The sequence below is a fragment of the Sceloporus occidentalis genome, unplaced genomic scaffold (assembly GCF_023333645.1).
Source record: "Sceloporus occidentalis isolate IW3139 unplaced genomic scaffold, rSceOcc1.0.p SCAF_97, whole genome shotgun sequence".
Taxonomy (NCBI): domain Eukaryota; kingdom Metazoa; phylum Chordata; class Lepidosauria; order Squamata; family Phrynosomatidae; genus Sceloporus; species Sceloporus occidentalis.
The window spans coordinates 3944604-4016692 of record NW_028317077.1 but is presented as its reverse complement, the minus strand read 5'-3'; the positions used below and the strand labels follow the sequence as shown (position 1 = coordinate 4016692).

General features: G+C 38.2%; 1 protein-coding gene across 1 annotated transcript; it reads left to right on the top strand.

Moving 5' to 3' along the window:
• Positions 1–19812: 19812 nt before the first annotated feature.
• On the top strand, positions 19813–68930 carry LOC149284249 (atrial natriuretic peptide receptor 3-like). The gene is made up of 8 exons (XM_089497013.1): positions 19813–20491; positions 31200–31322; positions 37555–37721; positions 53333–53468; positions 59565–59659; positions 64905–65031; positions 67047–67135; positions 68829–68930. The coding sequence occupies exons 1-8, from the start codon at positions 19813–19815 to the stop codon at positions 68928–68930; spliced, it is 1518 nt and encodes a 505-aa protein (XP_089353139.1).
• Positions 68931–72089: the final 3159 nt, after the last annotated feature.

Here is a 72089-nt window from a genome sequence, read left to right as displayed (position 1 = left end):
GCTTGGTTTAACAATTGAACAGGTGTACCTAATAAAGTGGCCAGTGAGTGTATATTCAATGCAGTAGTAAGGTTTAGTTTTAATTCAACACTTCGCTGTAAAATTACAAAGTATTTCATCACTCAGAGGGTAGTAGATATATATGTGAAACATACTTCCAGCATAAGTGATACAGAATAAAGCCTTGAAGGAATTTAAGTCTGGTTTGGATAGGCATACGCATATCCTGAACATAAGACCAGGCAAAGGACTGATTAAGATATGAGGTCTCAGCAGATAGATGCAAAGAGGCAGCCTTGAAAGACACGGTTACCAAACGGTTTCCCCCAAACAAAACCCCATTGTTAAACTTAAGAAGTTTGTTAACTCCAAATTAGAATTAAAGTTATGTTTTTATTTTAGGCTTTGTTATGTTTCTCATAACAAAGGATTGACTAGATGAGCCAAATGGGTCTGGTATGCTATGTTTCAAATATGACATAAGATTTTTCCTTTTTAACGTGGCATAAATATATAGGCAGAGCAGAATGACAATCGAATAGTTTAGTCTAACAGTGATATCAACAATTCCACACACCCTCAATTCTGTTATGTTCCTGCTAGTATAAAACGGGCATTTTGTGTAATGTTTCATTTTCATTTTTCCAATTCCACATCATTTTCATTTTACTCCATTGACTAAATTGTTTGCTTCGAGGCACAATATAATATGGTTTATGTCAAAAGGTCTGTACTTGGAGGATTACTGCAATAATTAGGATACACTGATGATTGTTCCATGAAAAAAAAGATTTCAAGACATTTCTTGAATAATGTCCAACCAAAAAGAACAGGCTGAAAAGCCAAGGAAGAACTGCGTGGAAGCTGCTCAAACCAGATTTTTCAATCACCCAAGAACAGCATATTTTCAATGTCCAGATCTGTAATTTTTCTCTGTTGGAGTTCATATCTTACTGATCAAGATATTTTCCAAATTACTTAATGTGGAATAATGCATATCATTTGCCCAGAATTTTATTTTAATATCTTTTCAATTGTATTAACATTTTTTTCCCTTTCACATATTTAAACTTTCTCCGGCCAGGAACCCTGCCAACTATTTTGAATCTCAGCTTCTTTTTATTATCTGCCTCTAACAGTCCTTATTTTATATACACTTTTAAGAGATTAGAACATGTCAGTTGAGTTGTTATCACGACATACATTTATTGGGTCCTAAATAATGCTTATATATAATATAATATGCTTATGATAAACGTAGGGCACAATGGTTCCTTACCAAAGCAGGTATTTTTAGGAGAGTTGCTATTTTAACTCACCAACTTTATAATGCAGGGTCAACCTCAATAAGGCCTTGGTCGCCCCAGTATAATACATGGCTTAATTAGGGAGCGTTCTTGAAAGCCATTTCACTTACTCAGCTATGGTTTGACCTTAATACACATTAAATGAGTTGCAGCTCTCCTGCTAACACCCTCTTTCGTGAATAAACCCCTTAGTCAAATCGGCCAATAATAAAGCTTAACAGTTTATATATGATATTTATGATACCAATCATGGATGCCAACTAAATCCAGATTTAAAAACTGTTTAGGGTCATTAAGACATGTTTTTACTTACATATAACCTGTTATGCTGTAGGGTTAATATATGTCTCCTTTGTGGTTGGAAATTAAAAAGAATACTCGTTGACATTGACACCATGTTATGCAGTTAATCTCAGGTGGCAATTCCCCTTCATATATCTGCTGGGAACAGTCTAGTCCCAAAAATTGTATTGTTTATTTTTATAAGTATGCTGGAGTCCAATTCGCGTATATTACTGCGTGCGGATCAGTGCAGACCCTATTTAGTTACTTACGTTTGAAAATGAGACTTCTATTTCAGTTAAGTTCTCCCCAGGTTGCATCTGCTGAAACCAGAAAGTGCAAGCAGGCCACGTACTTCCTACATACGCTCCCTACAACTCGCATTGAAGCTTCCATTGAAACCAGGCGAGGAGCTGCAGTCAACCACATGTATGATAGCAAAACATAAGTGTTCAGCCCCAATTAACTTGAATGGGAGTACTACTGAGCATGTGCAAGAAGCATACACATGAATGCTTCCTGCTTTCCGTAGAGGCGTCTGTGGGAGGAGAACCCTAATTCTCCAACCCTAATAACTGGAAAACGTCTGCCCTGATGTGGATTCAAAATGGACTCCAATATGCATTTGCCATGAAAACAGGACAGGAGTGGTCCTTTAAAGAGAAAAAATGTTAAACTCTCTCTACCCTGATAAAATTAATTGTATTATAAAGTATTAAGTCCTCTGACTTCTTTTGTGGAGAATAGCCACACAGAGAGGTTCTGGTGCTGGAATACATACTGATTACATAGTTTAAGTGTACAATAAATACAAGATATGTTTGTCTAGACCACAATGACATAAGAAGACCACCTCTGGAGAAGGTTAACGTGCATTTACTCTGGCAGCGTGTCCATAATTTTCCAATGTGTTTTGCTGTGAGTGGAGGTCTATGGTTGGACGAGAAACAAGATAATTTTTTTTTGCGTGGCAATTAATTTGCTCTTGTTACTGTACAATATGTTTTCCAGTGACATGCCTGTTAATTTGGATATCTTTTATCGGGAGTTCTTGTAAAGCACATGCTGCTCATGGAGGAAAAGTCGGATTCCGGCTATTGATACTGGCACCCTATACTATATCATAAAGGGATAATAAAAACAAAATACCTCCCGCGTAGAGTAAAACTGTATATTATCGTCTGCGGGGTTTGTGGTCTTACATTAAGCTTCAAATATTTTGTTGAAAATATGTTGACATCACTTTTGTAACATGCAGTATCACATCCTGTGCCTGGTTTTGTCCATGAGTCTAATGTATAGTTTTTTCGGGGGGCTGGTCACCTAGCAGTAGGTAGTGGGTACCCATAGGCAAATACCAGCTAACCAGTAAAAAAAAAAAAAACCTGCCCAAAGCATACCTGGGGACACTTTGGTTTTGACCAGGAGCCTTCAGCCTTCCCTGGGTCTCCAAGTCAAGGGAATAGGTGTTTGAAGATTCCCACTCCCTGTCCACATGCTTGATACTCCCTTTATCACTTTATCTCTGCCCACTTCTTTCCCACTAAAGGCTGCCGCTCCACAATTAAAGAAAGAGCTCCTGGTATCCTACCCAGGGAAGTTTCCCAGCAAGATCCAGGTAGTAGAACAAGCCTACCTGCATGTGTTGACCCATACGGAGATGTGGTTTGAAAAGGGCACAATAGCTTCTTCAACACCTGAGGAAGAACCCTAACCACCTCCCTTACTTATGGGTCAGCTTCTTGCTTTATTGATTTTCTATGAGGATTGCTGGTCCCAACTATAGTTTAACTATCCTTTTATATGTGTATTTCACTGCGTAAAGTGCTTCTAAAATTGAATATTGGCTTTTTTGGCACTTTTCCCCAAGGAATTCTGAGAAAGCAGCTTGCACTGCTCCAAGGTGCTTTCTCCGGGATCTGTGATCTGGTCGCCAACAATCAATAGTCACCAAAGAGAAGCAGCCAATGCGGGAAGCAACAAGCAGAATCATTAATTGTTTATCAGGGCTTTTTTCACTCTATTAAACTGCATCTATTGGGAGGCTTTTTCGCTTAATTGTGTTTGTAAGTACATTTATACATTGAAGAACTATGATTCAATAAGGTACTGTTGGAACTGCACTACTGTATATTCTCATAGTATCAGTTTATTAAAGACTGTTCACATGAAATGTATGTTCACTTTTCTTGCTTACAACATATTACTAGAGTTGTAATAGATTTGGGACACACTTTTTTATGTTGTGTTCCTATTATATATATTGTGAGATAGGCCTGGCATCGCCCCTCGCTGAGGTCAAGGGACAAGTGCCCGTCTTCATTCAAACCAGGCAAACAGCAATACGTTTGTGCAATCTGACACAGGGTCAGGTTTATTAGAAAGGTTGCAAAGACAAAGGAAATATAACAACACAGCAACAAAAGAAATACCTTGCCTGTCCGGCACTTACTATACAAAGGTCCCTCACTACCAGCTGGAGAGCTTCTCTCTGCCAACTTAACAATAATATGTCCAGCAACCTTTACTCACTTTACTCAAACATCTCTCCCACAGACAGGCTTTCTGTGTCCTCAGCCAGAGAGCTACCTGCCCTCCTGGCTTCCCTTTTATATCCACCCTCTCATTCACCTAAATTAATCACCTAGCAGGTGGAAGACTCTGGTGTTACTTCACATAGGAAAGGAATCTAGGAGAAACAAACCTCCCTTCCACCACCAATCCTACATGAATGTCACAATATGAATACTTCCTTCTTTTAGACAGCCACAATATTGGCAAAGTTAGCAAACTAGTTCTTTCAACTTAAATAAGGTTACATTAAGGAGAACTGTTCTTGCAAACCAGTGTTAGATTTTTTTTGCTGTGTGCAGGTTATTGGAGAATTAAGTGTTTTTAAATAAAATACATGTATTTTTTCATAATAAAAAGAGTAAATCATAAACCAAATAAAAATGTATTAGTCCCTAATTTATAAACTGTATGAGCACTTTAATGACCAATATATGCAGAAATCTAGGTTATTCCAAATTTGATCTGATCTTTAAGTCACAACATTAGACAAATACAGTCTTCTTCAATTAATAAAACTAAAACAAAAAAATGTTTTCATGTCTTTATTGAACACACAGAGTAAACATTCACAGTGCAGGGTGGAAAAAGTATGTGACCCCCTAGTCCAATGACGTCTCTAGAAGTTAATTGGAGTCGATTAATGAGGCGAGATTGAAGGTGCCCTATAAAAAAAAACTGTCTCCCAATGAGTGGGTATCCTGTAAAGATGACTGCAAACAAAGCACAGAATGCTCAACGAGGTTAAGAAGAATTGTAGAGTGTCAGCTAAAGGATTACAGGAATCTCTAGAACATGCTGTTCTCTGTTTGCCACCCTTACACTTGCCACTTGAGTAGTGTACTCAACCCCAGCCAGGGCCGGTTCATCCAAGACATCAAACATGCCGTGCACGCCTGTGCCGAAAGCACTCCCATTGAGTGTAAATGTAGCTGTATTAGTCTTAGGATGTCCTTAGTAGTTCAGAATACTTTTAAGTAGGCCAACATCTTCATAGAGCGTAGTTTCACAAAATATTTGAAGCCCTCAAACTTCAGATGTACTACTCTGGGGCAGGGACCTTTTGTAAATATTTCCATTGTTTAAATAAGAGTGCCATGATAGCTCTGCCTTCGAGGCTTTGGCGTCCTGGACTTTACCTTCCATATCCACATTCAGCATTGTATACGTATGATTATTTATTTTTTTTACCAAAAGTGTAGCATTTTATTCATATTGCTCCATATGTCTTGAAACTCCATGTATCGAGGTCTATGTGTCCTGCATGGACTTTTTCTAATTAATAACAATTATTATGCTTGATCATACATATACGTTTGTAATGTAGTTTATCGCTGTGTCCCGTATCCCAGTATCTCGAACGCGTGTTTCTTTTGTGTCCTTAATAACCTGTAAACTTTTAAGAGATCAGCTCCAAACCGGAGGGGTACTCCAGGAAACACCCACTCCCTTCCCAGACATCTTTCACTAACCACAGCAGGTTTTGCTGTTCCAGAGGAATGCATCGCAGAGGAGATCGCCTCGATACTACAGAATTTCCTAGAGAAGACAGCAACGGGTTGTCCAACACTCTTCTCTAAGAAAAATCGATTGCCAAACTGTCATGCAAAATGAATGTTCCCGCAGGGTCCTCATAAATACTTTCCCCGGCTTCCTTCTGTCCTGAAATGGTTTCCAAATATTGTAACCCTTCGATTCTCTAACATACACAAATGGGGATGCCAAGGCGAAATAATTCATTGCAGTACACTTCATCTTTAGCAGTTATTTCATATTCAGGAGAGCTCTTTACAAACTGAATCAGTGTTTATAAAAATCTTTGTAACAATGTGGATGCAGAAGACAGTGATAGAGTGACCATATTGGCCATCTTTTCCAGGACATATATAGCTTTTAAATATTGCTGACTAGCTAGATAAAGTGCTGCTCTGCAGTATGGATAATGTATAACTGACTAATTGGTTCCCTTTCATAAGCCTCCATCATACATACTACAGGGCAGCAATTTATCTTGGCTGGTCCGTCACAATAACTGCGACCAAATATCAGTTCTGTCTTATTGCAGTTGTCTCCACTTAATAGACTTGAGGGTCAATTGATGCTGAACTCACTTGGCGGAGTGTTCCAATCTCAATTTTTTGGCAAACTTCAGGTTGAAACCCTTGTTACCGTTCTTTGTAGTCTGTACTGTCTCGTCTCATTAACAAACAAGGTCTAACCATAAAGCGACTAATTTTTTATATTGATTTTTTTAGATTTTTTTTTTTTGATGGAATTTAGGTGATACCAATTGAAATTCCAGTAGCTTTCTTTTTAATTATAAGAGTTATATTAAAAAATCCAGAAAATGTAACATTATCTATTATCGGTAATATTCAAAACAAAAATTCAATACGTTTATATCTCAGCTTTTAATCTGGGTTTAAGTCTATGCTGAGAAAGGGGCCATAGAGTTTGGAATAATTCAATGGAATACAACACATTATTGGTAATCTTTATCACAAGAGTCGCTTTAGACTACATCAATCAGACGCCTGGTGTTACTATGACTAAACTACCATCAAAGAAAGTATCCAGAGTTATGTTGTAGTTAGCATTTTGGGAAGAAAGCGGAAATCTGGGAATGAATGACAATAGTTTTAATGTGTTTGTCTCACAAAGGGATTTATTCAGTCACGTGTGAGGGGAAGAGTTGGCGCTGTCACTCACTGTCTTGATGCATTAAGATTGCCCTTACAACTCTCTAAAGTGTGACATTGACCGCGAGGCAACGTTCTATGCTTCACATAATCCAGGGCCAACCATGATCTTTGCGCAGGAGAAGACCACTGGGGTCGGTCTTTCATAATTCATAGTGAAGTAAGTTGAAGCTGCAACTGTCCTGCTAACCACTACTTTAGAGACACCTGCCCCAAGTACCTAAACTAGACACCAGAGGCAGCCGGGGGGCCACTTTGGACCCGACTTCCCAGTCAAAAACCTGTAACCCTTATAACTGTGCTACTACCAAGCCATAGGCTGATCAGTGCAACCTTGTAGGCAAATGCCTTCACATGCACTTCTCCATCATGTGCCCAAAAGAAAAGGTAAGTCGCATGTGGTGGCTGTATGTATTAGTGATTAACAGTGCATTGTACAGTCATACAGCTAGTCTGGAAACAGTGATTGTAGTATTCTTAGCATAGTTAAGCTATTCATAAATACCTAGTTCAGGGATAAGAATGATGCCAGAGTGGGCCCTGATGGCTCCCGAGTAGGGCCAGGCTTTGGCGCCAGTTTTGGTAGGTTGGGGGTGGGGTTTAGGGGCTGGTTATTTAAGGGGTTGTGACACAAGGCTGAGGGACATTTTGTCGTCACCCTACTTCGTGTTGTTTGTCCCGCCCCTTGTTTATTGTGTTAGGTTGGGGTATTTTTGCTGTCACAGCCGGGTGGGTAGCTTACCGACCGGGCATCTAGGGGGTGTGAATGCTCTGGGGGAGAGCATTTGGCGGCAGATTCCCGGTAGGTGGTGCTGGGAGCCTCAGGTTCAGGTATGAGCATCTTGTCCATCCCTGTGTGGTGGTTCCTAGTTTGCCTGGTAGGTTTTATGGTTATTTATGTTTATATATGTGTTGTGTTAAGGTAAACTGGGTGGGGGGCCTGTCCTGGAGATCGAGGGTACTTCAGTCAGCTGCAACTGTCACTCACTGATTCCATCATGCATTAAGGTGGGTCATGAGGTAACATTTGAGAAATCTCACTGATTTCCCTTCATTGACCCATAGTTTAGGGCAAGTTATATGCCCAATTACATAATATTATGGTAAAAAAAAAAAAACTCCCCTAATTTTCCCCACATTATTTACCCATAAATGTTTACTAAACTAAATAGTAAAATTAAGGACACTAAGTAGTTTTTTTCTTTTTTAAATGCACCTACCCCATTGATTAATGTATCCAACAGATGTGATTGCTCACACATAACAGTACACAACCTAACCATAAATATATTATTATTATTTTTTATTGTTTTATATAGCGCCATCAAATTCCGTAGCGAGCTGACCTCACAATAAATAAGCTGGCAGAATGCTGTTCCTTCAACTTTTTTTTTAAATTTAAAGTGCCCCCGGCCAATGAAAACCCACAAGATGCCACTTGTTAGGTAACAACATTGCACGTACACATTGTGCCAGCCGCTGGCTAGAAACTGTATAGGTGGAAAGTTATTTAAAAGCATAACCCATTATATTTATGTCAGCAACAAACATGGCCCCCTTTTTTGGGCGTGTGTGTGTGGAATTACGATTTCGGTATTCTGTGACCAAACAGAACGCAGTCAGGACCACCTAGGCCACCATATTGAAAAACACCTGGAAACCGCACTGCCAATGTTCAGTCAAGTATAACTTTATTTATATGTATAAATTTGCTAACAAAATGTAAAGATGAAGTGTCATACATGACATACATTAAGAAAAAAAACCTTGTTACCTCAGAAATATTAACATTTTCTGACAAGGCATCAATTTTGAAAAGGTTTTAAAAATCATGTTGCGCGATCCACAATTATGTCGTATTCCTTTGGAACACTTTGTGTTAACTTACATTTTTCCGATTCTGTATCACTGCAAATTGTTCAAAAGTTTCATCACCCTTTCACGATGAACCCTCCAATTCCAAATAGTTTTGCTAAACATTAATTCTGTTTCTTGATCCGTAATTAGGCCAGAAATTGGTTCAATGTGTGGACTTAACATGTGTTCTGAAACGCATCGTTCAAGCTCTCCTTACAATTGCATGTGTGTCAGAATTACATAGTAAGGTTTTTAGCCACAGAATGGAAGGCCGCGGCCAGCAATAATTCAGCATCAGCATGTGAAGAATTTAACACGTTTTTTTGAACACAGCAAGAGACCATTTGTCTGATTAAACGGTTTAGTCAACCGCACTTTCAACAAATCTGTTTTTCTTGCTCGCATGTAAACCCTATCTCGCCTCTCTGTAGGATAATACAGTAATAGGTCAAGATTCTCTGCTTTATTAATACCGTTTGAAGAGAAATGTTTAGTAAATGTTACAATGTAGCAATATAAGTTGAATTAACTCAACTCGTATGGAACAGAATTAACTCTTAGACAACTGTAAACATCGATCATAGAGGGGTCTAGACCTAGACAACATTAAGAATTTGTCAAATTGTCATTTAGTATTCCTCATTAGGAAAACCCAAAGCCATTGGTGGCCATGTCCGTCAAGTCGTATATGATCTTCAATACTCCACACCATCTTCACTTGAGATATTTCTTTTGGATACATGTGTTATTGTCTGGTAGTAAAAAGGTATCTATCTGGCAAACTTTTCACCAGGAGTACATATTTTTTAGGACCCCTGTAGACAGAACCTTCGACTTGAACTTTGGTAATCGATAAAAGTTTGGTAGTTATGAATCTTCTGGGAAGTAAGTGATGAACCAACGTGCTGCCCTGAATACTGGGCCAGTAGAAAAGTAAACTACATCAGTCTATTGAGACTATAACAAATTTCAGGAGATATAGAAACAGAATTTGGTGGCAGATAAGAACCGTTCAGCCCATTTAGTCGACCGTTTAGTCCTCGGTCTTGTCTTATATTCAGGATAGCTATATGCTGAAAATAAGGTTGGTAAGGTTCAGGGCCCTTGCCAAGGTTAAGTTATAACACGCAAAAAAAGGTATGAGATCAACTCACGACGACGGGCAGCCGCTTAGTAGCCTGACCATTGGTGCAACCCTACTCGGGAGCATCTTAAGTCTTGGTTCACTCGTGTCATTACAGAGGAAAAAACGGTTCCTCATACAATGGCAGTCCAGAACCGAAATGCAAGGAGGCACTATTCTCCTGCAGGAATGAACCAACAACCCCAGATGTCTCGGGCTTCAAGGGTCACATTAGCGTTTTGGCCATGACACTTAACCTGCAGATGAAATATTTTTGAATATCGTAGTACTGATTGATATTATATGTATAATTAGGATTTCAAACAAAAGCCTTGCCAGCCCTTTAAAAGCAATACATGATATGAGGGCGTACTACTACACTCTACGTTTTTATTTTCTTTCTATTTAAGTGTAGAAATAGAGTTGCTACACCCACTTGTTGAGCAGCCTAATTTACATATGTTTGTGATATATGACATTATGTTTATATTTAGGAGCGCCTTCACTTTTTTTTTTCTTATTCTTCACGCTAAGTTTGGATGGTCACATAGCCTGCGCCCAGCCATATCCAACCTCTGGACACACGCTGCAGCACCAGCTAGAGCGGCAGACCGACTTTCTGTATGAGGCTGACGGCCAGTGGCGGTCGTGTCACATGGCCATTCCAGGCCTGAACCAGGACTATTTTACAAGGGTCATTCTACTATTTTTCATGTACAAACCTTTTTTTTAAGTATTTGCAAGAATTTAAAATTAGCATTTTCAGTTAGGACTACTCCTAAAGATGCCAGATAAAATACAAATAAATAAAAAGTACAGTATTAGCCCATAAAAGTACAGTAATACCCCACATGCACACGTTTTAGAGGAGATTAACTTTTTTAAAAATTTCATGACTTTATTACTTTAAGTACTGCGCTATGCAATGTAAAATTTGGAGAAGATGAAGATGCCATTGCAGATAGAATTTGACCCAGTGAGAAATCATCATTTAAATGTCACATGGTCTACTTGTCTGATTACATTCATTAAATTGACAGCACCTGTGTGTTTCCCTTACATTACAACAGAAGTGAGATATAGCTGAATTTCACTTATTAAACCAGGCCAACTCACTGCAGTTCGATCTACAATTTTTTTTTTAACGTACTATTTTTGTAATAACTCAAAAGGTAAGATTTAGACCACTGCTCATGTGTGCACTACAGGTGTATATTCAAATGCAGTACCACAAAGCACCAGTAGAGGGTAGTATTTGCTTGTATTACTACATACTTTGTTATATCACCTTGAATTATATGTAACTATTGCAAATAAATGTTATCAGATTAGGACATTCAGTTTAATTGTGCAATGCTACAGTACAATATTTTTTTTCTTTCCTTCCAGTAATATTAAGCACTGAAAAATGTGCATGCGGTTCATCATCATTCAGTGGGTAAGTGAACCCATTAGGCAGTTTTAGAGAGGCATTTTGGATATTTCGATATCCTTCCTAAAAAAAAAATTGATGATGTATATTGCAAAGTTACGTTTCTCCGCTGCTAGTTCCAGAATTAGGAAGAGCTAGAATTCTCACTGCCCCTAGTGGGCTACACTAATCAATAGCAGAAAAGATCATAGAGAGGTAGCAAAGATTTTGGTAACTTACTGAGCACATCTCTATGGTTGTTTTATGTTCTATGGTCTGTCATCTGAAGAAGATACTGCACTTGAAAGCTTACAATATGCTACTGCTTCCTACAGCTGAATGTTTGGACAGGTAATCTGTATGAATTAATTATCACTTAATTTCTACATCTGCGTGCTTTGTGCCTCATATTGTGAGATGAAGTCACTTGTGTGGAAACTGATAGGTTGAAGAACCCATGTACAAACATTAAAAAGTGGGCTTTGTAGTGATATTAGTTAGTTAGTCCATCCTTAGCCCATCTCTAGAATGTATTGGGTGTTCCAACTGGTGTCCAGTGGGCCAGGTGGGGCTCTTGGCATTTCTAATATTTTTTTAAAGAATGTCCTGCTGGCAAAGCACCACTAGACATGTACCTCCACCTAAAGGGTACTATGGTCAAGAGTTTCATCAACCTCCAAATTATCTAAATATTTACTTACAATGGGAAGTTAAATGCTATTTTATTTAATCATAAATTTGATCAGAATTTATTTCATCAAACATTTACAAAGATTGTTTGTTGCTTAACAAGGAGTTAGCTGTTTCTCTACCTGTAATGCTCACCTTTGTAGACATACGCTACCGCTGAAAAGTTTGGGGTCGCTTAGCGGCTTTCATGGTTTGTTTAGCTGTAGCATTATTACAAAAGGGGTTCTAACGATCAATTAGTCTTTTAAATGTAAACTCAGATCAGTGAACACAACGTGCCATTGGAACACAGGCATGATGGGAGTGATAAAGGGCCATTGGAACACAGGAGTGATGGGAGTGATAAAGGGCCATTGGAACACAGGAGTGATGGGAGTGATACCGGCTCTGGATAAAATAGATTAGCATTAGAGATCAATAATGATTTAATAAAATTGCAAGGCCTTTTCTGCTGTGTTCTACTGTTTGTAGGAGCTGCCATGGTACTGCATATCACATAGTCTTAATCTTGTGCCTTGTCCTAATATCTCTTGTCTCTAGGGCTAGGTGCTCATGCCCGGTGTGCTAAACAATGCAAGTCTGGTCCAGGAGGTGGGTAACAATGTTCTGCTTTAGTTGATAGCAAGATTCTAGCACAGTCTTCACTAAGGGACTATGAGAAATAGAGTAAAGTTTGCAAGAAATATCCTAGCTGTGCTATTTGGAGAGATGCAACAGTGCTGGAAAATCCAAATAACTTTGGACCATTCAAAAATAATACTCAATTATATTCAGTTCAATTTGATTCAATAATATCTATTTATATAAAAAATGGTGATGTCACAAAAGAAGCAGTTGGTTCTCTCATTAATTCGTTATTTAAATAGCTTCATGTGTTTACCAAGCTTTCTTTAATTCCTTTACCATGTTTACCATTTAACCCTTTAACTTTGATTTATACCTTATATTTCTGGCAATACCCTAGTTTTTAATTATGCTTTCCTTGTGGATTGTTTATTCCTTTGACATACTGAAATGTTTCTATCATGTCTCCTCTTCCCCTTTGTTCTTCTAGGATGTAGACATTAAAGGCCAGATATCATTTTATCAGAGTAGGATATGAATAAGCCAGCTCCAGACTGAGTAGCATTGGAAGTCTATTCATTCATCCACCCTCCTAATGATGGCAGAAAGAGTTAAAAAAAAAGCTATAAAACCATTTATCAGCATTGTTTCGCTTGTGCACAGTTTAATATACTGACCAAAGATTCTGTAGTTAACGGCAAAAGACTACCTTAACCCCTTAAGGACCAGGCTGTGTTTTACCTTTTGTACCATTGGGACCGAGGCTGTTTTAACACTTTTGCGGTGTTCGTGTTTAGATGTAATTTTCTCTTCACTCATTTAGTGAACCCACACAAATTATATGTTGTTTTTTTCAGGACAAGAAGGGCTTTCTTCAGATACCATTGTTTTAATCATATTATCTAATTTCCCATAAAAAAAATAATAAAATATGATGAAAAATGTAAAAAAAAACCACATTTTCTGACTTTTACCCCAAAAATCTTTTACTCATCCAAAAAAGCTAATGAAAAAACCTACTAAATATATTCTACTATTTGTCCTGAGTTTAGAAATACCTAATGTTTTTATGTTTTTTTGCTTTTTTCTGCACGTTATAGAGCATTAAGTACAGGTAGCGTTTTGCTATTTCAAAACCATTTTTTCCAAATCTGGTAATTCTTCCCCCCATGTGCCATTTCGGGTATCTTTGAAGCCGGCCAATGCAATTTACCCCATCAAATCATATATTTTTGAAAACTAGACACCCAAGGTATTTCAAATGCTAGTATTTTAACTCTTTCCATGCATGAGATTCTACAACCAGCCTTTGCCACACTTTGTGTTAGTATTTTTTTGGTATTTTTTTTTACACAAATTGTACTTTGGGTATACATTTATAGCTCCAGGTATACGTCACTATCAAACAACACCCTAATATGTGTTCAACAACATCTCTCGAGTACAGTGATACCACCCATGCATGGGTTTGACTGCTGTTTGGGGTTAAAAGGCCACATTTGGGAAGTGCGCTTTTTTCCCCCTATTTTGGTCAATCTGTGCCTATCCCCTATCTTTGAGCCTGGCCACTACAATTTACCTCATAAAACCATATATTTTTGAAAACTAGACACCCCAAGGTACTTAAAATGGTAGTATTTAACCCTTTCCATGCATCAGATTCTACCACCAGCCTTTGCCACACTTTGTGGTAGTATTTTTTTTTGTATTTTTTTCACACAAATTGTACTTTGGGTATAAATTTATAGCTCCAGGTATACGTCACTATCAAACAACACCCTAATATGTGTTCAGGAACATCTCCCGAGTTCAGTCATACCCCACGTGTATGGGTTTGTCTGGTGTTTGAAGTTAAAATGCCACATTTTGGAAGTGCGCTTTTTCCCCCCCCCATTTCGGTCAGTCTGTGCCTATGCCCTATCTTTGAGCCCGGCCACTCCAATTTACCCCATCAAACCATTCATTTTTTTAAATTAGACACCCCTTGGGTAGTTGAAATGCTTTTATTTAAATTTTTCCACGTCAGGATTTTTGGGAAGATACAGCGCTAATTTTAGCACTTGTTCATAATAATAAACTTTATTTTTTTATTTTATTTATTTTACTCTTTTTGGACTTTTTTTTTTACATTTTGCTGGAACTGGATAGTTCCTCTAAAGCATAATAATTTTTAAATGTTACCATGTTTTTTTTAAGCTTTTTCTTTTTTTCCTTTTTTTTTAAATTATTATTATTATTTTTTTAAATATTTTACTAATCACATAGTGATTAGAAAGCTGGGCTCCATTGACTTGTATGGTTGAATGCAGTACCTGTATTCAACCTGCAAGTGGAGCCAGAGTTCTCTAGAGGGTCTGGAGACTGTCTAGCGAACTTTTTCAACTTTATTATTTTTTTTCCCGGGCCGCCGCCATCTTGCGGATGGTGAAGACTGCGTGCAGCTGCGGCTGTGACCGCTCTCCGGAGCGGTCACAGTCCATCAAGAGGTAAGTGTTTGGTGTCGCTGGATGCCTCCTGATCGAGGCATTCCAGCGACACCATTGAAGTTTAGGAGGTGATTGTTGATCGCCTCCTAAACGCTTTTAAAACGCGCGTCCGCCGCCATACAATGTATGGCGGCTGTTGACGCCCCGGGGAGGGGCCAAACATGGCCCATCATGCCGATCTCGGTGTTGCTGAATGCCTCGACGTTGATCACTTTCTAAGCTTGTTTAAGTCTGATGACGTGTCAAGCACGTCATAGGTCGTTAAGTGACCGTTTTGCATGACGTGCCTGACCCGGCAATGGACGTTAAGGGGTTAAAGTAGAAGTGGGCAAACTTTTTGTTTAGAACCCTGGGGCTGGTGATCCCGGCATTCCTTCTTCTATCCAAATCTGGATCAGGGATCTTATTTCTGGATCTTTTGGTTTAAGGTTAAACCCCAAGACCTGCTTTATACCAAAGTCAATGCCAACACCTATGTTTTCTCAATAAAGGGTTAACATAGTTATGTGCGTTTATTGAAATGTGCCTGCTGTATACCTAAAGGCAGAAGGTAAACGGCAGTTGTGTGTAACAAAAGTGCACGTACGCATTCCTTTTACATTATAGCTTTTAGCGGTGTGTTCAATAATTCTAAAAGGAGAGGATTAAAGGCAAAGTCTTTAAAATGTGCTACTGAATAAATCGGGTGACGTGTTTTGGACGGTGTTTTTGTAATCTGTTATTTTCTTGTTAAATCTCAATGTAAAGCCATGTGGTTTTTGGAGTTTAATACTGCTGATCATTACCCAGTGTTGCTAAAAGATTGGCGCAGCAGCTGTGCGGAAATAAGGATCAACTACTATATTATTATTATTGCTATTAAACTATAATTAATTAATGCTAACTAAGCATATTAAACACAATAAGCACAGTCAGCCAATTCTGCATGTAAACTTAATATGATAATGTAAAAAGTGACAGTTCCACAATAAAATAGGAGAAATTTGGGTTTGGCAGATAGCTTCTCAAACCAGGACTCCTTATGGTAAATGGGCATATAGGGCCACGCTTATTCTATTGTTATTATAAGGGAATTTAAACATGCATGGGATATGCATAAGGTCCTAAATTTAACACAAGATCAAGAGCAGATTAAGTCTCTACATCAGGGAAAAATGAGTAGACTAGATGGGCCGAGTGGGTCTTATCTGCTGTCGATTTAATGTATCTATGTTATTGTAGCCCTACAGTATGCATTTGACAGCTAATGTAGGTCTGGAGTGTATGATGTGCACCCTAGCACAGTAATTTGTAAGCAAGCCGCAATTTTTGAGCACAGGCATCTCCATAACAAGTGTATTAAATAACTGATTTTAGGACGTTGTATACGTATTGGGGATTTTAAATCCAATGCCCTTGAATTGTGCGTTTCTTAAACATGTTTGATGTATAGATTTACTCGATAATTCCTGTTAGACCAGCACTTAGGGTGTTTTGTGCTTCTGTAATCTTCACAAGGTATAAGCAAACACCCATATGCTTAATATATATATATATATATATATATATATGTATATATATATATATATATATATACAGATTGTAAGCTCGTTTGAGCAGGGCCCTCCTCACCTGTTGTCTCTGTTAGTCAATTTGTTATACTACATGCTACTTGTTATGTCCTGTCTACCCATTGTACAGCGCTACGGAATTTGATGGCGCTATATTAAACAATAAATAATAATAACGTGTAGATTTCACAGCTTGCTGAGAGCAATAATCGTTCTCCAAGATGTGCTTAGATGTGTAATATGGTTTTTGTCCAGTAGATGTCAGCAGCTTCCTACACAACACATATCATGAGGTTGAACTACCTATAATGTTCAAAGAAAAAGAATGATTCCTGATAACTTTATTAAGAATTTATTATACTAAATAATATAACATTAATTAAGTATGCTTGGAAAGTATGGTAGTTTTAGCAGTAGCCAGCTTTCCAGGCATTTTCACTTTAAGTAGAGAGACATTATGCCTGCGGTAACTCCCAATTTATTGGACAGCAACTTAGCCATATTTAAAAACTAAGAAAAGTAAATTACTGGTTCCCCAAACTTATACTCCAATAATCATAAGAATTTAGCACAAAAGCTATGTCAAGGTACCCCATGGGAGGTGTATTTACCTTGTGAGTACCAGTAGGAGGCAGAATGAATTCCAGATCTCCAGCAATGTAAAGGGTTAATATATGGGATGCTGATTTTGAGTATTTCAGTAGCCCAATATCCTATAGATTGTGATTTTAATTATTTCATACAATCAACATAATTGCAAAAATAAATTTATTAATAAGAAAATAAATGTGTTGTTTATTCATCAGATTTATTCTTTGTCACTCAAGGGGTAATTTATAAAAATGAAATATTCAAGATTTGTTGATGATTTGAAGTACTGAGGCTAATATTTCACTGATGTAATTCATTTTTTTTTTTTTAAATAAGTTGGGTCATATATATATTGATGATGTTTAGAGTTTAATGGAGTCTTTAGTTGAAGTTGATACCTGGGCCAACATATAAAAAAGGCAAAGTTACATATGCTTTTGGGAGATTTTTGTCATCCAATAATTAATAATAATAAAAAAAGCAACTCTGTTTGCATTCACTGAATATAAGTCTTTTAAGCTCGCCGTGGTCCTGCGTACCATTTCTGGCATGATTTGGTATATTAGAAGTTGCTCTAACAAATTACATAAAGTAGCAAAGCACCTTTTAAAGCAGCGTATGGAGGCAATGCCAGCTCAGGGTACCTCCGTGGTGTAAATGGGCCACACATTGCTGGATAGAATGCTCAGGGCCCCGTATTCCATCAAAAAGACTACCCATGTACCATAGTTTTAAGTTTAGCCCATCCCACTCCTGCTTTTGCCCTGCCCATATCAAACCCCCTTTATACCCACATATTCTTATGCCACACCCACATTATACCTTTTCCCCTCCTCTTTCATTTCCAAGTGCGCAGGGCTCCAAGGGCCGTCATGCCTAGAGGTCCCCAGGATGTCACTATGGCCCTCGCAGCATTTAACATTAAATAAGCCGCCCAGGTGAGCCGCATTGCTACGGGCCCCAAACTTTATGGAATGCCTTAATTTAAATTTCCCATTGTGAGCTGTATTCTTTATATGTTGATTTCTACAGAAACGGGGAACTATAAGAAGTAGTAGGTCTGGACTCAGGAATGACTTGCATGAATAACACACTGTCATCCCGACTCCTCCTCTAACTCTCAAGTGAAATCCACAAGGGGAAACACAGGACCTTCAGTCCGCTAAACTGCAGCCTCTAATATGATTATTCATACCCTGCAAAACATTCACCTTTTTGTAGGCATTCCTTTCGGAAACAAAGCCAAGTTTTTGTTTTTGTTTACTTGTTTTTCTTGTCGTTGCTTCAAAAATTCCCCTTTGGGTTTATTTTTTTTTATTATTATTATTTTTATTTATTTTATTTTTTTATTTATTTTTTTAATCCCCTTTAGCGTAGCGACAGAGAAAGTCTTAAGTCACTCACTTGGTTTTTCATTCCAAATTCATTACACAAGAGTGTGAAAAAAAGTACTCGTAAAGAATTTTCCACATGGATACCCCGAACAGCAGTGCAGCACGCAGTAATTCCATTCTGCACACTGAAACATACCAGAAGCCGCAGGGAATCCAAGCCAGTCCAGTGAGTAAATTCACTGATTTTTTTTTTTCCTTTAAAAAAATAAATAATAAATCAATAAGAAATAGATGAATTAACCCTTTGAGTGGCAGAGGGCTTGAACTAAACCATGCACAGCTCACCCCATCCTTTGGTACTTAAACACAACTTTCTATGAAACACTTAAAAGGAATCTTCTCTCGGTTTATTATTATTATTATTTATATAGCGCCAACAATGTACTCAGCACTTCTTACAACACATATATTCAAAGGGTCTGACAAAACTTAACCTTACCTTTTTACAACTGAAGTGCATGAATTAGCAATATACATGACATAAATCAAGCTGGGAATTTAAAATAAATAAAAAATAGCAAATTAAATTATTATTAATATGGCGATAAATATATTATTTCAAATATATATATGCTTTACATCAATTTATGACCTTCCCTGTAGCACTGTAAGCTTTGGTTTCTGCATTCATGCATGTTTACTTTTTTTTTTCCAATTTAAAAAAAATAAAAATAATAATATCTCGTATTTAAATCAATATTATTTATAGTAAAGTACGTTTTGTTCGTGCATATTAGAATAGCCAGTCTTTTTTTTCTGCGATATTATTTGATATTCCTAGCTTTTTTTTTTCTGTCTGCTTGAAACAATACTGTGTGTTTTGCTGCTGGGGGTGTGTATGTGTGTGTGTGTGTGTGTGTGCGTGTGTGTGTGCAGCTTTAAGAAAGAGGCGTATGGCTGAGAAATGACGCAGGAATGTTAATGAGTAACTCTTGAAGAAAAAAAAAGTCTTCCTCAGTGCACCATGTGTGGTAAGAGGGGCTTGGCTGCCACACTATTTAAACAGAGGAACAAGGGGAATCATTAAGATCAAACAGAAGATGCTCCATCACTGAGAGAGAGGGAGAGAAAGAGAGAGTGCAGGCTGTTACCTTAGAGAACCTTAAACAATAAGGGGGGGGAAAAACTGATTTAAGAAAATTATTTTTTGAAACTGAATCATAATAAGAGTTACATTTTGTAACAATTTTTTTTATTCTCTGTCTAGGACGTACAGAGCGCAGCTAGATTCAGGAATCCCCAGGGGATAGGTACAGGATTAACATTATTATTTTTTTTTCTTTAAGGATGTCCTCTTTCCCATTGTTTAGCGTTTTTTTGGTGACTTTGCTTGTTTTAACAAAAAGCAACCCACTGGATGAAGACAATATAAGCCTGTTAGTGATTTTGCCCAAGGATAATTCCTATATGTTTTCAATTAATAGGGTTGAACCTGCTATTGCATATGCCCTGAAATCCATAAAGGAGAATGATACGTTACTGCCAGGAGTACATTTCAATGTCACGTATAAGAACTCCGATTGCGGGAACATGGCATTGTTCAGCCTTGTAGACACGGCGATACATCTGCAGAAACCCGACGTGATCCTTGGTCCCGTGTGTGAGTATGCTGCGGCCCCCGTGGCCAGGCTGGCCTCACATTGGAATATTCCCATGATTTCGGCCGGTGCGCTTGCAGCAGCTTTCACGCACAAGGCTGAAGAATACGCGCATCTCACCAGAGTGTCACCTGCTTACTCCAAGATGGGCGAGATGTTCCTTGCCATGTTCAAATACCACCAGTGGGACAGGGCAATGCTCCTCTACAGCGACGACAACATGGAACGCAACTGCTACTTCACCATGGAAGGGGTTCACCTTAGCTTTAAGGAGGAAGGTTATTCCATGTCAGTCCAGAACTTCGATGAAACAAAACACGTGGATGCAGAAGAAATCGTGCGCTCCATAAAGAGTAAAGAGGAAAGAGGTAAGTGCAAGCCGGTGTTACGATGCATGGGTAGGGGGAATAGCCTGGAGCTTGACTTAATAACTGTATCTGTTAACTAGAGAAGCGGAAAAAAACGTATAACAATATTTATTATACAAAACCCTTTGATTAACTTCCCTTTACTGGCTTTTCCCCTTTGTGTCCGTAACATTTCGGAGGTAACACGTGTTAACTGTTACCAACCAAGTAAAGAGATTATTAACCCTTTACTTGCGTTGCCCACAGCTCTGGTATTCAGGAGGCAAAATATAATTGTATATAAGTGGAGTTGTAATGGTTTTTTGACCATAAACGCATAAAAAGGAGATCCTTTTAATTAGTGAAGTATTGATAGGGGTGAGTTGAAAAGGGGACTCCTTGCTGCTGGATGTAGAAAAGAAATACCAAGTTACTTTCGGTAATTGGAACTGTCAGTTACCCACCGGGAGCTGAGTTTTTAATAGAGGATTAGGCGCAAGATATTACAGGACAAAAAAAATGCCAAAATGCTCCAGGCATTTCTGTAATGTGAGCTACTGAGGTCTGCCCAAAAATGACAAATAAACACAAACCCTATTAAATGATCTAGATAAGATGACATGCTATTGCTGGAAAGGTAATTAACTCTTTAGTGCCCAAATACTTTAAAAAAATGTCTTAATGCTCACAAATTCTGGCACTTGTTTTGTATTTATCTCCTTTTGCGAACGGGGATTTTCCTAACAACAAGCTAAATGTCCCAGCTTTTTAGAATTAACCCCTTCAGTGCCTAAAGGTGGGGCACTATGCTCCTTGCATTGAAAGGGTTTCGGAGACTCAGAATCTAGCTGGTGGACAATGCCACGGTGTTACATGTTACCGGTGGCTGGGGTTGACCAAGGAGAAGGTTGAAAAACATTGTGCCAGACAGGATCTGGATAAGGTGCCACATTTTAGTGTATTATTACTCATTTTAATGGTCTTAGTTATTCGCCTCATTGAACATCAATACTAAGCACTGTAGTTTGCCCCTTCATGTCTGTGGAGCTACAGTCAGGCAATAAGTTTAACTCTATTATTGATGCATTCAATGGATCCTTAAAATAACTTCCATTGCTCAGTCCTCAGACACACATGGGTTAAAATGTCCCTTGCTCATGACGTACCCACAAACATACCCGTCGGTGAAATAACAGTGGTTCAGTAAGGTGGATCTTTTACCATGTTTGTATTATTTGTTCACAGTAACACGGTTATTTCTTGCAAACTTCTTTTCGTAGCAAGTGCCAGGGAGATGTGAGAAACGTTGTTCTGTAATACACTGCACACGGCATTGAATGGGTTAATGCACGCGCATACCTGCTATCTCTTTAAATGAGCTGACCCTGGGACCCTTCAGAATGTTAACCTTGTATTAGACTTCACCAAAACTTTATGCAGACCCTCTCCAGCAAGGGTTCTGATATCAATCCCTCTGGAATCCTTTGATTTACTGTACTCCTTAATCTACACACCTGCATTCAAGCAGGGACTATCATACTTCTAAGAAAACTGTCCATTTGAATGCTGAGATATACAATATGAAAGGGGTCAACTGCAGACAGCGTGACCTTGACAATGTGGCTATTTAACTCAAGACCCCCCAATTCCAGCCTCAAACACGCTCATACAGGTGCACCATATGGTAAAGTATTAGGGCAGCGAGGTACAACTAATGTAAAGTAAATATGCCTCCCCTATTGTTAATCGCATTCCTGTGATTCCAATCTGTCGCATTCCTGTTCTCCGCTCTCAAACTATAGGAAAAGGAGTTGGAAGTTGCAGTTCACACCGTAGGACAATGCATATGATGTGTTCAGCACAAACAAGCAACATCGTAATTTAGGATGTAATAAGAGATAAGTCCAACATTTTCAACCCTGGCTAGCTGGTTACCCATACTCAATCGAGAGCACGACTCCTCTTTTATAATTTGGCACTCTTAATCCTCTCCAGAAGAGGTGTGGTTTTTTTATTTTTATTATTATTATTATTTTATTAGCATCGCCTGCCCTCCTGGCACTGAAAGGGTTATTCATTTACCCAAAGCGCTAACTAGAAAGCAAAGTGATATCTAAGGTCATGGATTTAAAAAAAAAAATAGATCCACTCTTTCTGACTCAGTGTTGTTACCAATTTAGTTACTCCCTGGTCTGTATCTGAATTCGTAAGCATTTGCCAACATATTCAGTCTCTAGTTAACCTTTTAGCTGCCGCTTCGCACCATGATATCAGCGTGTTCGAAAGAGATGACTGAAGGGATTAAGAGCCCTTCTAAAAATATGCGGCTAATCCATTTCTCTTTTTAAGTTACAGGATGTATGTAAGCATATACATAAACATACATACGTCTGTCCAAACAGAATTATTTATCTTCATGGTTGGAATGTCCCTCCAGCAGTGAAAGATTAAATCAAATCCAATTTACATTATTTCATGGGAAGTTATTCAATTTGCGCTCCAGTTCCTCTGTATTTGGCATAGGTCCAGGGGAACCCTAACAGGACACTCTCGTTGACAAATTTCATTTTCTTGTAACTTTGTTCAAAATGCGAATTACATCAGACATATTCTGATGTATTCCCAACTGGCTTAACTGATCTGACAGATGGAATAAAACTTTAGGGGGTTAATATATATTTCTAATTCAAAAAATTATATATATATATAATTATGTAAATAATACATTTATTATAAATAAAATTATAAAGTGGGCATTAAACAAGTTCTTAAGTCACATACAGACGTCTATTAAGATCTGTGTTATGTGTCAGGTTACACGCTATTAGTAGTGTAGCTTCCCTCGTTTGGGTTTTTTTTTCCGTCCCAGTCATTTAAAACCCTAAAAATCCACGTTTTACATATGAGCTCTAACTGGCCCAGGGAGACGTCCTCTGGGGGGGGGGTGACTGGGGTGAATGAAGTGGTTTAAAACTAGATCATATAACGCGCAGCAAAAGTCACCCACTTCTACAAGGAGAGGGTGCTAATGCGCCAGGCGTGAGATTAGCTCCAGAAATAGACACGGACTGTCATGAGCAGGAAATACATTGAAGAACGATAAAGAAGGAACGGGAAGACTGGATGGCCAAGTGGTTTATTAATTACAATGCACATTTCTATCATTATCTAACAGCCACGGTAGTATTCGCACTCACGGATGTATCTGGAGGCCCATTCTCTTTAAACGCACCCAATAAAACTTCTCGATGTGCCGCTAATCACTCTGGTTATACTACTATTATCACTTCATACATTCCAGTACTTCCTGCCTTTGAGGAATTTCTGAAAATCCTATTATACTCGGGCATAGATGAAAATGTGTTTTCTTTTAAACCCGTTCTAGTCGCCCTACTCCAAGGGTAGCAAGCAGATCTTTGTTCTAAAACTCCTATCATGCACACTTAGTTGTATGCTGGGTGGGATTTATAGGTATACTAATTCCACGGAGACACACTGGGATCCAAGCTCCAACCTGCGCAGGGTATCTCTGCTCCTGTCACTCCAGGCTGTGGGTGCTGGACCCTGTGACAGTAATCATGAGCCCTGCCTTTTCCTTACAAGCGGAGAGCCATGCAGCTTCCGCACTTACTGACTGTAACGTGTGAGTGAAAAAGAGCTTCTTAGTGGCAGATCCTGTCATGTGACAGGAAATTAAAAGCTACCACTGCCAACACCCATCAAACTCTAGGAATGGACTCTGTTTCTGTAGGACAGAGAGCCAATGAACGAAGTAAGCCCCCACTTGGACCCCCACATTACCCAATACAACAAGCACTGTAAATGAGACAAATGAGACAAAGAAATGAGAAAATAGGGACCTGTTGCCTCCAGCAGCCCTAACAAAATTTACACTTTTCTGCCATTGTTAATCAATTCCTGAATTATACAAGTCTAGCCTACAGATTTAAAGTAATTCCGAACTAGCAAGGTGCATTTATGTAATATTCGGACTTCACACCTTCTCTAAGTTGGCATTATCGCCCACATCATCAAGTCCCCCTAGATTGTAAGCTCCTTACCTTTTGTTTCTGTCAGTCGAACTGGGATGAGCTACGGGTCCCATTTACTCATTATACAGCGCTGCGGAATATGATGGCGCTATATAAATAATTAATAACAATATTAATCCCTTTGGTTAATGCTGTCTTCTAAACTATGCACCAAAGACAATTGATTATCAGGCAGCTAAAGCGGCGGCTATTCTTAAAGGTACAGTCCGGCCATCATATGTACATTAACGTATATGATGGATGAGTATTCCCTTTAAATAATCATTTTATTCCTCCTGCAAATGCATGGCGGGATCCAGAATCCCCCCATATTCACTTGCTCCTTTGCCCATTAGTTAGCTAGCAGAGCTGTGGAATATGATGGTGCTGTATAAATCAATAAATAATAATAATTCACCATTCTAGAAATCCAGAATTGGGAAAAATATATGACTCTTTAAAGCCTTTAACCTTTTAAACCAATGTGGAGATAAAGATCAACTGATTAGAAGCAGGGATTAGTATTCTGTCTTCTGTTCCATTGAATAATGTGATTGATTATGGTTCTGTTCTCCGAGGTCAAAGCGTCCTTCTCAACTATTGTGTGTCTTATTTATGCGATTTTAATTGTTGTAAAATGAATGCCATGTCCCATCCCAGCATGTTGTACAAGACATGACTTGACAGAGATATATGGGAAGCAGGGCTCTTTGATCACACAGAAAAGTACTTTTTGGTGTGAAACATCTGTCAAATGCAAGCTTTCTGCAATCACATCTAGATGAGTTATATCCATTTGTTTCTACATTTTTCAAACTATAATACTGCCAACAGTAGTTTGCAGTTAGCTTTAGGTACATGTATAACTATAATATGTTTATTAAACTCGCATTTAATGGTTTAATAAGCAGAGTTTAATAACCGTGTTCTAACCTGTTAGAACAGAATTCTTTAGGGTCAAGTTTCTCCTCTTCTAAAAAGTGCAGTGGGTTTCTCCATGGCAGGCAGTTATTGACTGTCCCATTTTTCCCAGTATGTATGTATATATTGAATTGACAGACTAGATGGGCTGAATAGTACTTATCTACCATCAAATTCTATGTCCCCTCTTTAGGGCTGTAACTACCCCCGGGGGGGGGGTGAGGGGTGCTCTTGAGCTTCCCATTGGCAATGCCCCACCACCCCTGCTTCCTGAAGCTGATATGATGTCAGCTAATGATGGGACTTCCAACCCTAACAAACCAATCCAACCATCTGTTGGCTGCTAACCGTGGTCTCCTTCTTTTCTATCCATGGACACTTTCTCCAATCTAAGTTGTTGGGGGGGGAGAACTAGCCTATTTCAACACCTAGGCTTTTGAGCGTTAAAGTAATTTAAGTCTAGTCCTTCAAATTATAATTTTCATTTTTAAAGAATTTTGGAGTCCGTTACATTTTGCTGCATGCAAACTGGAGCTCGCATTCTTTAGTTACCGCAGTTAGAAAGTTAGACTTCAGTGAAGCAGCAGCCAATTGCATCTATGCAAAACATCCGTGTTCACATAGCACACATCTGATTGGCTGCTGCAATGCCTGTTGATCAGAATATAAATTCTGCTGAGCGTGTGAATGAAGCATGCCGCTGTATGCTCCCTGCTTCCAGTAGAAGCAGCTGGGGATGAATTAAATGAGACAGACATTTTATTTTCTAAATCCATTAAATAAATAATGTCTGCATCAACTTGCATACAGTCAAATGCGCTGGAATACACCCCAATGTGCATTTACAAGGAAATTGGGTCTGGATATGCCATTTGCTTCTGAATATTTAAAGAAAATGGCTCTTGTTGGGTTTAATGTATATACTAGCACAGCACTTGCATGCAAATATTTGGAAATATCAGTCTTGGAACAGGTGCAATCTCACCAATGTTATCTCCGTCTGCTGATTACATGTAAGCGCTGGCCCGACACTAATGATTATTAGCTACCTTTAGACCTAAGAAAGCATTAATTATTATGATCCAGAAAAATGCAGTCTTTATAACATGATATAATTAACATTATAATTGGTCGATATAATGCAAGTATGTATATAAAAATATACACTCGCAGGCCCATCTACATTCTGCATGAGGAAATCACCAGGATTCCTCAGCAGCATAACTCAATTTTTCTAACAATAACCAGTGAATTCATCATATTCTGCCAAATTTATCATTCTTTACCATATCTCATTCTGATGTAGTACAAGCATTTAAACTGAATAAATATTATGGAGGTTGCCAATTATACCAGGGTTTTTTGTTTTGTTTCTTTTTTAATCTCATTTGAGGATTATTTGGTCAGTGACAATAAATTAAATTCTAGCTCTCTTCTTATTGGCTGTTTTTTTAGCTTTGATTTTAATTGCACCGGAATGTTGTCTGTGATTCTCTGCCACTCTCATTATAGGCTTTCTCTAAACGGCAGGTCTCTGTGTATAATTGGGGGGGGGGGACAGATTGCCTAATCTCGTAGCTTTTACAGAGAGCAGGAATGGCTGACGTGGACTCAAATGGGCTCAAGCCGAGCACTTAACTCGCTATATAGGCTAATGAACTCGGCCTAGGAGGAGAGGGAGTCTGAGTGGAGCCAGCTAAAGTGTCTCCTTGCTTCTGTATTTTGGTCCTTGTGCTCATGAGCTCATTGAAGACATCTAGGGTGTCTTCATGGTGCTCACTGTGCATGAAGATACCCTGTCTTCATTTATAACTGAAAAAACAGGCTGGGAAATCTTCTAACTTTTCCAGAGACTAGAGCGGGTTGATGTCTGCTCGAGCCCAACACCTACCTTGGTCTGGGCTACTGGGCTTCGCCTTGTAAGAAAGAGAGTCTGAACCGAGCGGACTTAAATTACTTCGGTATTTTGATACTCATGCTCATCTCCACTTGTCTTGAAGCTACTGTCTGTGTTTCTTATTATTATTAAAAAAAACATATTTGAACACTTGACTGACCCCTTCATCCTTCTTTAAAGGACAACAGATTGAGCACAAAATGAAATAGCTAAAATAAAGTTTTAGACAAAGCTTTGAGGCTAATGTGCGAAATGGGAAGAGATAAGGTTATCACATTATACACATTGCTTCCACTAGTATCTTAAATATTAGCTGGAATAACAGAAACTCCTTCTGGCTCCTCTAATAAAGCGATGAAGATTATTGTTTTGGACCATGTCATATTCCCGCTGAGCGCTTATCCTATGTACTGTAGATAGCAAGAACTTGAAGTTCTTGTACTTTTTGGCTTGTACATCTGAGTTTCTGAATCCCAAATCATTGTTGATATGGACACACACCTATATCGAAATGAGGTCACCGGAACATCCTGCATTATGCGATCTTATGTAAATACAGACGCTTCTATGATTTCTATGCACAAGCAAGTTGAAAATACGAACTATTATCTTCTTACTATACATTAGACTGCAAAATAACCGCTGAGCTGCAATATTTGCTACCGACAGCTGACGTTTTCTGCCATTTCTAAAGTAAGGTTACAGTGAGCTTGTTTTTGTATTAGACCTCATATGAGATTATTTGTGCTGAGATTTCACAAACGTTTATATATATATATATATATATATATATATATATATATATATATATATATATATATATTTACACCCAGGGAGAGCTTGGGAATAAAAATCTGCCCCGACACTTTAAGGCCAGTGGCTGCCTGCTGGATACAAGTATATCGGTTTGATTCCTATGACGGAGGTGCTGCAGGTTAAGGAACGATCCTTGAATCCCAATGTATAACTCAATAAAAAAGATAAAAATAAGGACGGTCTTTTTAAAAAAAAAAGATTAATTTATTGTGCCAGCGTTTCAACCACAAACTGCCTTCTTCATTGCGAAACATACAGGTTTGTGGCTGAGACAGTATTTTTTGTGCAATTTATGTTTCTATTACTTATAATGAGCAATTCTGATGCAGAACGTGCAGGATCATTGGTTGCCGTTGCGATTTCATCATTTCAAGCACTTTGCCCCAGGATGGATCATTATACACAAATATAGAATAATCCATAGAGTAAAATGTAATAAAAATGATATCTCGGAAGCCACGCATAATCCAGGGGAATTTCCACAGTAAAGTACATTATTTAAATATACACCCAGTAATGTTAAAATAAATTATTATTTATATATACGGTATATATATTTATTTTTATATATATATATATATTATATATATATTCGACCAATAAGAGCCAAGAAGTGTGGCTGAACTTTTAAACAGAAGACAAATTGTCCACATCTTTCATGTTTCCTACACAACGGAACTCTGTGAAGGTCCATGGGAGAATGGTAGTTAGCGGTTCTCTGTTTAATGGAGTATTCACTTTGTTGGACATGGCCACTTTTTGACCCTGCCCATAGGCATTCCAGTGCTATAAGGGTTAAGTATGAAAAGACGTCCCTAGCTGTTAGATTAGATAAGAGACAATGCGTCAAAGTACTTTCTCCATTGATCAAATGTAGGCAAGGCATTCTTAATTGCGCGCCCCTTGACCCTATTTATGAGAAAGTTCTCATATTGCCCAGGGCAAAACTCTTTAGCGAGGAGGGCCTTTTAATAATGGCTCGATTTCAGCCACAGGAACAAGCTGCATTTCATGGCACACAGAACAATAGCGCATGTTATATCAGGAAGAATTACGAAGCTCCTCAGAACTACAATAGCAGATTCTTCATTACCAAACAACCATATTTTCTGTAAAAGTTTGTATTCCAAGTAAGTTAAAATATGCATAAAACTGCAGAAAATGCATAGATTTGATAAATACCCCATAACAACAAGTAGCGGAGATGTCTATACATTTACAAATATTTCCAAAAAATTATTCCAATACTTTTTATGTTTTGAAGTGACAAAATACTTAAACAGTGTCCTAAAAGTACATGCTTTTGTTACAAAATGGAATATCAGGATCTGTTACCCTTTTCCCGTCACAACGGTTCCATCTCAGATTTTTTTTGCACTGAACTAAAATAGGGTTTACGATTGGAGTTTCAAGTACTAGTCAATAACTTCAACGAGAATAGTTGTACTGTTCAATAAAAAAAAAAACAGGTTTTAGTAGCCAATGCCAATAGCATTTCTGGTTTAAATTGCCTCTGACCTACACCATGGCCTCACTGTGCGCATGGGCATTGAAACAAGTCCAAGACAAGCTGATGATGAACAGTTCATCCCAACCGGAAGGCCTTTTTGTTACATTGTATTTTATTAATTCAGCAGATTCCATAGGAATTCTCAAAAATCAAAAAATAAAGTTAAAATATGTCCAATGTAATCAAGGATATTTATTATATGATAGATATAGTAGAAAAAATAAGTTTTTTTCCCCAAGAACTATATTTAATATATATTATATATATATATATATATATATATATATATATAAGTCACAATTCATCAAAGATATAACCGTGTCACATATTAGTGGTGCCACAGAAGATGTGGGCATGATCCGTACAAGTTTAGGATTTGGTTCTTGTACAATTTGGTTCTTGTGACCTCATCTACACATTGTCTTCTGTGTTTAGTTTAAAAAGTGTCTAAGTAGTCTTAGTGCCTTGGTGTACAGAGCTTTCTGGCTTTACCTCAACCCTTGTGAAACTCATTAAATAATGGACTCAATAATTTTCCAAAAGGCAGATGGTCTTGCACACATTGCAAAATTCAGCCTTTTCATATTTTGACATATACATTGGGAAAAAAACATACTGGACATCAGTTTTAGGTTTTTACAGAACAGCTTCCCAACATAATGTACAACATCAAGGCTACTGGCTTATGGTTGTCTTCAATTTTAGAACCATACTGGGCTTAACACTTCACTGCTCCTTCTGAAATGATGCTTGAGATGCAAACATACTCTCAATAATCTTTTTAAACATGCTTGTACTCAACAAGATCTGGGTAATAGTTACTAATGTCCCAGACCCTCAATGGATAGTTTTTAGGATCTCCCTTGAAGATTGCAGGAGGTTGAGAAAGTCTTAAGTGTTGAAGGATGCTTGAGAGCTGGCGATGAGGAACTATGTGTCTTTCTATGTGATTACCAACTATCTGAGTACTTAATGTAACAGGGATATGTGATAAGCTGAACGTGATTCAGTTGTATTTATTCTTAGTTACACATAACTATGATGTGATAAATAACAATGCTTTACTTTTTGACATCCACTCATTTGCAACAGATGCCCAAACAGTTGGACATCCCAGATATGTACTAGAACATGAAGTAGAAAATTAAATGTTGGCAGTGTTTCCCAAGAAGTCATTTTTTTGTCACGTTTACCAACGCTGTGGATGAGTTGTAAGCGTTAATCAGCAGATCATCTCACCTATAAATGTTCTGTATCCTAGATATGTCATACCGTGGTTAGTTTAGTGTCTTTTTTTTTTTTTTACCGCAGTGTTCCAGACAATCAAAGTGTTTTATTTACTGAATTCACTAACTTGACATTTAAGAAACCCAAAAATGTTTAACAAAACTGTGAACATTTTACAAATATTAATTTTGAGGTCCTTATTTGCCTTTTAAAACAAAATCTGAATAATGTGGTTGCATTATGTTCTGTCCTTTCAAGCTTATGCAACGGCTTCATAAATGGTTTATGTCAACTTGATATCTTTGTTTTTCTTTCCTTCTCTATCAGTGGTGATAATGTGTGCCAGGGGAGACACTGTCAGGAACATCATGTTAGCCGCACATCGGCAAGGAATGACAAGCTGTAACTACGTCTATTTCAACATCGAACTCTTTAACAGCTCAACCTATGGTAAGCATATTTGGGTTAAAAAAAAATCTGAATCTTCAGTATAATTTAAAATACAATCTATAATAATCCAAGGCATTGATTGTTCAGGGAACAAAGTTGCCCCAAATTAGTGGGTAATATTAAAAATTATAACAAACTTAAGGGTTGTCACACCGGATGCATGCTAATCTTAACCTCAGTATCTCTTAACTCAATTGTACATTTGGACTTCGTTGGATCTTTTGCTAATCTGGCTCAATGCAGGGTTTGTTTCGAGTTGCTTAGTAAAGCAATGCTTAGTAGAAACTTGATGTAACCCAGTTTATGGTGAAATGGTGTGTTGTTAAGCTTTGGACTTGAATCTTCTTTGAAATCAACATGGAGTCAGTGGGCTTGAGCCTACTTCCTGCCTTGGCCCATCATGGTGTGAAGGGACAGGGTTTTCTTTATCATGGGGCAAAAAGAGGCAGCTGCCCAAGGCCAAGTAAGGACCCTGAGGAGTTCTCCATTGGGTCTGCTCCACAGCCTTCAGGAACACCTCTCCAAGAGTACTCCTTGCTCACAACCTAATGGTGGAAAGTACTGGTATATGACAAAATATTCCCGTGCCCAGCATCAGGCACCACACAGAACATGAGGAACGGGTAATATTGAAGAAAATACATTCTCTAAGAAGCTTTCTCTACCAAGTAAAGCAAGGATAGCCGCACAGTTGAGAAATGTGGCATTCGGAATTATAGTCATTCAATGGTTTAACTTTAATAGATCCTAGTTGCAGTGATAAAAGCCTAGAAACAGAAAGAATTTGGCATTCATCCCATCTAGTTTCCCCATATTTAACTTCTGTAAAAACCTCAAACCTTAGTGGGTCTTTGGTCTTGTGTTAGATTCAGGATTACCATATCCCTTGCATGTTTAAATTATCTTACTGAGACCACCCTCTCAATGAAGTTCCTTACATTCCATCTGATAGTTCTAGACTTAAATGAGACCCCTGGTATTTTTTTTTTCTTAAATCTGTCCCAATAAACAAGCAGAAGATAAAAAAGAAATACTGTCAGTAATGAATTAATTACGGAGAGATCATGATGAAAAAACATTCTGCTATTTGCTATGGTTACTGCATCACTTTAACCTCTCTGTACCCCATTTCTTTTTATGCATATGTATTGTACGCTTTCATAAAAAATAGATGGTTTTCCAGCAATTAACTAAACATAGCAAGGAAAGCAAAGGGGCGATTTCTCTCCAGCACAAGATCCTGTATTTTATTAAACCATTCGCTTGAAACGAAGGCTCACAAGGATGCCATTAATCTTTAATTGCCGTAACAGGTACTATTGAGATGCAAGGTTTTGTTTTTTTTAAATATGCCGCATGATTACGTTCCAAGGACACTCTATTTAGTGACCTGTAAATAAGTCACAACTCTTTCAATAGCCAGCTGTTACTTGTATCTTATTTGCCAAAGTTCTGCTGAAAGGTTAAGCCTGATCCTGTTTTTATAGCCTTGTAAGTTGTCAGCAAAAGAGCTTAAAGTGATTTAACGAAGCCTGGGCGCTTAAAAAACGCTAACGTTCACGTCAATCATTAAAGTTGATGTGTCTTTGGCAACAAAAGTTTTGAAGTGTAAATTATTTTCAGTAACAATATATACTATATGGACAATAAGGATACAAATAAAAAAACAGAAGGTGTGGAGACATAGGTAAGAGGTGTTTTAATTGGGGTTGAGGTTGGTCACCCACAATAAGTGGCTATTCCCTGTTGATTTTGCAGATAGTTCTATCATATCCTCCAAAATCTTTGGAGTCCTAGGAGAAATTAGGGGGGACACCGCCTGCACTGGCCAAATCAAGGCAGAATTTATTCGGGGGGAACTTTCCCTATACTGACTACTCTATAAGTAGGCTCGAGATTGATGGAAGAGAACCCCTATTGTGTAGGTGATACACAAAAGTTATTTTCAACTATCCTGCCTCTCCATAGCTCCAAATTAAAGTGACCATGTGTCCCAAATCACCGTGGAATACCTTTCTTGGCCAATGCAATGTCCCTTAATTAAAATATTTTACATAAAGCAGTGCTTACATTTTTTTTTACAATGTGTACAGTTTTTATATAGAGCATTTTTATATTTTTATATATGGAATGTAGCTTAATGTTTAAATTTTTTAAACTGAATATAGTTTCATAGAAGAATATAACGAATGAATAAAATTGTATTTACCCATTTTTATGTGTATCTGAGCTCTTTGGTCGCAGACAGTACGGGTGCCTGCAGTGTCCATTTCCATATGCGCTGGCTGATCCTTGCTTCAGGCCGTGACGATCTAACAAAGCATTTTATATCTGTATATTTTACGTGTTCTAAACAAGTAGACCATTTCCAAAATAAAATCCCTGATTACTAACATTAATAACATTTCTTCATTCCTGATCTTTGTAAAAAAAGGCTGACTACAAGCAGTCCAAAACCACCCACTCCCACCAGTGCCAAGTCAAAACACCCATTTAGCATAAGAATATAAAGTGACTTGTTTGTGTTTGTGAAATGTTATTACCAGCAGAATTTAGGCATGACTCACCCACCATACCTCTCTGAATTGTTTAGCCAAAAAGTCTTTTTTTGAAAACATCGGTCTCTGTTTATTTCTGTCTGTTTTTACAAACATTAGATTTTGAGCAAAACTCTTGTTTTCAATTATAGAAGAACTAAAGGGTAGGTTCACGAAGGTACTCAATGTTTTGCACGTTCTTGGATTTTGAAATGACATTTGCAATCTGTTCATATTTAGTAAGTGGTGGCCAACGATGCTATGTCTTCTTACTGCCAATTAGGCATACCTCCAAAGTATCCCAGTTTACTCAGGACAGTCCCAATTTTCAGGCATTGTTCATCTATCCTATGTAGCTTCCCCATTGTCCTGCTTCGAACTCCCCTAACAACCCAGGGAGCAGCACAGATCTCCATTGCAGCCCTCTTGTGGCCACCTTGAGGCGCTCTGCAGCTGAGCTGTCAAGGTGGAGTCCCACTCCTGGTCACACCGCTCCTGGTTCTGGTCAGCCCCCTGGGTCCGCCATTCTCCCTCCTCATCTCTGGCCATACAGTCCAACATAGGTGTCCCTGCTGGACAGTTTCATTGGTTGCGATGGTGACAACTTTTCCAATGTAGTGTAAGGATCATTTTTTTAAATGTACCCATGAATAATTTTAATACTGGTTTGCAGGCCTACCAGTAAGATAATATTGTTGAGCGGTAAACCCAACTAAATATGACTGCGTCTGGGCAGATTTACTAACTGAAGAAAAACTAGGAACTCTCCGTTTTTGGTCTGCAAGCTTCAGAAATTGGAACGGATGTGTCCTTAATGTTGGCGAGAGAATTAAATTGACTAAATTGACTCCTTTGAAGCATTGAGCCCACTCTTTCCCAGTGCCTTCCAGATCTTTTGGACACAATATTAACTCCTTAACCTGGACACCCCCTTTCTCCTCACCTCCCATAATGAGCAAGAGACTAAGACTGTCTCCCCAGAGCTCTCTATTAGTATTGGTCTAGCTGACCCTTAGCACTTCCGCCATTGTTGGGGTACAAGTCCCATTATCCTAACGTACCCACGGTTATGCTGTAATGACACCCCCTGAAAACAATTAAACATAAATCATATTTTTTACATGCATTTTAACTTCATGACTCCAGTCCACTGTGGGATGAATCAAGAACATCTCTATTGTATGTAAAAGGAAAGTAGTCTTCTTCAGTGATGTTAATGTGCTGGGCCCACGGACTAAACAGTGACTTTTGTGTAGATGTTACAGGGAGGTCGACCCATGGACCATGTAGTCCTCTCACCTTTTTCAGCAGCCTTATTTCCCGAATCTAGTTATTCATAAAAGGTCACGATAGCAGCTGATGAAATACCCCTGCTGATTAGTCCTCTTTTACCACTTTGCAACAAAATTGCCCTTTATACAAAACCTCATTGAACTTTGTAGCAAGATTAATGCAAGGTAATCCCATTGATGGCAAGAAGTGAAAAGTTCTGGTAGGTTGGCTTCCTAGACACTTGCACAATGGATACGGTGCAATCTTGAACAAAAGAAGACAAAAAGGGGGAAAAAACTGCTAAAATACATAAATAATAAAACAATAAATCACTTTATTAGTTTGCATACGTATGTTTGGCAGAGGGTGAGATGCAGCTAGTTCCTTATCGATATCCTGTCCTAAAGTTCTCTCTTTTCTCTACTTCCTATCCTTACAATGGTTGCCTGAACCAATCATCAGCAAACAGCGACTTAACAATAAGGCAGAGATAACTTAGTGGGGAGGAATAATCAAGCAGATGAAAAGAGCGGGAAGTTAAATTCGATGATCCCAAAGTATAAACCAGACATTTTCTATTTTACGCTGTAAACACGTGAGTTTATGTAGTGTATAGAACTGCTAAATGTAGGATTTAGTATCTATATAATATAATATGTAAAAAAAAAGTAAACATTATAGAAATCATGCTTTACTTTATGTTTTAAGGTTTTGGCTGCATTGATAGGCAAATGACAGTCAAGCAAAAATATCAATTGTATTGTATTTTTAAATTAAAATTAATTTTCTATACTTTTAGATGAAATCTATCCATTTTTTTTTAAATTCTTCTTCATCCGATTAACACAAAAGGTTGTCTTTTTAATCTATTTGCCAATACAGTGCCGTTCTTCATTATAAAAAATCTAGTAGTTTAATGAGAATCCGTCCTGTCTCATTGCAATATAATAATGATTTTTGCATTTGATTCTATATGTTTATTTCGACTGCTAATTCTTATTTTGAGGACACGCTTTTGAAAGGTCTGATTCTCCTTGCTTAGGTCAGACAGTACTCTCTCCTGTTCTAACCAGAAGGGGAGAGTAAAAGTCTGAAAAATGTGTTCTAAAAATATTATTTGTTTTTCCCCCAAATAAAATATGCCATTTACCTAGTACATAAGTATGTGGCCCCAACGTAACATGACTAAGGCAGAACGCTATTCATTGATAGTTAACTCTTTTGTAAATATTGAATAGAAAGTGGAAGAGAAAATATGTATGCATGTCATCTACTCTTTAAAAGAGGTTTTTTCAAAAATAGCGTCTGATTCTGTCCCACCATTATACTAACCAAGATTTTTTTTTAATTAAAAATAGTTAATTCAGGTCTTTGGTTTATTTTATTTTTTTTACCTTTAATTGCCATATCAATGAAAGCCATGAGGATTTTGACTCCTCCACAAACATTGCATAGTAAAGTACTTTATGACTACTTCGATAGGCATTCTTTAAAAATATATATTTTTTTAAATGAATGAACCATTGGGAGATGCTGGAGCACCTCTGTGTTCTGACGATTCTCGCCACCGATTGGCTGTGTTCCACAAATGTGCACAAGGGGTCGCCTTAGACCCCCCCCCCGTGATGTTCTCTGAGCTAGTGTTGGAGCAGACTTGCAGGATCCCCCCCATGCATTTGCAAGGTGGGTATCGTGATAATCCCAGCTTCATATGGATGCCAAAGTAGCATTTCGGAAGATGATAGTAACACAGCCTCCACTAGCCACTCACTGTTTTTGTAGGGGACTTGGCCTTGGAAGAAAAGAGATTTAGGCTAAGGCAGAGGAAAGGGTTTTTTACAGTAAGGACAATAAGGATGTGGAATTCTCTGCCTGCAGAGGTAGTTTTATCGGAGTCTGTACAGACGTTTAAACAGCAACTGGACGGATACTTGGAAAAACATAATATTCGGGGTTATAATCTTTAATTATGGGGAAAACAGCTTATTGATCCAAGGACAAATCTGACTGCCATTTTGGGGTCAAGAAGGAGTTTTTTTCCCTGGTTAGTGCAAAATTGGAAAGAGCGAAACTGGCGTTTTTTGCCTTCTTTTGGATCAACAGCAACAAATTAACAGATATAAGAAAGGCTGAACTGGGTGGATGCATGTCTTTTTTCAGCCTATATAATATATATCTAGTGTAAAAATCAAGATCAGTGGGGGGGGGACTCACTCTCACCACCATTTGCCAACTGGCGTATAAGCATGCTCATTTAGGTTGATGTTCAAGAATTGGCACACTAGTCTGGCCAATTGACTCCACTTGCATTACAGTTCATGCTTCTGTGGTAATATATTCACCTTGTTTTTGAGCCCTTCTAGCGGTTATTGCTCACTGGTTTTTCACGTTTTTTCATGTAAATATTTGAATTTTTCCTCTAGGAAATGGCTCATGGAAGAGAGGAGATAAGTACGACCTTGAAGCTAAACAAGCATACTCATCCCTTCAAACAGTTACACTACTCAGGACTGTGAAACCAGAGTTTGAGAAGTTTTCCATTGAGGTGAAGAGTTCGGTTGAAAAAATTGTACATAACGAAGACGACTACGTAAGTGCTTGACCACAAGCCCTGGTTCTGTAGCTGTCTATAAGACACTATATAGTTGAATGAAAGGTATACATGGAACACGCATTTCTTCTGCGCTACTTATTTCCTGCAAAATCTTGTAATTTCCTGCTACGAACGTGTGTTAACGTGCTCAACAGTAGCTCCACCATCTCAATAACCCCATTAGGATAAATAATTGGGAACTCCTGGGGCTGTAGGTATCATAGCTGATTGGGGCTTCGGGGGGATAATGAGTGGCATCACTCAGGGGTGTATCAAGATCAGATGGGTCCCCGAGGCAACACTGTTGCAAGGGACCTGCTCTAAGTAATTTTATGTACATTGTAGGTATACTTCACTTTTTTTACACAAGTATTAGTCAGTAAAATCTAGATCCGTGTTCGAAAGCTCCAGTCAGTGGAATGTTGGGGATAGAAGGGGGGATTGCAGGAATAGTTAAGGGGACTAACCAGCAAAACAAGCGTTTATTCCAACAAAGCTGCAGAAGAGTCAGTTATAACAGCTAACTAAATATCCAAATAAAAGAGGAGAAAGAACTTCACAGAAGAAACTATAAACAGAACGTCTTTATTTATGTCGTGGTCACTAAGCAGAGATACTGCTGTTTCACTTATGTGGTCACTTGATATAAATAGATACACAAAGGCACAATGCACGTGCAGACACATAGACAGATACAAATACAATCACATGTATTATTAATAATAATTATTATTTTTTATAGCGCCATCAAACTCTGTAGCGCTGTACAATGGGGTAGACAGGCAGACATAACAACTAGTATATAGCGTAACAATTTGACTTGCACAAACAGGTGAGGAGGGCCCTGTTCAAACGAGCTTACAATCTAGAGGGAGTTTGGGGTGTATTATACAATAGGTAAAGTGCCATTGGTAGGGATGGACCAGCTACACTAGTGTAAGTATTGCAGGAGAGGGACTAGGAAAGGTGACAATGTCAATAGGTAGGACCAACAGCATCAGTGGGTGGGGCCGGCAAAGTTGTGGGCAGGGTTAGCCCCAAGCGCTTTATATTTGTATGGGGGTAGGATGGGGTGCATGTGTCCAAAAAACACTCTCACGACACGGAGATATCTGGCCATGACTCAGAGAAGTGGCACTTCACCCAGAGTGTCCGAGCAAAACCTGGAGAGTTCCTAGGTATGCTTAGCACCAGGGTACTTGGGACAAATGCCAATTGGTAATTCACCCCCCCTCTGCATTACTGCCTTCCTGCTTATTTCTTACACATTTAGGTCTAGCTCTGTCATATTGTATCATACTTCCCAAGAAACGTATGTGCTAAATTTATCATTCTAATCTTGACCCATAGGTCATATGATGTATGTTTACAGGATGGATGTGGTGTGATGGCTCCCTATGTGTCATAAGTACAGTAATAGTTACAAATCCAGAAATGCAAGAAAATGTAAACAAAAAACCCAATTATGATTTAATTCAGATAATGTGGTAGCATGACTAGTACCCTGACATGCTTTCAGGCCTAAAATGATAATAATCTTTTTATAGCTTGGTGATTTGTACTATTTGCCCAGTAAAAAGGGGGCATTGTCTGGAACAATATAACAATGCAATGGACTGGTGGACAAAGGCTGACGAAAATAGATGAAATCTAAAGCAACTATTTAGTGATGAAGCGTTTGGTGAAAGGCGCAGTTATGGTTCAGTGAGCTGACTCACTTGACGTTGTCTAAGGTGGTTATTTTTAGCTAAACAGCAAGTTGACCTGGTTGAGCCCAATTCTCAAGTAACAACATATATACTATTGTCTTACATGACCATTAATATACATGGGATCCAAACTCACCCAACTTGATCCAGCGGGCAGGAAGTGACATCACATCCACTTCCTGCATGCTGGATCAGTCAGCACACAGCATGGAGAAAGAGAGACAAGCCATTCCTGCATGTAAGTGCTGCAAGCAGAGGCACAGGCATGCTGTTTTGAGCCACACATGACAAGCTGTTTGGGGACAGAAATGGTACAGGGTGCTTTGGAGGCAAAAAGATGGGGTACGGATAAGCTGTTTGGGGCAATCATGGCACAGACAAGCTGTACAGGGAAAATGGTGGCACTGTGAGACATTGGTGAAGTCAGGGGGCCCCGGAGGAATTTTAGCAGCAGGGCCAAGTGGTTTCTACTGACACCCCTGTCTCCAGACTCTCGTAGGTCTGTGTGTGTCTGCTACGGAGTGCCGAGTTTTGTCTGTGTGTCTGCTACGGAGTGCAGAGTTTTGTCTGTGTGTCTGCTACGGAGTGCAGAGTTTTGTCTGTGTGGCTGTGTGCTGACGCTGCAGAATGGTAACACACTGAGTGCCGGCACGTGATGTCCTCCAAGTGCACTGCTAGCTGGAGAAAGACATTGTGTGTCCCCTCGTGAAAACACCCCACTAGATCACCAGGGAACAAGTAAGCAAGTCCAGGTAGTACAGAGAAGAAGAGAATGCTGGGATAAAGCAGTTTACAAATGTGTGCAAAAATTACATTTTCTTGTGGGTGTTTATACTTTTTAAAGTGGGGGAGGGGAACAAAAAAAAATACGAATCGCCTCGGTTGCCAAATATTTTAGGTACGCCCCTGCTACAGGTCCAGAGCAGTATTCATGGAAAAGGGCTGAAGGCACATTTTCCTCAAAGCACTGACCCATATATTCCAAAAATACAATACAGTATTTATATGAAAAAAGTTAGATTGAAAGTCTAGAAAATAACTATTACAATAATTTAGCTCCTTTTTGTGTTGTTTTGGCTTCCACTTGCATATATATATATATATATATATAAATCTAAGCTACATTTTCACAAATACTAAGCATTTGTCCTGATGAAAGTCTAATAAATAGACTGAAACGTTTCTGCAGTTTCTTGAGTGATTATTTAAAGAAGTCCCTGGAGTGCCGGTAACTATTTTTGGATGTTTTATGATTTGCTGTTGCAGCTACTTGGCACCGGGCTAAAAAGGTGGTTATGGGTGTGCAATTGTTAATTTTGGACATTATATATATATATATATATATATATATATAAATATAAGCTACATTTGCACAAATACTAAGCATTTGTAGCCATTTTGCTTATATTTAATTGCTGTATAAGTGTTTCTTTAGAATTCTAAAATTTGCTTTACTTCAGTACTGATTGTTGGGCATTATTTATGGGTTGAATTCGAGCCTTTGGATATCGCAATAAATTTGTAATTGTCTTCAAGCGAGGTCCTGGCTGGGTCACTCAGAAGCATTCATTCACTTCTTGCTGATTCAGTCAGTGCGCCTTTGGCTCTGTGCTTTGGGTCATTCTTCTACTAAAATGCAAATTTCCTGCCGAGTTTCAAAGTCTTGGCTGATTCTAACAGGTTTTCTTCTACATTCGCTTGCGGTGTCCACTATCAATTTTCTTTTCTATCCCGACAAGCTGAAAATAAGCATCCAATTATATGTCCATGCCACTGCTATACTTGACATTTGGGTTGTATTGAATGGCTAACATGCTGTGTCCTGCTGGTGCCAGATCTGGCATTTGGCATTTGGCATTTAAAAACGATAAAAAGAAAACTTTTGTCTATCTTTTTCTTAATACATTTCCCAAGTATTATTTGCGTATGTTCCCCCCCCCAACACCATATGTGAAATCCAATTCAAACATCGTAATATAATAGCTTAGTTAGCAAGGACCTCCACCTCTGGGCTCATCATTACACTTGGGGTGAAGCCTATGGGAGAAATTGCATATAACGAGGCATGAGAACAACTCAACCGAGAAAACCGAGTGGAGACAGAATGCCATAGACATTTTTCTGCTCTAATAATTATTATTTTAAGGTCTGCTTTAATAAATGAGCTATAGGGACTATCTACTAAATATAGTCCACCTCAATTCCAAAATGTTGGTATTTGTTATGTTTTTTTTTTTCTTATCTTCAAGGCTAGTTTTTAAAAATTACAGAACAGTTCCATAGCCTTTTCCTTGAAATTCTCACAACTCCCTGCATGTCGAGATAACAGGGCAGCTTATTTAGAATGAGAGGGACCTAACCCCACAACTCATCCTTGACGTGTCTCCAGAAGGAATGCAGTGTTGTATATTCTTATAATAAAAGACAAACATAGGCACGAATCCAACATAATCCAGTTTTAATAGAAAAACATTTAACTTAATGAAAACCATAAGTAGTGTAAGTACCTTGACCATGGACGAGAGTTTATATTTAATAGGTAACTTGAGTTTATTAGACATCATTTACATTTTACATCATAAAGTAAGCCGAGATAAAGTGGCCTATTTATTTTTTACTTAAAACATGTAAAGTAATATATGACTTCACATTCAGAGACAGCGTTTCAAGCACGCCATTATATTAAGAAAACTCAGACTTAACCTTTTTTATGGTGATCAACAAGAAAGTCTCTGTATTGATGATATCATTATGGAAATGTGTCTGGAATATGACACAAGTGAAACCTTTTCTGGCACTTTTCTATATTTGGAGCTGGTTTATTGGTGCAGTAGTTTGTATCCAAATTTCTTCTTGGGGAATTTTTCCGTAACTGTATTTCACTACTGAAAAATACCAGTTAACAAAGTTGCCAGGTACGTAATAGAGAAACTTACCTGGAACAAACGTTTTTTCTTTCCCGTGTATTTTAGTTTTCGGGTAACATAGCATACAGTAGTTTAGCATTATAAAAATAGTACGTTTTGGATTATTTTCTTTGTATTATAATTATTTCCTTTATTTACTGTACTTATTTATTTAAGTTAATTTAGTGGTGTATCTCAATTTAAGGGAGAACTTCAAAAGAGTTGATGGATATAGATTAATATCAAAATGCTTGATTTTAACATTAAAATCAAAGCTTAAATGGATATTCTCATAATGTTTTTACATAACAACGGCTTATTTGCTATGTACATGTGCATCGGCTTTGATACCTTACCATGAGAATACATTATGCCCATACCAGGGAACTGGGTTTGACTGAGTCTCAGGTGAAGCTCTGTTTCCCTATGAGGTTTGGGTTACTACTATAAATCAACTGGCGCGGAAGTAGGGTTTTTTCCACCCGGTCCCTTTAAAGACTAACTGCGGCAACCCGTATTCGCAGTCACACACCCTGGAAAAAGGGGATTTGACCAGCAAGCCCTCGGAAGTTCCCGGGTATGAAAATGCTCTATGGTAGAGTTACAGGTAGTGTGAGAATTTTAACATGCATGGGGATAAATGTATGTCTATCCGAAACCTAAGATCAGACCAAGGGCTGATTATGGTTTGGAGTTTGCGAAAGAGGAAACAATGGATAGCCTAGATTGGCTGAAGGTTCTTATCTGCCATTAGATTCTGTTTGTCTTATTGCCTTGTCGTGAAAAAAATAGAATGGCTTGGTTGTAATTACCCAGAGACATCCTCTTTTTGGGAAGAAACTTCAACAGCATTGCTATAAATCAGCTCAGTGAGTAGAGAATATCACTCATGGGTTATGGTGACCTCCAGGTCTGCAGATTACATATTTTATGTACAGTATAAAAAAAAAAACGACTCAAAGAATTTTTTTATTTTTTTTTCATGGGACTTCCGCTAAAAAATTCTTTACGGATGTATTATTCTTTAAGGTTTATATTTCGTTTTAACTGTGTAATCTCTGAGGCTGTCCTGCACAACAACCAACCAACCCCAGCCACACACACACACTATTACTGTCGTTGTCCTCAAAAGTCTCCAAGCGTTAAACTGCAAATGCAAATAACAACTTTGAAATATTGCACCAGACAGCACAAGAAATCCAGCGTCGGACTTTTCAGATTGGGCACTAAACAACATTCCTTTATGCGAGAATAATTCCAGATATCGAGGTAAATATTTCGCCGAATACAGTCTGTAGTGTTTTCAGTTGGGTAGTACATAGACAGCCCACTTCTATAAAATAATTCCCAACACTTCGTTCATTGGCTTTTTTCAGATCAGATTCAACTCGAGTTTCTAACTTCTTAATGCTACCTCTGTTTTTGGCATGAAAATAATTCAGTAAATGCTGTTTCCATTTCATGATCGGTATTCTGAAATCCAGCATGTTTACCCCGTTTTTTATCTTGGAGGCCACCCATACAACTCAATCTTATAAATAAATATATAAAAATGAATATTTTATTTATATAGGGTCAACAGATTCTGCGGTGCTGTACAGTGAATGTAAACGTATTCAGACAATAGACCCAGATGTTGCGAAGGGCCCGGCTCCTTGGGGCTCACGTTGACTTATTGACTTACAAGGATTTACATGGTCCTGCTGGAAACCACCAATGCCAAAGATATACATTTTATATATCAGCCTTATATAGAGTCTATGAGCAAATGTAATAAATGATACCTTTTTATTGGTGAACTGAATTGCGTTAGATTACAAGCTTTTGGGACTTTTCTTGGCCTGTCACATGCGTTTTATCACTGGGCTGATAAACCCCCCACAGAGTGATATTTTGTTTTATTCTGCACATCCAACTCTATTAAATCCGGCTTTTGTATCTTCCTACCACATTCATTCCTGAGATAGTGAGCCTGAAACACAGGATACCAGGGATAAGTTAAAAAAACGGTCACCAGGGATTGGTATAAAAACCACAAAAAAAACATAGTAATGCCTTCATCTTTTTGGCATTCCGAAAAGAAAAAAAAAACGAGGTTGACCCTGGAAAAACAAGTCAGCGCAACGATTTTTTAAAGACAATTTCTGGTTGAAAAATTAAAGCAAAATGAATGAAAATAAACTATATTATATGAGGTTAGCAGAGAAAACCACACTACGTAGAATTCAGTTTGCCTTAGGGTTAGAGATACTTCCAGTCCCTGATTTTTATATTAATGCTTATATTGTGTCTTTTTTATTTAGTTTTTTTATTTATTGTAATGTAACCGATAAACAGCAGCAGAAGTTTGTAAAGCAGAGACGTCTCTTATCTGTGTCGCATCTAGTCTGCCTATTCTCTATCTAAAAAGTGCAGCCTTCACCATACATTTTTTTTTCTCCACCCAAAGAGCCGCTGAAATGACTTCTTCCACCCTCTTAAAGCAATAACGGCTTTATTATGATGTAATATATATATAGTATGTAATACTAACGCTGAAGTTCGAAATGATACAAAGTGTGAAGGTTTATTAGTTTAATAAAATGGTTGTATGTTGTTTTAATATACAGGGGTCAAATCCAGTTCTGGCTTTTTTCAAAGGTAGTTTATTTACTAAGAGGTTTGCAGGAGAGTTGCAGTTTCGCTTTGCTGCCTTCACTTTAAGTAATCTCACCTTTTTAAACTATGTCAGGCGCACACAACTCCAGTCCTCGAGGGCCGTGAGCAGGCCTGGAATTATGTGTATCTTTTAATGACAAGAAGCAGTTTGATGAATTTTTAAGTGAGATGCCTGTTCTCAACCTGGGATAACCAAACATCTTGGCATGTTTTAGCCCCCAGGGCTTGAGTTGTGCACCATTGAACTAATCATTATGCAGGGCCGGCTCAGACCTTTGGATAGAGAAATCTGCCAGGCATGGCCCTTTACAAGGCATTGTGAATTCAGAAAGTTAAAATCAAAACTTTCTGCCAACCGGTAGTGAATACAACAGATCTGGCTATTAGGTTCATTCTGAGTCTCCTACTCCTGTGTTTCTGAACTGTTGTCCTCCAGTATGCTGAATCTTCTTTTGGGCACAGAGCTGGAAAACACAGTAATATTATATTAGCCCCCCCCCCCAGCAACTCTTTAGCATCTACCCTGTGAGATAATAAGGGCAAGTTGTCAACCACTAACTTTGTCAACAACCAACCACCATCCAAAAGTACCCATCACGTCAGCTAACTTCCAAAAATGATACCCTAGCATCATAACAGAGCGGGCAATCGGCCAGTCTTTGTTGACATAATCCAGACTTCTCACGGCTCAAACAAGTCATTCACTAAACAGATATTTTTGGATTTAAGACGCAGGAATCTGTACATCTTTTTAATGTATTGAAATAATATTAAGCAAAACAATGAAGCCAGAGCCAATTCTTAAAATCAGAGTTTTTTTGGCCATGTATGCAGAGGCGCATATAGGGTATGGCAGCCATGGCACGTGCCATGGGCGCCATCTCAAGGGGGGCGCCGGTGAGCGGCTTTTAACTGCAACCGCTCGGCGCCCCTCATTCTCCTCCACGAGCCCTCTACCCCCGTCCCGGTGCCGGCATTTCATGCAGAGCGCCGCAATATGCCACTGATGCGGAGGAGAGAGAGGGGCGCCTAGCAACCGCTCGGCACCCCTCGTTCTCCCCCGCATCAAAAAAAAAGAAGACAGCGTTTAAAAGCCGCTCGCTGGTGCCAGCTGCTTCACTGCTGGGCGCCGTAATATGACGTCATATACTCAGCAGTGAAGCAGCGGGCACCAGCGAGCGGTGCAGGAAGACAGAAGCACCGTCCTCCCGTCGCTGGACTTCAAGGTGAGAGAGAAGGGGGGGGAGAGAGGGGTTAAAAAGTGATAAGGGAGGGAGGGAGTTAAAAAGTGATGAGGGAGGGAGAGAGGGAGGGAGGGAGTTAAAAAGTGATGAGGGAGGGAGGGAGTTAAAAAGTGATGAGGGAGGGAGGGAGTTAAAAAGTGATGAGGGAGGGAGTGGGTTAAAAAGTGATGAGGGAGGGAGGGAGTTAAAGTGATAAGGGATGGAGGGAGGGGGTTAAAAAGTGATAAGGGAGAGAGGGTAGATATAAGTAAAGAGTGTGCATTAATGTGTGGATGCATTGAGTGAATGAGGGAGAGCATGAGTTAATGTGTGGATGAGTTGTCTGAATTAAAGTGTGAATTAGTGAGTGACTGTAAAAGTGTTTGTGTATCGTAGATGTATAATTGTGGAAGGGCAAAGATGGCACTAGCAGGAGGTTTGAGCCTTGGGGACCAAGATGGCACAGGCAGGGTGTATATGGGACAAAGATGGCACTGGCCGGACTGTTTGGGGACAAAGTTGACTTGTGCTGGGCTATTTGGCGACAAAGATTGCAAATTTTATGTGTGTAATCTGGGCGCTGGTCAGGTTCTATGTGGGCAGTGTGGACGCCAGGGCTGGCTTTGGGGCGTGCAACCTGTGATCTATGCCTGTAATTTAGGGGGTTTTAAATATACCTTTAATGCCGTGTTTTTATGTGAATTCCAATTGATCTTTACCTGCAAAGCTGGGTTTTTGTGTTATTCTGTAGATCCATATCTGCTATGCTATGTTTCCATACATTATTTATGTGTACCTGCAAATACAGGGTTAATATGTCTTATTCAGTTGATCTATACCTGCGATGCTACGTTTCATATTATTATTGTATACCTGCAAATACAGGATTTGTATGTCTGATTCTGTTTATTTGATATATACCTTCAGTGCTGAGATCACAAGTGAATTTCAATTGATCTGGGTTTGTGTGTTGATCTATACCCGCTATCGGCAGCAGGGACTAATATATATATATATAGGCAGCAGGGGCTAGTAAATGGGTTTTAGATATTTGGACAGGGGCGCAATTTCAGTGCTTGCCATAGGCGCTATTTTTAGTAGATACGCCTCTGATTATATACTATCCATCAAATATTTTGGATGTAATAACTGTTGACGTATACATTTATTAGCAGAGTGGCTTGTACAATGTATATGTAACATTTGTGGTGGTTTTTTACTTTACACAGACTTTTTTTGTTTTGTTTTATATTGTTTGGGTTTTTTAGCCCTTTTTTTTTTCCAAGCAATGAGTCCGTGAGTGGCAAGAGTTCCGTAAAGCATGGTTCAGAGGGATCTATCTCTTGCTCCATTCTCAACTGACAGCTGGACCTCCTTAACAGTAATACACGGAGGAATCCTCTCCAACCATCTGCTCATTTACTGAATGGAACACGCCATTAAGAGATTGTTTTTTTGCCTTGCCTTTGAGTATTATTTTTGTTCTCAGTAAAGATACCATGTTTTTTTCTACAGAAAGCAAACTCTTATCTTCACAACGCAATGCTTTAATCACGTAGCCTTTCTCAGAATTATTTCCAGCCCCGTAAAATCTTTTAATAAAAACAATCAAAAAACCCCCAGACCTTTGTCCTATAACGCGTTTCTCTCGTGTTATTGGCTAGTCAGCGCTTAAAACAGGACAAAATGTATTGAGATATTTTGACACAATATTGGAAACAGGTGAAAGGGTTTTTATGTTAAGGCTTATATAAAACCAAGGAATCTATGGAACCTGTGGTTCCAAAAAAATTTTGAAGTTCCGTAAGTTGAACGGGCTAGTCTGTATTTAAAGGGGTATTATTACACAGCTTTTAGCATGACTGCATTATTATTATATTATTATTATTATTATTATTATTGTTATTATATTAAGCAGCGCTTCTTACAATACATATATTCAAAGGGTCTGACAAGACTAGAACTGACAGACTAAGACAAACCGATACATTAGGTAAAGAGGGCCCTACTCGCGAAGAACCTATAGTTTGTTCATTTTCCAATACTTTTCATTATTTTGGAGATATTTGTGAGGACAATGAAGCAGAGCCCTGTGGCAAAAGATGGCAACAATTAGAATATTTCCTCCTTCCCCTTTTGTTGAGCGGTAACTTATCAAATTGGAGAAATAATGAATGGTTTAACAAAAATCATGAAAATCGTTAGAACAGGACATTAAGGTTGCTGCTCCCATAGTTAAGCAGGTATATTGCACGTTTTAATCTGTAAACACCTGTACTTTTTATTTGATTAAAAAAAAAAGGTACAAGAAAGAACCAAACAACTGTATCTTTTGAAAATGTTTGGACACTGAGATGTCCAAATGCAAAAATGTCAAGTGCTTGTTAAATGTAGAACATCAATAGGTTGGGCTCAATGTCTTGGTCAGTCTATTTTGTCAGCTTGTTGGGGGAGCGGGGGCCAGAGCGGAGCCTATTAAAATGCTACGTACTCCTCCAAATTTGGGTCCTTGCATATTACATGTGCAGAGGCTTGGATGGCCCTGGTTCCACGCATGATATGCAATGGCCTGCTCTTCCAAACCACACTTATGCCCAAAGTGTATTCCCAGGGTGGGCACCAATAACAGGGTGGGACTGGCCACACATAAAGGCATGGTAGCCCCCATTAGAACTTAATGGGGCAGTGAATGGGCAGAACTGGGGAGGAAACCAACGCCTCTCCTCTGCCCAGAGATCCAAGATACCTGCGGGAATGGCAGCACTTCACCTGGAGATCTCAGATCATATCTGCCAGGTGTGATATATAAAAATGATCTTGATTTTTATGCCTCAAAATACAAAAAGAATCATCAACATCATTATAAAAAAAAATACTTTAATATGCATAAGTAAAAGTGAATGTGGAAAAAAAATACCTATTCAATTTTACATTTATATATCGATTTGGCCACTTTAATAAAAAATAGCAGATCTAGAACACAGAAAATCACTGTTATAGCGCTCCAAATTTTGGTTCACCAGAAGGGCCTACAAACTGGCAGGATTAATGACAGGCAGGCTTTGTGTTTATCCTGTCTATAACAGAATGGAGGCAAATTTTTTTTCTTTACGCTCTGCTAAGGAATAATTTGTACAAATGAATAGTTCCATTCAGCTGCAAGAGTGCTTGGCTAATTGTGTTTCAGAGTTTAAGAGCAAACCACAAGCTTGTCTCCAACTGCGAGAAAAAAAATTGCATAGCAACACCGTCGTGATAAAAATTATTCAATTCACTAAAATCAATTACAACTTTTGTAAAAAAAAACAAAAAACCCACTTATTTTAGGAGAGGGACATTGAAGGGCAGAACACACAGAAAAATACATAATGTATTGAAAATCCTAAATCCTATTTATATTTGTTCCATAAGAGTGATAGCATGTTTCTATACCAAATATATAAATATTAGATCGCTTGGGTAAATTCAACTTGGAGCATCTTAATCAACGGATGTAAATTAATTTCAGGTAGTTTGAGACTTAATGATATTTGGGGGCCTGATAAGTGTTCCCCCTGAAACAATGTAGCATTAATGATATTAAACACTGACTCCTTATATAATTATGTGTGTATGTTTGATCACTAATGTGATTTGTCTTATTGTATGTGATGTATACACACTATTTAATTCCAAGGTTCACTCCCCTGGAGGTCTCACCGTCCATTTTCATAAAGTTGGGGAGTTATCAGGACCAAACTGGAGAAAGTGGGGCTAGATGCTCCATTACACAAATAGGCAGCACCAGAGGCTCTTATATATGACACATGCATATAGCCATATTGGTCCAAAAGAAGATGGAGTCTTTAGTTGAAGACGATACCTTTTATAGTACCAACATAGAGTTAGATGTAGGCACCTAAGAGGGTTTTCAGATGGACTCTTTTTCCATGTGAAGAAGAGGGTTCTCAGGTCCAAAAAGCTCATGTAACTTCACATCATTTTCTAGGTTGGCCCATACATGCATGTACATATGGAACAACAATTATTTTATATTCCTATTCCAATAGAACAGGTCAGTATGTTTAGTGTCATAGCTATGCTGACTCGCCAGTTGCCAAAATCTTTTTTTTTTTTTTGGCATGTGAGTTAACAATGCACACTTTCATGTCCTTTTGAAGTGAGAACATGTTCATTAGGGACGTGTCAGCAAAGCTGTGTTTGATTACAACTGACAGTGTGACAAACGCCTGGCTTTAACTTGAGCCAAAAGTAATGGCGGCGGCTATCGTCTTACCCTCACAGCAAGGCTGGAAACAAAGAATAAAGATAAAGCGGAACAGCCACTGGTTAATTATTATGGTAACTAACACTGAAGTGAAACAAAATTATTAGTTCCATGTGCGATAGTGAAAATATTTGACATTCATTATTGTTTTGGCTGGTTTTATACTTAATGTCTGCTCTACTCATCAATCTCCAAATTCACTTGAGGTCACCCCCATAGTTAAAGGGACAGTATAATCTCCCAGACTGCCTCGCCAAATAACAATGCATATTAAAGTACTCGAAAATGCATTCTTTAAAAGGTTAAAAAATAAAATCTCTTGCCTTAAGGAGAAGCTGCAGCTCTCCCTAAATAGTCAGGCAATTCGCATCACTGATTGGGTGCTTTGAAAGTATGTATATCATAGTAAGTGTATCGCGTGTCAGGGGATGTGCTTGGCCAAACACCTACATGGGAAATGGGGGGGGGGGTGCTAGGTAAAGAGCAAATGCTAATGGCGGGGCCCTGCAGAAGTCCCCAAGGATTTGGAAAATGAACACTGCGTAGATTTAAAGAAACCAATCAGCGATCATATGCATTAAATTGCATATTTTGGCTGGAATGTCCCTTGAATCCCAAGAGTTTCTGGCTCTGGTATCAGAATTTTGCAGGATGAAGCTTAACGCAAGCAGGATCCTACCTCAGATTATAGTCAGGGGCAGGCAGTAACCAGCTTTATGGCAGGAATTTCACTTAATACCCCTTTAGGCAACTATGATTTCCACAGTGGTGTCCATGTTTGCCAACCCTTAACTGTAGCCTCATCTTTGCTTCACCTCGCCTTTTGTCTTCATGTGAAGTTTGGAAGGAAGCTGACTTGGATCACTAATGGAAAATCAATATACATGCGTGTGCTTTCCCCTCTCTTGCTGTGTTTTTGTAAACTCCTTAAGTTATATCAACGTGTCTTGCTGTGACTTGGCATTCTCCTACTTTCTGCAAATGAAATCTTGTGTTGTCATCACCATTCCCTGAGAACGTTCAGCAGAGACTCGCCTACGTCATCAGCGTTGGCCACGTACCAGATCCAGTAATAAGACAGGGAAGCCCGTATGATATGTGCACAGTTTTGCGGAGGAAGGGCTGAAGCTCTGAGATAGGGATAGAACGCTTCTAAACGAACAAAACCTTATCTTAAAACTTAAGAACGTGCAGCAGCAACTGAATTTTTGCCATGAAAACATGCTTCTAAAAGTTGTTGCTAGTAGTCTTCTGAACAGGTATTTTGTGATGTATTATAAAGAGGGCCTCTCATCTACGGGGTCCGCTTCTTATAGGCAGAACATTTATATATATATATATATATATATATATATATATATATATATATATAGCTAAAATGTAAGCGTTATCACTTTTGCCAATAACAATAAAAAATGACCCTCACATTTGCTTAGTTATCAGGGATAGAGACAATCGCGTAGATACCTGGGAACATTTCCAATGGGCCGCCTTTTTCCATCCTAATCGTATGGGGAAATTAGGAAAATAAAGCCAGAGGGAATGGATGCGGAGTTAGGAAAAGGTGGGTGGATTTCACTTGTGAATAAAACAAGAAGTGCGCCGAAGACCCTTTTTGGGAGCCGAGTGGGCTGAGCTGAATGTAACTACTCCATCGGGATACAAAAAAAAATATAAATTTAAATTATAAATATAAATTTAATTTTAAGCTTACCATACTAGTGTATATTGAGGTTTCCGAATAAAAATACTCACAGCTTCACTTGCATATTTACTAAATAATGACCAATTTGCCAAGCTCCCCTTCTGGGGTAGTCAAAATAGCTAGAAGTGGTGTTTCCACAATCTTTGGAATTGTCTATTGACTTCCCTTCTTCTACAATCACAATGCAACCTAATTTGAGTTGTTTTTCACTCTAATTTGGATTCTAACATTTTATGTACCCCATGTAATTTGCTTAACACAGAATCACTAGAGGACGGGAGCCTACGGTTATAATGCAATGTAGACAGTTTATTACTTGTGTTAACGCAAGGCTGATATGCTGAACGTGGTCCAGAATTAGCAGACGGAGAGTGGGAGCGATCACTAAATGAACACATCTACCCGTTCCACAATACGAATTCTAGAACATAATAATTTGGGGAATATTGGGTTTCAGTATGTATGTATATAAAGCTTTCCTTTTTCATCATATCGGTTGTGTTTTTTTAATGTTACCCAGTCTATTGTTGTGCCTTTTAAGTTAAAGCTTACAGCCCCTTGCCCAAGAAGTGGTATACTTTGTAGCAATAACTCAATGGGATGTGTTTAAACACTCCAACTTCTTGCTATTAATATCTAGTGTCTTCTACAAGATGGGCAATGGTGGCCTTCATGATACTCGAGTGTTGCCAAAAAATTATACAATTTTATCATGTAACAACTGCAAATTATTTAGCAGCTAAACTTCTATGAAGCTCAAACATAGGTTAAGCAGATAATTTAGCTTTACATAGCGATCGGCTGAATGTAGACTTTATTCTCAGCGAAATGCTATCACCTGAATGCCCTGATTTCCTAAGATGACCTACAGCAGAAAGATTGCTCCAACAAAATGTATTTTTTTAAATACTTTTATATTTATTAAAACTACTTGCCAGGAAAATCACAACTTTCCACTTTTTCAATCTCAGCCCATTCTAATGCTGTCAGAAACGATCACTTTCTGAATGTGGAGAACATTGGGGGGGGGGGGGGCATTTAATGGGGAAGAACAATAATGGCTGCTAGTTTACAGCCACTGTGGACAACATAGGAAAATACCACCTAATTACATTTGCCTAAACCTTTTTCTGTTTTCAGGTTAATATGTTTGTGGAAGGCTTCCACGATGGCATTATTCTTTATGCCCTGGCTTTACATGAAATACTTAAGAGTGGATTCAGCAAGAAGGATGGAGAGAAACTTGTCCATCGGATGTGGAACAGAACCTATGAAGGTATTAGGCAATGGAAATTGTGCCGGATATTATAAAATATAATAGAATTTTTCCCCGGTGGCAAACTTAGAAACCGGCTATAGTCTGTTGGGAGTTCCTTTAGTACATTTCAGTTGGTCAAGGATGGGGTGTTTGTTTGAAGTGTGGCTGGAAGTACTTTTATGTGACTTTGTAACATATTGATAGCTATGTATGAAGCCAAGTATATAATTTAAAAGACAACCAATGTATTTAATTACACATTTTAATGTATACACCCATTCCTGCTGTTTTTTTTTATATACACACCCAGCAAACATTGGGAGCGCCTAGAAAAGATGGGAGAAAATAACTTGTGTCTTAAAGAGGGACTTTTCCTCCAAAAAAGAGACACTAGGAAACTATTTTAGTTTGGCACAATGGACAAATTATGTATCTGGTCAGTTCTTCCTGAATGCTAATGGAGTTTCACAAACGCCCCTGCCAGCTCATTGCCCCAGGCAGCCGCCCAAGTTGCCTGCATGGCAAGACTGGCAATGATTAGTTCTGTTCTATGCATCCAGATTTCACGTTGTGCCTTCTCTCTGCTTGGTTGTTCAGACCCTATAAAAGGTCTCTCGGGGAACATAGGGGATGAGGAGGAAGCCCTGCACTAGGTATACCCAAAGCATCTTCAACAGAGAATGCTCATTCTTTAAATGATCTTAAAAATTAAAAATAGCTTTTTTTTATAACCTATAACTGCCATGGCCATTGTTGAAATATGTACCAAATATGGACAAGATGTAGAGTGCCTTGTTCTGTTTTGTTTAATATGTCAACATGCGAATATTTCAAACTTGGACAATCCAGGGCATGAAGGTTTGCATTAAAATACCCGAAAGAAGCCAAATACAACAGTTTTAGGGCAGGGAGGAACTGCGCTCACACTGCTTTATGCAATAAACAAAACATTACAGCAGCACATCAGGTTTCCTTTAATCTATACAATGACAATAGCTCTTTTTTTCCCCATTCTCTTATTTGTTATTGTTAAGGGCAAGCTTTGATAAAAACCAAACTACCAATGTTTTTTCATAGCTGGCATTTTTTAAGCTTTCCTTTGTCTTATGTAATAGTCCGTATGCTTATCTCAAAATGCATGAGAACAGTCTTCACATGGAATCTTTTCTGTATAAACAAACAGAGGGTGTCTTTATTAGATCCATCCATTGTTCCATATGCTCATCGTCCTTTGATGAAATACCAGGATATAAGGCGAAAGAGCTCCAAGCAGGGGAAATTCATTTGATTTTTCTTTGGATAACGGACCAGCTTTCCAAGTTAGGCTACAAGTTTTACATTTTATTTATTAACCTTTTCAGTCCTTACAAGACAGCAGTATGAGCATAGATAAGGAGAAAACACAGCCGTCTTAGAAAAGTAAAACAATGCTTAAAAGGAGTATATTAAGGATATTTGTTTGGGTTTTTTTTTTCTTTTTACTTCTTTACTCAAACGCCATCAGTAATGATACAGGCTCTGTATATTACATTACATTTATTTAATGTAATATAGAGCCCCAGCAGGTTTTGTAGCACTACTGCAATAGGGACATATAAAAATGTATCAATAGCTGACAATAGAAAAAAATTATACCGACACTAACACACATTAAGAAATACTGGTACAGAAGAAGAAGAAAGGGCCCTGATCTTGTGATCTTACAATCTATTACGGCTAATGACTTCTCTATGCATTATAAAAGGCCAATCCCGGCCATTTCTTCTGCAAGAAGGCCCAAGTTGGCCCTGTATAGTGCTTAAATTGGTGAGTTTTTTTTAAAGATACCTTACCTATTGAAAAATGCAATATCCACAGCCAGCTCAGCGCTTCTTACAGGAGGATGGCCATTCATAGTGCATAATGAATTTAGGTAACTAAAAACACAGTTCTCCTGTAGAATACCCTGCCTGCTTTAGAGTATAGACCCCTCTGTCTTCTGTGACTAATATAGAACCCTCTTGAACAAAAATAATGGCCAACAACGTCTACTGTATGAAGGAGTAAGGCCATCAGGTTCTTTTTTTATTATTTGCCATGAATAGTTTTGTTCCAATGTCCATACCCGGGAACTTTTTGGCTCCAGCTACCCGGAGCACCTTTGCAGGTAGAGGTCCCACTGACGTCGTGGGTAGGTGGCCCCGCTGACGTTGCGGGCAGTCCCACCGACATTGCGGGACACAAGCTGTATTTAATGGGGAAGTGGTCAGGGAATGTGCCTTGTCACAACGCAGATTCTGCGACCTTGATATTCTACCTTAGCGACCTGGAGGAACGGCACTTCACCTAGAGTCTCCGCGAGACGCCTGGAGAGTTCCCAGGTATGCCAGCGTCAAATTGGTGCATGTAGGGAGACTAGTGCAATTTGACAGCATACCGTTTGAAAGTTCTTGAATGAGGAAGGTTATTTGTGATTTACAGCTTATTGTAGACCAACATTATGTCCCCTGTAACTGTATATCCTGACGCAAGGCTAATCTGAAACTCACTGCTTCCCAGCAGGTCACCTGAGGCTACTAGTAATAGATTTTATCAGCACCCACTGAGATCTTTTCACTACAAGTAGCCCTTACTCCAGTTGTGGTCTTGGAAATATCATTTATTTATATGCAGGTACTGAAATACTCCATGACCGCAAAATCTCCTGTAGTGCCAAATGTTGTCTAGACTACTGACGCTGATATATAAAATAAATGGTCAGAGAATATACTACACATTTAGGCTTATGCATGATTCTGGTGCAAAGTTTGAAAACTGGTCTTATCGCCATTGTAATGAAACAGTGGATGGTCCAAAAGCAGTCACATTCTGTTGAATGCTCTTTTCATAAACCTGTTTTGACAAAATTAACACCAAAATCGCTTTCTATACATAAATCCCAATATTTGCCAGCGTGCACCTAGTTTCCTTTCCCTTACTAGTAGCTTATTTTGTTTGTTTGTTTTTAATCTGCATATAGTTGTGTCTTTTTTGTTTTTATGACACTCCAATAAATATTACTTTTATAGAAATTTTCATTTTTTGATTTCATTATAAAGACTGTGTGGCCCACATTCTTGCTTTATAGTCCATATGTAAAGCATATAACTTGTGAGGCTACCAGTCTTTTCGGTTTCATTTAGTTCCGCTGAGTTCGTTACATACACATGTTCTAATATCTTTTGGTTTAGTAAAACATTTGAAACCCACTTGATGTACACAACCAGGCCCATCCAATTCCATTCCCATTTTAAGAAACAGACTATATATTAAACATATGTAAAAGGACACAGAAAAGATCCACTTAATGTGGTGTGTAAAGTCCTAGTTATTCCAGACATCGCAGTGGTTATATATATATGTGGAACAAACATTCAAGTAAAACAAAAAAAAACATTCATCAGTGACCCAGAATGCTTAATTGCGAGTAGCCAGTTGCCTCCAACGCAAGCAAACCCCTATACCTGAAATGTGGATAAAGGTCCAGAATCATGAGGCTGAAATATCAATAGACTTTATCATTATTTGAATAGTGCCTATATATATATATATATATATATATATATATATATATATATATATATATATATATACATGTTGTATGTACAAAAGTTGCCACGTTGCACCTTATGCGTTTCGCAACACTGCATTAGATAAAGCCGTCGGCGGGCGTGTAACATGTGAATAGGCCTCCCTTCTAAGTCCCCCTTAGCATGCTTGTTTCTCATGGTTGCCGAATAATCCTTCTTTCTTCTCGCACCGTGTTATGTTGTCCCGAAATTACGTAACTTGTCAGTCTTTGCATATAAATTAGCCATCACGTTTACCCCAAGGGAGTGTCATGCCAAAATTCCTTACCATGTCATATGCAATTAACATGTCTTATAATGAGGTCATAATTCCCCTTTTAAGTCGTTTACATAATGTTTCTTGTGTACCTTATTATTGGAACATTCGAAACATTGTTAGCCACGCTAGAATCACTTACATGAAAAGGAACGCCTTACTACATAACTATGTTAAAGTAAACTGTATCGGAATACTCAATATTAGCCTCCATCTATAGCCAGAGCTACCAGCGCTGTATCTAAAATAGGTAAGATATAATTCATTTTCCTAGAAGCTGATAAGGTGACTGTTAGCTTATTATGTGTTTATATTACTGAAGGGAGTTGTTATTTAACTTTCATTTTCATGCCAAGAAGAAAAATAGGCTTGACATTTCTGGAAGCTCGTTTTATTAAGTCAACACAGCTTCAGCATGCTAAAAACGTGCAATGTCATTTTCAGCAGCTTTACGTGTTGTCCAAAGGAGTAAATTGTGCAAAGAATTGAATGGTTGAAATTATGTTTAAACCACAAATTATAGAAAAAAAAAAACTGGTTATGAGTTGTGAAAAATGAAATAAGTATTTGAATGCACTCGATGCAACAAAGAGGAGTCATGGAGTCTAACAAGCACACAAAAGCAGGGTGAGAGGTAGGCAATGATCATGATGGGTAGCACGGGTTTGTAATCAAGTTGCAAACATAAGGTCGGACAAGGAGAAGCCCGGTCATAACCAGGAAGAATGTCAATAAGTGTTCTTTTTGCTCTGCTGTTTCTTTGGATTACATGGAGTCTTCCCAGCCACTCTGCGCCCTATAGAGTGTCCCCTCGTATAGCTGTCACCCATCTTTTGGGTTTGTTCCTCACAAGCATCCATACAGTTCCTTAATGGATTTTCCTCTGTTTCCAGAAGCTCTGGCTCATGCTGAAGAGTAACTATGTAAAATGACAACATCAAAAGACCAACATTTAAATAATGTTAGTAGACCATGTTTTCAACCATGAATGGTTTTCAAGTCCAGCAAAAAGTATACTGGCCTATATATTTTCGCTTGTCCTGGTTAAATACCGTTTATGGTTGAAAGATTGTTTTTTTTTTAACATTCTGTGTCTCAGTTGTTGTGCTAATGATACTTACTGAACTTACTGAGCTTAACTGAAATAACATTGTATTAGGAAATGGAGCACATAGTCAGCAAGTCGGAAGTAGTTGTGTCGATATTAAATGCAAAGCAGGAACAAATAGTCTGGAATTCATACAGAAGTACTTCCAATGGTTGGCTAAGGTGAACGCTACTTCAGAGAATCTTGAATGGGTGGGGAGTTGGCGGAATGTTGATGTAAAAGGACATGAAACTGACCCGGAGTCCTGGGGAAGCAGTGCGTCACCCGGAGACTCTGGGTCAAATCTGGGGTTCTCAGGTATGACGATTAAATGCTAGTAATATGTCACATAACACACGTAGAGCAGAAATATGATGTAATGTATTAGAGTAATAACAAAACTTAACACGGGAGGCCTTGCAAAGGATTGGGCAGAGGAGTAATGCCCCCCGAGTTGCTCTTATCTAAATATTTTAAAGTTGTCTAGAGTAAAATGTTGTTTCTTTTCTTTAATATGTCCCACCTGCCATGTGTTTTCTAGGAGCTGAGAATGTTTGCTTGGTATGAGTTTATCTACAGCCTGTATGTATAGAAATTGTTTAAACGCAATGCATCATGCTTATTCTAAATGCTTTATTCCTTTACATAAATAGCTATCAATGGGTCACAATGTTACATTAAATGTCTTGGTGAAGACCCGTGGCTAGTCATTTTTGGACACTTCAAAGAATAGGAGATATAATGTATGTTGGATAGCAATGGATTCTGCGCGTTGTACATGCTGGGGGATCATGTGCATCAAGTTAGTTTTTGTCTATTATTTAGCTGAAATTGAGCCTCTGGCTTTATAATAAATAATTTTTTTTACTTTCTCTTAATGTCTATTTTTTATTTGCCTTGCTCAATATTATAGGCACGTCCTTCAACAATTCTGTGCAAATTTATAATGCAAATGTGCTAATGTATGCGAAGCAGTGTTTAGATTGTAGGAATTCAGATAAAAGGATGAAATTACAATATATTTGGGGATGCCAACATAAACATAGTATGAGGTTTCCTGTTGTATTGGTCTGTAAAATCTGTCGACTCACGTTTCTGTTTAACTTGGACTCGGTGGTAGTGTTACCGATGAACTTTATAATTCTTTAAATGCCATTCCTTAGGTATTGCCGGACCTGTGTCTATTGATGCTAACGGGGATCGATACGGGGATTTTTCAGTCATTGCGATGACAGATCCAGAAGCAGGTACACAGGAGGTAAGGAGAGACAAGAAGATTTACTTTCTGGTAGACATTAATAAAACTTACTAATATGCCACATAAATAAACCTTAGCAGATCAGCCAAAGTATTATTTAATTATTTATTTAATTTTTTTAAGGTTGTATCATATAAAAACAATACAGGAACCTTTAAGAAACATGTTCAGTTTATATGACAACAGCCTATCAGTGCCTGTTTTTGTGGCACATGGCGATTAAGGGTTCCCAATAAAAAATATTCTTGGGGCAAAGTTCAACAGAGTAAAGCAACACCTTCCATGGCAAGGTTGGCACATGGGTCACATGCTGGGGTCCTTGTTTTTTACTCATGCCCAATAATTTCCACTCCGTTACACTCAGAGGGGTAACTGTGCTCGCAGATTCCACAAATGACCTTAAAGAAGTTTAAAGTTTAATGTTCACTTGGCACTAGACCAGCTCCATAGTCTTCGAGATTTACCAAGCGTCAAGATGGCAAAACTTGTACTGTTCTCAACGGCCATTGATTTAATTTGTGATATTACTTGGAATGTTAAAGTAATTGAATTTGTTTTACTTAGTAAGTTCCCTCCGTTGTATTGTTAAACATTAGGGAATTCTAGGCAAACGTGTGCCAAACCCTTTTGCAGATCTGATACCATGAATTATATTAAAGATTACTCGAGACTACGAAAGATTTCCTCTAAATAGCTTCACGGTACAAAAAAGGCATTAAAGTGAGTACATTCCACACATTACTGTTTCTTAACAAAGGCAGAATGAATGTCTGCAAGTAACCCAATATCTGGTGAATTGCAAATATTTTAAGATTGTATTCTGCATTGGCCAAAAGAACGTTTTAAAGGAAACTAGGCCCACTTTTCCAGGAGAGGTTAGACGACACAACACTGTGCCCTGTACTTTCAACCGCAAGGCTTGAGATAGATATATATATATATATATATATATATATATATATATATATGTACTATTGACCTAGCAGTCAACAATTTGCAGTTAACAGTTAAAGAAGTCCCATGGTAAAAAATATATATTTTCCTTGAAAATAAAACCCATACAGTAATATATTAACCTGTTTTTATCTAATTTTGCTTCAATAAACTCCCTTTATCTGCCAATGTTTTCAGACATGGGGTAGATCGGCCTCTTGGGTGATCAGGCACCCTGGTGCTCCCCAACTTATCCCCCCAACCGGCCCATTTACACTCTGGAGGCCTGAACCGCGCCATCAGAGGTGTTTATACATTTCATTCAAAGGGTCTGCAAGCTTTTAAGACAAAGATCTCAGAGATATGATGTCATATCCCAGTACTCTACTGGAGGATGGAGAACATGGCGTAAACAAGGCCTTGGACCAGGTCTAAGGCAGCGCCAGAGGTAAATGTCTCTGGCAGTGCTATGAAACCCCTTCCTACATAGAATTTCATCACTGTGTCTGATCCTAGTCATAAAAATGGTGGAAGTTCCCTAAATTAGAAGACCCTGAAAATACATAGCATCTTGGTGAAAGTCAGCTTGGCTTTGTCAGAATTGGGGTGGACTAAATTTTCTCCTGGAACATTTGGACCTCTGCAGTACAAATATGTTTCTTCACAAGTGAGCCTTATGGTAGAATCGGTTGTTGACATCCTGAACATGCCTTATGAACAAACAGTGCTCATCTCCAGATGACTACACACGCCATTCTTAAATATAGGACAGGAAGCAAAGATAAAAGTGTGTCCCGTAAATCCGGGATCATTGTGCTGATATCCGGGTCAATATGCCTCCATCGATAAAAACATTGCCAGCCTGCTTGGCAGCTTAAACTAAACAAACAGCAGAGGCTCAGACAGAATAGATGTTTTTTTTAAAGTGATTAATACAGAGTATTAGATTTTAGAAATAAAAATAAGGTTTCAAAAGCATAACAGTTTTCACCTTAGTTCATCTCGTGTTCAAGGCAGCGTTGATTTTATTCCAGAGGTGATTATTCTTTGGTTACAACAGGTGGACTGTTATCCTTGAGTGTTGAGTATCTCTGTCGGTTAAAGTGCCAGCTGTACTAACTATTTTAACCTCAGGGTTGCAGGTAACTAAATCCAACATGGCTGACTCAGCCCTTCGTGCTTAATGGTACTCATTTATCCAGAACATTTATGTGAAAATTGTATCACTGGGTGCTTGAGTCAATGTTGAAAGGAACTCCGTGGTGTGTTAATTAGAACGTACATCAACTCGGCAGAACATACACCCTCTCTCCAGAGAATCAGAAAGACCAACTCTATGTGCAACGTTCATTGATTCCTCCAATTTATGACATCATTGTTATATTCACCTAAAACAGGAGTAGCAATGGACAAACAAAAGCCTTACATGTTTCACGCTAACAAAACTAAGCCATAAGTGAGTGGTGAGTCCTCCTCAGATTTTGTACCGACTGCAGAAACACTATACCACGTTTCCTCATATGATCCAGAAGAGTATTAATTTCAGTATTGGTTTTGATGGAAATTACCATATTATAAGCCTATAGTTTCCTGTTCTTAAATTTACCCAAGATGCACTTGATGTAAATGCAGAATTTCTGCTATGGACACATCTATGTCCTATAATGTTACATTTTCGAGCAGGACCCTCTTTACCTAATGTTTCAGTTTGTCTTTGTCTCTCTGTTCTAATTTTGTCAGAATGTATGTATTGTTAGAATTGCTGTGTAAATTGTTGGTGCTGTATAAATAAAATAATAATATAGATTTGAAATAATATTACTCAGTCTCAGACCCAAAAAAAACCAAACAGAACCCATTTAAGAATTTTTTATGAGCAATAAACATGTTTTATTGTCGTAAAAACTGTACGTGTTTTGATAAACCCCAGAAATTTTGCTGGCTGGCTGTCTGGCTATAAGTGCTCTCACATAATTGACATTCTTATGGGAAAATATGCCAAAGAAAAAAAAAAAAATACAAACAATCCATGTGTTCTAGGGGTTTTTACGAAATGGAATCAAATTCTGAAATATTATCATTAAATTCTGATTACTTAAGGATCAGTCACACTTTGGTAGCACAGTACCCTTCTGTGTTAATCATGGACATGTTCCTACCACAATTTAAACATGCTGCAACCACAGTTTAGTTAAGTAAGCCACAGACAGAATTTGGAATAATAAAATCTAGTGTCATATTTAGCAATTACATTCACTATATTTTTCACATATAGGAAAAATGTCAACTTTATTTACTTTTTAATTTTTTGAACTTTTGGTCGGCCACTATCTGACGATATATTTTTTCTGTTGATTGCTGTGAGCGTAGACCCACCAGGCAGAATTCTACAGATAATGACCTTGTGGAGACACCTACTGGTTGGTTTCGTGATAATTCTAGTCGTTTTTTTTTTTAACCTACTTTTAAAGTACTTTATGTGCCGCATCGTTAAAAAGAGAAAAGGGTAGCGGTGATACGATCAACGTGCAAAAGTTAATATGCCGCTAGCGTGGTACATAAAGTGGCTTTGAATACTTGTAGCTTTTACATTTGGGGCTGAGTGATAGGGAGAATGTGAGCAGGATAGAGGAGGAACACCAGTGATACATACAATAGTAACTAAAATGAAACTGGCATTTGACATAAATAATGTATAAATGCTTCAATGTTACTATTTATCCTATTCTAATAACATTCATATCTACCTTTTGTGTTCCTGATAATATTTCACTGAATGTACAGCATTTAGGTAGCGGGGTATTAAGCACTGACGTTTTTTGGTACCTATGATTAGGGGCAGTTAATACCTGATATTCTTTATTGCTTTTCTGCAACATTGAAAATGCCTTGCAGGGACATTGGTAAGATCAGGACGGGGCCCTTCTTACTTTTTAAGTGGCGCAGACGTTCCTTATTTGTGTAAGGAACAATGTACACAATACACTTTACAAACAGAAATATCTTCCTTGTGAGTGTCCCTTCCTTATTGACTCTGCAAATGAAGCAATGTGTGTCAAAGTAGAGCAGATGTCGCCAGCACAGGTAGTAATCTCGATAGAGAAAATAGTTTTTAATCTTAATTTTACAATTTGTTGTTGACCTCTAAACATTTTTAGGACGGATCTGTATGGCATTCCATAGAAAATAAATGACAGGCAATAATAAAAAACCACGTATGATTAATTTATCCGTTGGGAGTTTCTTTCCTTCGACGTCATTTATTGTTTTTGTTGCAATGGCACGAAACTTCAGCGTTTCTTAGTGAAATCTCTCAAAATCTCGCCGCATTGCGATCACACATAAACACGCGGGTTTCGCATAATACGTCGAGCTCTGAGAACAATCTGATATGTTCGTAATATTCCAGACCTTAAATGAACAGCTGGAGACTGCATTTCATTAAGCCAACGCCAGTATGGCGTCTGTAACACACAGGGGCACTAGGCTTTGGAAGAAAAAATACACATTTTAATAAGGCTTTTGTGATAAGGGTGATGTTTATACAGGCTCTGCATAACCAATAAGTCTGGTCTTTTAAGGGCAGTACTATTAGTCTGAATTCCTTGTAAAAAAAAAAAAAGGAGAGAGAGAGGCTTTTAACCTCTAAATGGGTGTATTGGATTGCGTTGCACAAAATATATGCTGTTCGTAGGGTTATCATCTTAATTTATGGATTGCAGTAATATAGATAAGTCTGTGAACGTGCTGAAAGCTATGGCACAAAATGATTTTCTTAATGGAAAATATATGTTTTCATATTTTCAATGGACAACCTGTTGGTCACAGCAGCCATTCTTAGACCATGTTGAGGTCGAAGCTTGTCCTCGGTGTGGCCGTCTGTCGTGCCATATCTATATCTTTTATATCTTTGTATGTTTTATAACGTTTAAGTGCTATGGACTATTTTCATGGCTTCTTACCGTAACAGCTGCTCAGATACACAAACCTTGTGGCTAGAATCGTGTAGAGCTTTGAGTATCTTATCCTGGCCAGCATTGTCTTCGTTTTGGTTCTTCTCTTTTATAATTTAGTCCTTCTTGATTCATATCAGCCTTCATTTTGCGCTTGCACTCAATTAAAGTGCTAAAAATTGCCCCAAAAAATATAGATAAGAAAAAGCATTATATATGTTCAATAGGGTTTGGAATAATTATTATAGTACTTACCCTTATTGGTTATATTTTGATGAAATATCACTGAAATACGTTCCTATTATAAAATTAAAAAGGACATTTTAAACAGTTTTCATCTATTTTTTTTTTTTATTCAGGTCATCGGAGACTATTATGGAATTCAAGGACATTTTGAAATGCGGCCAAATGTAAAGCTTCCTTGGGGTCACGGGAGATTAAAAATTGAGTACCCCAAAACGGATCAAGGAAATACATGTAAATCATGTAAGTTTTCTAAATATTATTTTTATTTTTTTCTAAAAGATAGTTGAGTTCCAAGAAACCAGAGGGGTGGGGGCTTCATTCAGTGAAATTGGAGGAATTAGGGGGACTTCTTATTGCAGTTTTAGTTGCACGTCTTGGGGGTATCCATAGATGATACTCAGATGCTTTATAAGAGGTTGGAGATAGCACCAGGGAAGCAGCTCCAGGTGATCTCCACCAGGTATATTTATGGTGTATGTCTACATACCCTTCACTCCTGTATCAAAATAACATATTATTTTAAAGAATGAAAAATCAAAGAATTATAGATTATAAACAAATGTCTGAGATAAAATGCTTTACCAGTGATGTTAGAAGTGCTTTTAAATTGTAATCTATAGGGATGAAAGTAAATCCCTTAGGCAAAGAAACACCAGCCAAAGACTTCATAAGTTTGCCCCAAGCTTGCATGCAAAACAGTGATTTAGAATTAGAATGCGTCCCCCGGTTTACTTGCTTGATGAGCTGAGTAAGACCATAAAAATGTCTGACATTCAGAAGCACTTTGATCGTGTAAGTCCGGGGTCTGCGTTTCATGTAAATTAATGATTTGAACACATAAAAGCAGTGGAACCTTGGAGTCTTCAGCTGTATATACTGGATGTATGAAAGGATTGCAATGGTCACCGTGCGGTCTTTTCATTCTTTTAAGCCGCCGGGAACCGGTGCAAATCCGTGGAGGTCTGGTAACAATAATCCCATCTGCCAAAAGCACAGATCGCAGGTTCCATTTCACGTGCTATTTTTGGCAAGCAGGACAATTCCCCTTTAAAATAGGATGCAGGAAATTTCACACCCATTTGTATACTGGCGCCAAAGTCAATTACCTTTAATTAAAATGTTGCACCTGCTCTTGCCATGTTTTCATAAATCAATATCTCATCATCCAGGCGTAGCAGGCAGCCTGCCCTTGTCGAGCCGAGCAAGTATGTTTTTTAAATGAGAACGACCGGAGAACCTGCCAATTTATTTGGGATTAAATGAAAAAAAAAAATTCTGAACTTAATTATTTCGGTTACAGTTCGCTTTGAACGAATGGCCGTAATGCGAAATAGGTGTGTTGCACCAAAGAGGGAAAAGAAAAAATGTCGGTGCGCTAAGCTAGTCTCAGGCTCAAATAATACAAATGTATAATACGAGGCCTACCAAACAGTGTGAGCATGCTGCAAATACAGTGTGCTGGCTGTACAATGTATACAAAAAACAAAACACTGAGAAGCGCAGACAGTATTTAGTTTTTTGTATGTGTTGCACCAAAGGCCAGGTTTATCGGCAAAATGAGTTCTGCATAACCCTTTGAGTGCCAGAGAGGAGAACATCACGTTGCATTGTAAGAGAATACATTAACAACCCCGATCACATGGGGTTTTTTTGGAACTCGATGAAAGATGAATGCGTGTTGAGTCTCTAATAATATAGATGAAGCTTTGTCCCTTAATTATTGAGTGAGAGAATGGACAAAAAAACAGATCTTTTTAATGCATTCAATAATACAGTCTCCTGAAATATTTTTTGGTACATCAAACTGTGTTGGAGGTTTTGTAATGCCAGTTGAGGCACTGAAAGAGAATAAAAGCTTTTGTTGTAGAAAGATGAATATGATGCGAGAACAAAATGACCCAAAATGAGAAAACGTAAGCAGACTAGCAATAGACTCCTGATGTGCTTTTCTGATTTGCCTTCCCCCACTAATGGTCGTAAAGAAAAAAAAATAAGAGGGCATCATTCTAGGCAAGGTATAGACAATACATGCATGAAGCACAAGCCAAAAGGAGCGTATATACGTGAGTTGGTGGAGAAATCACCAAGCTTGTCCCTAATTTCCATTTAGTTGGTTTCAACATATGTCTATTTTGTCTCATGAAGAGCTCATAAGCTACAATCCACATATTCAAACATTTGCCCTCAATACCTACTTTTATGAGCGGTTTCTCATTCTATTACCTAATGCAGACATTTCTCCTTCTTCCAAACAGGTGGCCTTGGTGAATCGGCAGTAACAGGAATTGTCGTCGGTGCCTTTTTGGGAACTGGATTGTTAATGACATTCTACTTTTTTAGGCAAGTAATACACTTTAAGTATCAAACATTTATGATGTCCGAAGTTTATTTCCACTTTCATATGCATTTCAATCTATGTTGCGGGTAGGTAAGGCAAATGACTTAATCCAATTTCATAATGCATACGCAGAGTGGACAAAGGGCAGGAGCATCGATCCTTTGATGAAATATTTGATGTATTGATTTTTGATTAAATTATTTACACATTGCACCCAACTGCTATTTCTTTGCTACATTGTAGTCGCATGATTTGTAGGTTGTTTATTCCGAGTACCCTTTTGGATGTTACTATATTCCATATAGTCAGCCACACAATACCGTATTTGCTCGATTATAAGACGACCCTGATTATAAGACGACCCCCCAAAATCTGAATATTAACTTAGGAAAAAAGAAAAAGCCTGAATATAAGACGACCCTAAAGGAAAAAAGTTTTACCAGTAAATGTTAATTCATGTAAACTATTTTTTTTAATAAAAGCTATGATTGAGAAAAATATTTTTTTTGTTTTTATTTCTTGTATTTTCCAGCCTGTCCCCCAGTTACGCACATCTGCCCCCAGGCTTGCCACACCAATATGGCACTGTGGCCCATGATATGCCTTTTAACCCTCTATATGCCACTGTGCCCCATGGTATGCCTTTTGACCCCCTATATGCCACTCTGCCTCCAGAAATGCCTTATACCCCTATATCCCATTCTGGCATTTAGGGGGTTAAAATGCATATTATGGGGCAGAGTGGCATATAGGGAGGTATAAGGCATTTCAGGAGGCAGAGTGGCATTAAGGGAGTTAAAAGGCATTGTATAGAGCACTCTGCCTCCAGAAATGCCTTATACCCCTATATGCCACTCTGGCATTTAGGGGGTTAAAAGGCATATTATGGGGCAGAGTGGCATATAGGGAGGTATAAGGCATTTCAGGAGGCAGAGTGCTCTATTAAATGCCCCCTTAACGCCACTCCAGAAATGCCCTATGCCCCCATTTAACTAACACACACACACACACACTCTCTCCCCCCCCTCCCCTCCCCTCTCCTCTCTCCTCTCTCCCCTCTCTCCCCTCTCAGCCCTCTCTTACCGGTGCTTCCAGCCGGGGCAGCGGGTTGACGTCGCCTTCTGCTGCAGCCGGAAGGAGGTGGAGTTGGCAGCGGGGGTTTGTATGCGTCCGTCGCGTATACTTTCCCCGGCTGTCAGAGATCAGAGATCTCTGACAGTCGGGGGAAGGTCTACGCGACGGACGCAGACAACCCCCGCTGCTAGCCACACCTCCTTCCGGCTGCAGCGGACGTTGTCTACGCGGATGGCGTAGACGTCAACCCGCTGCCCCGGCAATACAGCAGGAAGCACCGGTAAGTGTGTATGATGGGGGGGGGGGGGGTGAGACAGGAGGATCCAGGTCCCCTGCAGCGGTGCGGGGGATCTGGATCTTAGTCTCCTAATCAGACTCTATTTGAGGTCTGATTAGAAGACGACCCCGATTAGAAGACGAGGGGTATTTTTCAGAGCATTTGCTCTGAAAAAAACCTCGTCTTATAATCGAGCAAATACGGTACTTTCTTCCTTTGACAAAGTCTTCAATGCCACGTGCGTCGTGTTTTACTGTATGGCACTGAGGCACAAGCAATCTAATGTCAGATGTAATGTACTTAGGTGGACTGCAAACTCTAATTTTGTATCGTTTGTACTACAGAAAGAAATACAGAATAACAATTGAGAGACGAAATCGGCAAGATGACATCGGGAAACACAGACAGCTTCGCGAAGATTCCATTAGATCCCATTTTTCAGCAGCGTAAGGAACGTGAGCGCTTTCTTTATAAAGAAGCAACCAAAGACATCAGTGTATCCGACGGGGCACAAATAGAAGCTTCTTCAGTGCAGTAGAATCATATTATTGTTTTATTTTTATCAGAAACTCAGGAATGATTTACTAATCATATTATGCCACATGGCCTTTCATCTTGTGAAAAAAAGAAACACATAATAATGCTTATGAAAGTGTATAAAATGGGTATAGGATATGACTGATCATCAAGTGCTTGTTATCATTATTTCTTTTTTTGCGCTTTGGTCCGTGGAGTCCCTTTTGTGGTTTAGATTTGATCTGCACTCATATCCTATGCTCTTAAATTCTTGTATATTTTATAAATTTCTTTTGTAAAAAATTGTGTCAACCCCCCCCCCCCCCAAAAAAAATAATTATTTCTGTTGCTTTGGAAGCAACAGCACAATAATTATTGCAGTGAAACATTTTTTTTTTTTTTTTAACATGGAAGAAAATAAATCATTCCCTTTTTTGGCAGTTTTTGTAAAAATTGTGTGGTCAGATTGCAACAATCCATAAATGTGCCAGTTGTAAAGTAGTAAGGGATATGTGTACAAATTAAACAAGTAATGCGTAATTGATATATCTATTTGGTCTACAATTTCTATGCATAAATGAGTTATATGTATATAAACACTGCCGTTCAAAAGTTTGGGGTCACAAGGAAATTTATAGCTGTAACATAATAGCCAAAGGATTTTCTAACGATCAATTAGCCTTTGTTGCCTGTGTTGCCATTGAAACACAGGAGTGATGGGAGTGATAAAGGGCCATTGGAACACAGGAATGATGGGAGTGATAAAGGGCCATTGGAACACAGGAGTGATGGGAGTGATAAAGGGCCATTGGAACACAGGAGTGATGGGAGTGATAAAGGGCCATTGGAACACAGGAGTGATGGGAGTGATAAAGGGCCATTGGAACGCAGGAGTGATGGGAGTGAAAAAAGGGCCATTGGAACACAGGAGTGATGGGAGTGATAAAGGGCCATTGGAACACAGGAGTGATGGGAGTGATAAAGGGCCTCTGTACGCCTATGAAGAGATTCCGTAAAAAAATCAGCCATTTCAACCTATAATAGTCATTTCAAAAACAAGGACATTTCTAAGTGACCCAAAATTTTAAACAGCAGTGTAAATTTAGCTAAGTAGTTAGTTTTTCACTCAAAGCTTAAATCCCTCAAACTAACACAATAACGCATTGATGCTTGAGACGTTCTTCATCTCATTGGTGTTGTCCGCTTGACGCATCAGTGCTTTACTATCATGTTAAGCTGTAAGAATAATATTTTTGAGAAAACACAGACCCTGACTGTGATCCTGTGGAAGTTGCAATGCCTTGCCATAAAAAAAAAAAAAAAAAATATGTCAAGATAACTCATCTGTACCATAAGCGTTGAGGTTTATTATGTTGATGTTTGTTGAGACCTATGAATGCAAGAGCTTGTTTTATTCCCTTTGGGCTGTCAAATATTAATAGTAATTGTACAAATCTGTTAGCAGATTCACCATTTAGTAATGCTTTTCGGTTGCACAATCCCTAACACTTAAAATATCACTATAATAAAAAACAAATGAAGCTGTTAAGATTACTGCAGAATATATGCATTCAATAACTCCCAAGATGACCTCCCCATGCTCTGTTTTGTAGTTTCGTATTTGTTTAATAACTCGAGTCTGTGAAGCGAAAGTATGAGAGTTATAAAAAAAAATTATATGATTGATGACATTTCTGTTCTATTTATAATATTTCTCACCTTACCTACAGATTAGAAGTAATTATTAAAGAAATATCCATCTTTTTAATTATTTTTGTTTGTACCTAGCTAAAAATCAGAATTTTAACCAATTTTTAGTACACTGTATTTGTTTAATGAATTACCTTAATTTATTTTTCAAGCTAAAGTGATTTATTATGAAATATTGCTACATTATAGTATTTCATTTGAATTTAATGTGCAGGAAAAGTTTGTTGAAAACAAAAAAGTTGTTAAAACGAGAGGCATTTTGAGATTACCATACTTAGTGGTAATTATTGGTAGTTTAATAAAAAATTCTTTCATGTACTTTTTTTCAATTAAGATCTCGTTTAATGGCCGTATTCTGAAATTGGGTTTAAATATTCTTAAATAATAACTTTAAATATGTGTTAATGCTAACATTGGGGCATGTAGAACATATTTATGTATTGTGCTGCCAAGATTTACTTAGGAAAATTAAAATGTATTCTCAACAGCACAGTCACCTCCATGACATCATTAAACCAAAGGCCATTATGTAATAATATATTTTAAAAAACGATTTTGAAATAAATTATTTTTTAGGCCCATAAAGGGAGCATTGCTATTGAATTAATGCCTATTTTTAATCTGTAATCTTTTTTTTTTTTTTTTTTTTTTTTTAGACTAGCGTTAAACACCTATCCAAAAAAAGACAGGTTTGCTTTGAATTAATGTTTTTTTCAGTTATATTAATAATTTTCTATATACAACCAATATTTAGTAGACAGCGATTAAAAAGGTAATTTTGTAATAAAAAAATAAAATAGAAATAAAAAAAGTGTAAATATCATCTTATATTTGTGTACAGTAAAATAACTTAGAAATTTATGTTTTTAGAGAGAACATTCCACTCTAACCTTATAAAATATTTTTATTCTACATTGTAGAAAAACATTGTTTCTATTTTTCTTATACATCACGCAAAGTAGAATAGTTTTGATCAGTGTTAACTGTAAATAGACTCTGCTTTTTTATTCATTTAATTGAATTTAATATTAGATTTAGATATTCTAGTTGTCCTAGTTTAGTAGTGTATACTTTTCCTCATTTTCTCTGCTTTTTTTTTGGTCCATCTAAAAAAATATACTGTTTGGTTGCATTAGAAATTAATCCCATTACATACAGTCATTTTCAGCCCTTTTGTTTGGCTACATATTATTTTAATGGCTTTTTTTTCCATTTTTTTAATTTAAAAACTAAAAAAAAAACATGGTTACAATGCTGTTTTCCTGGTTCTATTCCTGTCACACACAAATTTTATCTATTTTAAAATTCTAAAGTGTAGCGTTGTTTAGGTATGCTTAAAAAAAGACTACAAAATGATATAGATTATATTTAAATTATGTTTTG

Coding starts and splice junctions, on each gene's coding strand:
- LOC149284249 (XM_089497013.1), top strand. CDS start 19,813: ATGTCCTCTTTCCCATTGTTTAGCGTTTTTTTGGTGACTTTGCTTGTT. Junction 59,660..64,904: donor CAGAAGCAGGTACACAGGAG/GTAAGGAGAGAC, acceptor TTTTTTATTCAG/GTCATCGGAGACTATTATGG. Junction 65,032..67,046: donor AGGAAATACATGTAAATCAT/GTAAGTTTTCTA, acceptor TCTTCCAAACAG/GTGGCCTTGGTGAATCGGCA.